The sequence below is a fragment of the Ischnura elegans genome, chromosome 6 (genome assembly GCF_921293095.1).
Source record: "Ischnura elegans chromosome 6, ioIscEleg1.1, whole genome shotgun sequence".
Classification (NCBI taxonomy): Eukaryota; Metazoa; Arthropoda; class Insecta; order Odonata; family Coenagrionidae; genus Ischnura; species Ischnura elegans.
The window spans coordinates 32,633,821-32,705,909 of record NC_060251.1 but is presented as its reverse complement, the minus strand read 5'-3'; positions in this window follow the sequence as shown (position 1 = coordinate 32,705,909).

Sequence of the window (72,089 nt, the reverse complement as noted above, 5' to 3'; positions counted from 1 at the left end):
GGCTATATAGCTTCATATTAATTGAGCTAATTGAATTTAATTTTAAATCTACCAACCTCCGTTATTTATTGCCTTTTTGTAACCATTTTGATCCATTTAATGGATTGGTGCAGGTTCAAAAGTGCTTTTAAATTATAAACATGTGTATCTATAGTATTAGAATCATCAAATTCAAGAAAACTCGACACCAAAGTTAAGTGGATAAGTGAAAGCCTGGTGCTGATTGAGTTGCTTAAATCACGAGTTTAAATCTGCCAGCTTCCGTTATATATCTTTTTTTGCAACCACATCGACCGATTTAATGCATTGGTACGATTCTCAATTTGCTTCTGTGCTGTAGCCTTTTATGAGAGTGTTTCAATCATATGCGTGAAAAATTCAAGGAGGCAAGCGTGGTAATCAAGGGGAGAGACCAGATAAATGAATGCTTCCTCCCTAACTGTTGCGAAACCGTCACGCCCTTCGCCTTACCGACATGCTGCTCCCAGTCTGACCTCTTCCCCTCACCTCCAGCCTTCCCATAAGCCCCCACGCGGCCACCAAACACCAATCACCTAAAATAATAATACAAAATGTGAAAATTTTATCGCAGAACTCCACTTTTATCAACTTTTATAACTTGAATATTTTTTTGCGTATTGAGTAAAAGCCAGTTTTAGTTGTAAGGTTAGTAAAGAGAGATATCTAAGTTGATATATTTTATTCTTTAGTAAGTTTAGATATCTTTAGGTTTTTACATCTCTTTCTACGTTGAATTTATACATTAATTCATTTGTCAAAATACTATTATCTCATACTCATAATCAACGCATTTACAAATACTAATAAATGCTGGATCTTAGTCGTGAGAGGGACTGCCTGTGAGTGTGTTATTTCCAACCATCCACATCTTATGGATGTCACCAATGTTTCCCTGGTCCTTCCTTGGCCAGAGCGTAGTTTATTACCATTTGCTTTTCCAATTTTCTTTTATTTGCCCAATGGGAAAAGAAGCCAATAAGAAAAAATTAATAACTTTGGCGATCCTTAAGGAGGTATTATTTTTCCAAGGAGGCATATCGATGGCTAAGTCCTAACAACACTTATCACAAAAATAGCAACTTTTCAGGAAAGCAAATAGACGATTAATTTTTTTTTCTAGTGCAGTGAAATTAAAAACCATAAGTTCATAAAACTGAAAAAAGAAGCATTCATTTGTAAAAAAATAGTTTTTTTGCCTGTATTTAATTTTTAACTGTTATTACACTTTGCTTGAGATACCTGTCTCAAAACAGCCGAATTTGAGATACGTGTTGTTAGAACTTAGCCATCGATATATGTCTACAACGAATGCTCTAAGCACTATATTGGTAGCGTACTGATTGCTATATCTTCGAAATGACATCGCTTCAGTTGATTCATAGGGTTTGGTGCCAACTTTGCGATGACGTCAATAATCCAGCCTATTTTTTAGAGCACTTACAGACAAGCAAGCGCGATTTTCGGCTTACTTGCATGCATCCATGATCGAAATAGAAAAATCCGAGGTCACGAGATGATCTGATGGGCTGGCCACGATGGCCAGCCACGCTGGCCACGATGAAAATATTTATTTTTCTGTCGTTTATTTTGGTTGAAAGTTCTATATCCATTAAGTTGAGTGTTCGAGAATAAGGAAAAATAACATGATTTTGCAAAGTAAAATGATAAAATTTTACAAGGTTTACTAAAAATATTGTAATTGGTATGATCGAACTTCGTAGCATTATTATATCTTCAGGCTTCGCGACAATACATTTCAATTCATTTCGTAACATGACTACATTGCCTGAAAATGTATTTTATGTTAATGAGAAATGTAAAATTATGTTATGAGACCTGAAGTAGTAATTATGCTACGAGACCTGAAATTAATTATGCAATGAAACCCGGGTCGTGTAATTTAAAATATTTCCAGTGAACCTAGAAAAGTTTAATTCTTTTGAAGAAAGATTTAGTGCTTTCCCCGGCGAATTCAATGAGAGAAGACGAAACGTCAGCAGTGATGCAGTTCCTGATCCGGTGGCGATCCCGAAAACGCTTCACGTTTTTATAATTTTGCTTCATAATGGAAAGTTTTCACAAAGTTAATCCTGAGGTTATCAGTTTTCAAATATTACTTTTTCATATTTTCCATTTCTCGTAGGAATTCTGTTGGGATTTCAATGCTCGTCCCAGCTTTTGGCAATCACGTAGCCACTGAAAGCATACTCTTGCACATTCTCGTACTCCGAGATCTATTCTTGCTCTGACCCCACCCTGTTACCTTCAGTCTACCCAGAATATATATCCGCTAGACCACCAAACTCCAGTCAACTATTCAAATGCCCTCCCGCACACTCATCACCAATACAACTCTCGTGTGTGGGTAAAGCCTGTCCGAATACTTCAGCCTTTCACATTCCATTCTCTCTCTTTCTCTCTGATGTTAGAAGGAAGGGGCGCGGGATAGCCTGGCCACTGGTTTATAGAGTGGGTGGTGAAATAGTGGAGCAGGAGAATGGAGCCATAATACCCCTCAAACTCCACCATTCTGCCCGTTGCCTTTTAGAGGCCACCGTAGGCTGCATCACGAATTCTCTCCACAGAGACACGCCCCGGGCTTTCTGCTTTATATTCTTTCTCTGACCGGTGGGTATGAAATCAGCCGGAAAACATAAAGTGACGACCAACATATTAAGTACTTTCAATAATCTACCCTAATTTTGACATGCTTTTGAGTAAATAATACCATCTTTCACGGGAATATTTTTTCATATAGTTCATATCTATTGAGGATTTGCTGTTTTTATTCCTCTATTAGTTTACAATGCACTGATAAATTTGAAGATGGTGACTTACGTAGCATTTTTTAATGTGAGAGCATTGATGCTATCTAAGCTTCTATCTATCTAGCTATCCGATATTTAGCTATTCAAGCCCTCTGCTATGCAAGGTAAAAAATCCTTGTTTTTCTTCCGGTAATCTAATCTCCATAGCTAGTAGTAATCTAAGATAAACAGAGATCTGACTGTTTCCTTTGTTAAAAGCAGGTATAATAATGATAGGTTATGCCATTTCGTCGATATTACGTGTTTTTGTTATGCATCAAATTGAAAAATATTATCTCTCAATATGCAATTATACTTATTTTCATTTAATAAAGAGTTTCGCAATAAATTTGCCAAAGCTAACACGAAGGTACAACCAGTCTTTGTTTTTCATGCATGGTAAAATATGGATATCCATTACGAGTAAAACTTAACTAATGGTAATCAGCTTTACTGGTAGCTTGAGTATATTTCTCAATTTAATCTTGCAGCCCAAGTTAAGTCGTTGTGAAAATAAAATCTTCAATAAAGTACTTTTTAATTTCCTTCTAACGACCACTCTCAACTTTTTAAGAAGCCTGATAGAGAAAAGTTGGACTTCTCATAAATAAATACGGTGCCAAGTTCTTTTGAGCGGTCATTCTGTGAATAAATAGCTCTAGCTAGATCTTAAGAAGTTATTCCTTTTGTCTACAGTGGAGTAATGACCTGAGTTTTTTTAAATCAAGGATAAATTTATATTATTCAAAATATAAACCATGTATTCTGTGTATTTGCAGTAAATTCGTGTGCATCTTTTTGAGTTTGTTTACATGTGATATAGAAACCGAAACTGTAAAAGAAAAATGAAAAGTAATATTTTTTTTAATTTTTCGATATTTGCTGAGAATTTCAACGGATATACTCAAAATTTAAATTTCTGTTGTCATTATAATTGATTTAAGAATTATTTTACCATATGAAAAGGCTTCATTTTAATTTATAAAACATTTAAATCTGCTTCAAAAAATGTACATGCATAAAATTTTTATTTTGTTTCGCTTATAATTGTCGATTCTTTTTTTATTGATCCAATTGAAAATTGGAGATGGATCTGGAATATCATGTAAGTGCTGTAATTACCATAATACCCAAAATTTAAAGTCCAGTCTGAGCAGGGGCCGTATTCTGTAACTCCAAACCGATCGGTGCGGCACCGATTCGTCGGGTGCGACGTCACACCGACTCCCGGTAAGAAGTCGTGCGATTCTGTACGAACCCGGTCGGTGCGGCACCGACGAGAGGACGGGAGATCGTCGGTAGCCGTACCGACAGCAAAAAGGTGTCGGTACGGCCACCGACTAGTGGGTTTCATGAACTCCCCGGTGCGCATTGTACATTTTATTTTGTTTTTACCTCATCACCGAGTAAATAATGACGCTATATTAATTACCTTGACAGAAATATAAGATAATGGTTAATAAAAATGAGGTTTGCTAACATATAATGACTTTCTCTCATTTATGTCACCACTTTCACTCGCTTGTAATAGGCTTTATTTCTCTCTATCATCATTTATTTGCTCCTTTGACATAAAAAAGATATTTTTGATTAAATATGAGTTTTGCCGCAATGTTATCACTTTATATCACTCTGAATAGGCGACTGTTATTTCACTCAATCATCAATTTGGCGTTTCTCTCGGCATAGAAATAAGATCTTTTCATTTAAGTATGAAGTTTGCCACAACGGTATCAGTTTCTTTCATTTGTAACGGGCAACTATATTTCATTTCATCGTCAGCCATTGATTCCCTTGACGATAAAAGAAGATATTTGTTAATAAGTATGAGGTTTACCGCAATATTATCATTTTCTCTCACTTGGAATGCGCAACTTATACATATGTATTTCACCCAATCACAATTTATTTACTTCCTCGTCATTACACTTCTTTTAATTACACCCAGTTCCATATTTTTATAACAATTTCCTAACTTGTTCCTCTAATATGACATTTACATTTGCTTTTGAATCCTACGTTCACGTTCCATGGTATGTTATTTCGTCTGCTACGGTGCCAATGGCATAACCTTCCGTTGATAACATTTAGACGGAACTTACTTAATGACAACTATATTACCAAATCATGAATAAATAGCAATATACGGAACCAATATTTAAAAAAAGAAACTACGATCTCAAGGATAGTTTCAATAATTCATTCCAGCAACAACAATCTCCATCACATACAAACTTTATTGTGATGTTGTAATATTATTTCCTTCGATTCTGTAGGTACAGCATTACTACCACACATTATATAAGCATTGTTAACAAGTTATCCAATATTGTTCATCTTAATCTAGCAATAAGTCGTAATTTCCGCAAATAAAAAGATTGAGAATGACGACAACAAACTGTGCCAATGAGTCTTCTCTTGTTTTTACCCTTCTTTCATTGGTGGAGACACGTGAAACTTCGGATATAGTCGGATTTTCCCTGTTTGGGAAGGAGAGGGAATCGTACCGACTGGTTTGAAACCGACGACCTTACAGAATCGCTGAAAGTGTCGTCGTCGGTGCGGAATCCGTTGTCGGTACGGTTTGATGTCCAGTCGGTGGGCTTGTAAGGGAAACCGACCGGTGCGGCACCGACGAAATACAGAATACGGCCCCAGGTCACAAAAAAATAATACATTTGTTCAACTTACTTTAAACCTCTAATGCTGGGATATTAAAATAGGATTCAGTGTGTGAGTAATGATAGCTAGTAATATTGGTAGATACTAATTAGCTCAGAACAACAGACGCTATTCATAACGGGGGGTGGATTGTTTATAAATCAATGAAAGTAATATATAAATCCAAGTAAAATCACTGTGAATTAAAAATATGAACTTTGCTACGAGATGGTACCAGTTCCTCCGACACTTAGGGTACACTCAATGCCATATGGAGAAAAGGAAAGGGACGTGACCTCGTGAGGTGATATATTTTTATAAAACAGAGCATGGGCCACTCCGAAAATCTGACCTTCCACTCATTCCGTTCTCCTCCGTACCAGAAGAGTTTTTTGATCACGAAGAACGAGGAGGCCTTCGTCAAGGACGTGTAGAAGAACGCTTCTCCGTGCGAGCTACCGGTTGTGGGAAATCGGAAAAAATATTAATTATCCAGGGTCGAAATATTGCCGAGCCTTTTTTGTGCAGCGGAATTCGGAGGATTTTGAGTTGAATCGTGAGAGAAAATCCCGCGATCGTGGTCAAAAGTTGCTCCAAGGTTTGAAATTCATTATCATCGACCAAATATCCATATGATAATACGATGTAGCTATTCGATCAATTTACCAATCAGCGTATCTTTTCATCAATCTTTGCAAGAGTCCAACATGGTGATTTGGAGTGGCGGACAATTAGAATATTGCTATAAGGCCTGCAAAAAATGTAGAATTTATTTAATGTCAAGAAAGTGAGTCTTTAGTCATTATTCGGGTATTCAGACTTCACAGATCATTGAGTTTGGGCTTGATTTTGGCATTTAAAAAGTTGAAAATTGAAACAAATTAAGGTAGCTGAGACTGTGTGGCTTTTTGCCGCTATCTTAGCGCGTATGACTCTAGAACACCAAATTTGTATCGAAAAATAGTGCATTTGAGCCGATAATGGAGAGGCCTTCAAGATGTTTTGTTCAAAACTACGCCACTTATTAAATAAAAAAAATTACTGGCTTAATTACTTAATAATAAATAATTAATTAATAATTAATTAATAATTAATTAATAATATTAAAATTATTATTATTAAATTATTAAGTTTTATTCTTTTAATAATATGGTACATTTCCACTAAGTAAAGACTGGACTCCCTCTATATAAGAATTAACTCACAATTAGTTAAATCAAATCAGAATTCTAGTCGATAACGTGGAACTAGAATCGAACCACGGGTCTTTGGCTTTCGTGGGACTACTCATACTTCGCGGTCTAATTTATATGGAAATTTGCCAAGGTTCATGAATGAATTAGGACGATAAAGATATAAGAGAAAAAATATAGAAGAGAAAAAATATCATTTTACGTCTAGAATAAGTAATTTTAAATTCGGGTTACCCGTAGTATTTTTGTTCAAAAGGAATTTAACATTATAACATTTAAGGAAGTACTATACTACTAGTAGATGGATGACTCATGCAAATAACTCGTATTACTGACGATATTTTTTATCATTTCACTCATTTTAAGGGGTGTTGCCTTCCCCTCCTCTGAACACCCCTCTTATATTCGTCCTTAAAAGCGTGTTTTTCTTACTAACATTTGACTATTTCTTGTTTTTGAAAATTGCAACCTTTATCTCCCCATGTCGTAGAAGTAGATCCATTGTATTCAACGAAAAAAGTCTATTGCCGCGGGAACCAATTATTGCGATAAGGCAGCGGTGCAGGAAGTGCTTGCACCTCGGGAGAAGAATTACGTGCTCGATGTGAGCGAGCTAAAACTGCAGAGCAGGAAATTCCTTATCTTTGACCACGCGTCCAAAACGGCCCGCGATAGATTTATTGGCTTGCGTGCTTCGAAGCGTGCTGTCCAGCGTGGGATCAAAGAGTTGATCTCCCCGCAGAATTTTCAGAGCGTTTCCAATTGTGTTTTCAAGAGTCAAGTGGTGAGGTCAAACACTACTGCTTTTTTCAAATTGGGGAATTGGGTTGGTATGGTAGTTGATACTAGCAGGTATCCCACCCAATATTAATAATATGGTTCAATGTTCTTAGAAATGGTCCATTTAGCGTTCAGAAGCTATAACTTAGAAGAGATAAAGTAGTAAAAGCTTCCAGTTATTACTACTTTATCTCTTCTAAGCTGTAGCTTCTTATCGAATATAATTTCTTTACAGCTCATGCTCTTATTTTTTTGCATTTTATTCCCACGTGACTTGCTCCAGGATATGCAGTGTGGTAAAAAATTATACCATGCAACGATGCTCATAATACACAAATAAATAATTCATAATAGGAAAATATTTGGATGGGTGGATACATTGCAAAGAAAATAATATTTAAAAAACAGAAAAAGTAACAAAAGAGTTTATATCAAGTAAATATCGAAATTCCAGGTTTGTAAATAATGAAAAAACTATTTGTTTGAAAACAGACAAAGAGATTGAATCTTTTATATCCTTTAGACGCAGCTCCATAGCCGCAACAACCCAATGGATACGGCTTAAAAAAATCCCAGTGTTTGCGGAAAGCTTGCAGTGACCCTCCGATTGCTGCTTGAATGCTATGAGGGCACTTTCCAATTCAGCACTTTGTCCGTTGGATGGGACGTTAAGCCGTGGTCCCCTTGGCGCCTTTCGTCAAGAGCAGGCTAATGACGACGCCGGGTTTCTCAGCACCCTTTCCTCTATACCCTTCCCCCATGGCGCAAATGATCTTATTGTCAGTTACTTCCTTCAAATATCATACAATAATTTTTTTCATATTGACAATGTATATTTCTCTTAGAATTATTAGACGGAGACAGATAAAGAATGTAAAAATATTCTAGCAACAATATTAAGGGCAATAGGAAGCTACTAGCCGAAAGGTAATGGAAAGATAACTAAGAAATTAACATGCAGCAGAATAGATGATGTCAAGACAATTGGAAAGAAGAAACAGTTAGGCGCGAATGTATTGCTAGTAAAAGAAGAGGAGAAGAGAACGGAGAGCTGCGTCAAACAAACCTTAGAATTGTTGAAAGTTGGAAGTAATTTTTTCTCCCAACGGTCAAGCGGTATGGCAAAAAACTACACTCTTCTTCAGGTTATCAGTACTTAATCTCATCAAAGTTGTAGCTTCTTATCGAACATTATTTTTTTTATGCTCATGTTCTAAATTTTTGCATTTTATTCCCACGCGACTTGCTCCAGGATAACGAATTTTGCTCACATGCATATATTCATTGTTATAGCCTCTTGCTTCAGACATACCGTGCAAGCAACGTTAAAAATAGGTTTCAAAGTAAAATATGTTGTTTGATTTCTTTTTTATATAACGCAATATCAGAGGATGTTCTACATTACTTATAGAGGCTACATAAGTTTTATAAACCATTTAAAGCATAACTAAAGCAAAGCTATATTAGGCTGTTATTATACAACAGTAAAACCACCAAGAAGGAGAAAATCAGGTTACATTGAAAGTCTACATTTTTGGGAAAATAAGGAAGATGACTGGAAATGGAATCCAATTGCTGGGTACACGGGTACATACTTAATTTACTATATATGATTTCGGTGATACAGTCTACCGAAATAAAAATAAATGTTCAAACCCCTAGAGCTTTAAATATACTAACTACGGTTTGTACTTCTTCATCAATCAAATCACTACGATAGCTTGACATAGCTAATAACTCAATTTTCCAATCAGTAAACCTTTTCATTGATATTTAAAACACTCAAAACTGAGTACATAAAAGAGTAGTCGACAAATTTAAGATTAAATTAGGACTTGAAAAAATAGATAATACATTTAATAGAAAGAAGATTAGTCTGTCAGTCACATACTCGTTAATTTGGGCTACACAGAAGTTTTTTATTGAGTATGACTTTGGTGATCACGGAAAGGAGTTAAACAAGCAAACCACTTGTAAAAGGGCATAAATCCTTTCTTGGCTCCAATAGCAGGGGGCTCTGCCAATGGTACTTGGGTGTGCCGGAAATGATTTCTCGTGAAAGGGACTTTAAAGTGAAAACGAAGCTTCCTTTGGGTGAAGATATGGATTCAAACAACGAACAGAAATATTTAGACTGTGAGAATACAAACAAAAATGGAATCATAAGGAGCTAAGCTTCTGCAATGCCCTACCGTACTTGATGTAAGGTGAAGTTTTCATTGATAATGCCTCATTTTTCCTAACCATGAATTGTGAAAACCAAGTCGCTATTTTCAGGAGCTACTAAGCAAATTGAGCTACCAATAATTTCTTTGCATTTTTATCTCTTTAATTAGTAGAGCTACTTTGCATGCGTAAATTACAATTTTCATGCACCTCAAAGTAACCTTGAATATAGGGATCCACTACTTTCACCGGTAGTATAGATATCTTAAATGATGAAAGTATTATTACATTCGAATTAGGTGTCTACAAACTCAGTGTTTTTCAATTTATTTGGTGAAGTTTATTGATTTTCTCGCGCATAACCCGGGTGAAAGGGTAGACCTTTTGAGAGATCAGCTTTATAGCTAGGGCAGGCCAATGAGAATGATGGCCAATTTAGGCTCCAAAAAATGGCGTATGGCGTCTCAAATTCAATTTTTACGGCTGTTTGAATTTTTAGAATTTTCTTAGAGAGATAAGTAAATAATATTTGAAATTTTTTTGATACAAAGCAAAAAATCATTGTTTTTATCACATTTCATGGTTTGAAACCCTATGCTTGTATACAAGTTATTCAACTTTGGAGTTTACTTGAGAGAAATATTAAGTGTTGCATCGAGAGACTTTTGCATTTTCGATTTCATAGTGATTCAAACTTCACTTTCTATTAGGTGGCAGTTTTTATGGGGAATGTTGCTGTTTAAAAAAAAAGTCAATGAGAGTAGTTGAGCTTAATAAGAATACTCTCTCGTATTCTCTAATATTGGCATTTGATTGAATAATTCAAATGCATAGAACACAGGCAGGAAGTGAATACCTTTTTAGAAGCAAGTCCCCGCAAAAGATATTTTTATTAAATTGCATAGAGGGCTGTCAATAAAAAATTATCACGATGTCTATGAATTAGCTAAATTTCAGCAGAGCACTGTCATTTTTTGAGATTTTTATTAAGTGTTTGATGAATTATTGCAAAGATTCTACTTCTTCGGCATGAACTAGCTAAATGAGGTCGCCAGCGTGAATGGCACGCTAACTATTGTTATTATTTTGCTGCGGAAAGAGACTCGTTTGCATAAAAACAATCGAGGTCCCGCATCCGGAGCAGATCATCGCAATAGATAAACGAGTCTAATATTGTGGTTGTGTGGAATGTTTTTTAATCCTGCAGATTTCACTTTTAATCTCTATTTTAGGCCTTAGAAAAAATACGAGCGCATCTTGTGTAATAGTTACTCGTTGCTACAAAATTCTATCTCGATGAATATAAGTTGGTGGTGTTTTTACGAGTTTAAAGATTAAAGAATAGTATTTTTTATTAGGAATTATCTGAAGAATTGCCAATAATATTTTTTATACGTACATCAGGCAGTGTAAAAAACTTTGCCGGATAAGAAAACACATTTCATAGTTTAGAAAAAATGCAAATCGTAAGTTACTTACGGTTTCCCCGTAAGAGTAAGTTAGGAGCAACACTCAAGCTTCCAACAGGATTAGAATTGGCTGCATGGCATGATGCCAATTATAACCCGTTAAGAAGTTCGATTGTGAGTCATACTAATAAAGCTCATTTTGCCTGTACATAAAAGCGTATAAAGCTGTGCTTGCATGACTAAAAAAATGCAAATTCACGTTCAAGATTTTCATGTTCTTGCTTCCCTTACAAAGTTAAAAGTAATTTTCATGCCCTTATAGGTAGTTTCCTGCCGTACAAAAATTAAAGTACGTATCTTATATTTGCAGGCACATGATTTACCAACAATATTCAGCGTCTTTTTAATGTACTTGCGAATATTTGTGCATTTATAAAAAGCCAAATTCACTGGATTATATATGTATTACTAGAAAGCTATTGAATGGTGGCCACATTAGATTTAAATAAATGATTAACATGTATACCTATCTAATAACAATGTAAAGAAACAGAAAAACACCGTTAGTATAAAATTAATTGTACTAACACATTAATTCTAATATCATACAACTAAAAAATTAAGATTTACCCAAATAAACTAATTCCTAGCTCTCCATAATTAAGCACAATGACATCACCCAAAAATCGAACACTTATTCTTAAAAATTTTAGCATTTTTGGGGGAATATCTTAAAAGCATCCTCAGATAGGTCATTCCAATCCTATATTTCTCTATTTAGGAAGGGCTTTTTTTCAAAATGTCTGTTTTCTACTTCTTGAACTTAATTTTGAATTTATGATCGTTCTTTCCTATGTAGCGGGGTGAGTCCATCTTTTGCCAATGTCCTTCCAACATAACTTTTTTGAAGGCTTTGTAGACCCCAAATAGTGTACTTATGGTTCTTCTCACTTTTAATTCTTTCAATCCCAAACACCGTAGCATATCTGTGACACTGTCCCCCTTCCATGCCTCCCTAATAAGTATAGTAATGTAGCATAATAATAGTGTACTTGCATGCCTTGTACAGGTCACTACCTATCCGTTCATCTTGAATTAAATCTCAACAACTGGTACCTGAATATGCACTTATGACTTCTAACTGCGGCTATACAGATTTCTGAAAAGAATATTCCACCACACTTTTTCAGTCTCTTTCTGCTCAGAATTTAACGCAATTTTTTCCCATTATTTCGCCTGCGAAAGGAAACTCGTCCTCGCAATGGCTGTCGCAATTTGCTAGAGCAACATCGCTTCAACCGTCTTAAATGCAGAAATCGTGATTTTTTTCTCTGCCCTAAGAGATGTGAGATATTTGTAACGCAACCAAAGCTGCCCCTCTTTTCTTTTTTGTCCCATGGTTATTTCCCTCGCGGCATAGTTTCATGGTGTGAATTAGGTTGACCTAACAGGAGAAGCAGAAATGAATTTCAATGGCTGTGGAGCAAAAGAAGAGGGAATCTTGCATTCTTCTTTCGCTTCAGAATGAGTCGCGAAGGGACATCAGCTGTAATTGACAGATATGTGTAAAAAATCTTTTTGAATTAAATGTGAAACACTTAAGTTGAAACGAAGGCAAATGAATTGCATGCATATAATACAATGTTGGAAATTTGACACTTAAAGTTGGCGATGCAAATTAATTTTCGTCATGGAATGTTCATAATTGTTAAAAAATCAATTAGTATCTTTGGATTCACAGAATCAATACAAAAGTAGAATGCAAACGTAGAGGAGAAAAGATGGACAAAAACAAGCAGAAAAGGCTGTTAAGAACCATCCCCTTTCAAATATTTTTATTTTTATTATTCTCTCACAATTTTTTCAGCTTTGCGTTTACTGCGAATTTGCGGAACAAAATATTTTTTTTTATTTGCAGCTCATTTTAAATATCCTTACCTATTTTAAATGCCACGTTGTTATGAGATACACAGTTTTGTATCCTAAAATAACCGTCGTATGGATACCGTATGGTTCAATCTAGCTAAGCAGCATTTTTTGCTATGGATAAGCATATCTTATGTGCTAAATGAAGAGATTTTTGGTAAAAAAAATATTTGTCGATTGGGTATGAAATATTATTGTTTGTACGGTAAAAACTCAGTATATGATCTGATGGCGCTTTTAGTTGGCATATTATTAATAGCATAACTCATAAATCAGGGATTTACCTGAGGGAAAGAGGAAAGTAAAAAAATCTCGTCTGGTCTTAACGAAGGTGGTAACACGATGCTTTATTAACATTATTTCCACACATAACTCCAAATGGATGTCGTAATTGCTAATTGGCAGTAATCTAATAGTACCTACTAATGGCCTAGCATATGCCCTTGATTGCAGAAATTGAAAGCAATGAAAAAGTAAGAACTGAAATCGGGAAATACACAAAGCCTTGCTCCTATGTGAGTGATACGTTAGTTAAGGCAGTGAACCAGTCACTGGAATTGTTATTATCTTCATAATACCTAAATGATATTTTGGTTTTTACTTCTGGTATTGGAAGTCGTTTTTTTTCAATACGTTCAGTGTCCAATTTCGAAGGGGTATCCTGTTATAGCGAAAATTCCATTGGTTCCCTATAGAAATTTCTTGTGGTGAATATTTGGGAGACTTTATTGGAAGTAATAATGATTTGGTGTATTTTTAAGGATATTAGCATGTTATTGTTAGGTAATGGACGGAAATTAAACGAATTAGTTACATTTTGGGAGAATGTATACATTTTATGGCTTGAGTAACATAGGATTAGGGGGCAGGTGACTGTGATGGTGGTCTATTCCTTGACTTTTAGAAATATAAAGCACGTAGATGTGGATGTGAACTGGGAATCTTATTAATACTGAAAGTAACAATGATTTTATTCAAGGTTAGCGATCGCTGTAAACGGAACCGTAATGTTTGCCTGTGGCCGTTTTACCTCGGAACTAATTCCGGTCACGAGTTGAAAGTGAAAGGTGCGGTTTGTTTTTCAGTTTTAGTTCAGGAAATCCCCACGCACACAAAAAAAAGTATGATATAAGGGAAATTGTGGGATCTAACGAATCATAATCCAATGATTTTGGTTTCCGGTGAAGATTTAAAATCATGGGGGGAGAATCAAATTCGCGCCGAATTTGCCTATTTTCAACGAATTTTATAATTCAATATTCATCAAACCCCATTTTACCAGCAAAATTGATAAAAGTTCCATTTAAATTCACATAGCATAGGTATCTGACAGTCAAGATACCTTTTTTGAGAGAAAAATCCCAGTTTTACTTTAAGTTTTTGAGAATTTTATTAGAACTTAAGCTCTCAGCACTTTAAAATTTTAATGGGTGAAAGATATTTGCACGAAAAAAATCATGTTAATATAGGCAATAATAAAATCAATTTTATGCAGCTTCTGGGTGCGGAAGATTTTAAAGGAATACACAATATATATCTGGCTAACTATGATGGCTGTATCATCTGTATATGATGGAAACTCATCTAAAGCTCTAGCAAGCTAATCTATTTTTTACTCTGCATGAATGCTTCTAAATATTGCTTTTTCTTGTTGATATCATTCCTTCAAACACGATAAAGGTGTATCTACCATTTACTAAAGGAGAGATAGTAACACCATATATCTAAGTAAATGTTAAATTTCCAGATCGGATGCTTTCCCAGCGTGTGCTGGTAGTGAAGGCTATTCGAGTACTCCACTCGAAACACAGTCACTCAGCCCTGAAGATGGAGTACTGCTCGTACCCCGAGACGTCGGCAGCCATGAAGGAGATTACCCCGTGGAGTACTCGAATAGCCGTTAAATTTCCGGTTGAAATTTATAATTTTATGATAGTTGAGCGTTCCAATTGAAATACTTGGAACGTTTGGCAGACGTTAGTTCCGTGGAATTAACGTCTACCAAAAGAATTGCATTGGGTGGAAGTTCTATCAGCTAAATTGTACCGTAAGGATGTTAACTTTAGGAACACAATCCGTAGGAAAAGATGAATGCGTACGGATTTTATTCGGCAAACCAAATGGAGGAGAGTGAAGAGATTTAGCGCATATATTATATAGCGTATCATTGTGCATATAAGTGCAGTTTTGAACTTGATGGAGGAAAAAACGTCCTTAAAAAGTTAAATCCGTAACGGGTAATTAAGGCACATATAGTACCAGAAACCATAAATAGGGCAAAATGATGGTTTTAGTCTTTGTCGTTTGAAGAGAAGTGGAGTTTTCGGATACCATGCCAGACTTATTTAGAGATTAGAATTTTAATAAGTTGAAAATCAAAAAAGCAAATAGCAAATGCATCTAATTGACCAAAAACAAATCTTGGAGATCACACTTAGAGGATGAGTTCTGAACCCATAAATATTCATTGTTGAAACATCTTCTTTGCTGAAGAGTAACACAGCATTTTCGAAGGTTTAGAAATATATTAACAAACCTATAGGGACACTATGCTGATAGCTGTTCAAATTGGGAAAGAAATGAGGTTTCCCTCCTTTGTATGGTTTTCTCTGAGGTTAAATGGAAAGAGATCCAAATGAGATAGCCAATCCACACCGCTCGCTGTAGAATTTCACGCCATCGGATTTCCCTAATTGCCTTCATCGCTTCCGTCGGGTGGTAAGGCAGCAGGATGATGTAGTCCCTAGAAGATATTACGAAGGAAGGAAACCGATCGGGAGCACAACGTGACCTACTTTGTCGAAACTTTCGCTGGTCATATTTAGCGCCTATTTTTATTAATAAATTAGCGTGCACACAGCATTCAAATGTTTGGGGAATTTTGCCAATTAATAATTTTCTAAGTAATTAAACCAATTTTTTCGCTCAGAGCATATGCCTTGACTGTCTGAGAGCGTCATGAATCAGAATATCATGAAAATGGATCTAAAAAACAGGCTGATAGAAGCTGAGGTTCATGTGAATATTTTCTTTCAAAGTGGTGCTTTGGGATGATTTTGGGTGTTGAGGGATGAATTCAGCATAAAAAATACCACTACTTAAACTCCTATTAAAAAATCGTTTCGAAAAATGGCTGTTGATGGCGATAAAATTGAATTATAATTTATAACCATTAAAATGCTACCATGAAAATGTACATTTGTCGCCATGGCTCTTCGAAAATAACATTTTTCTTAGTAGAAGAAATGTCTACTATTTTACTACCCCCATTCTTCTTCAAAGCTTTCCTTATAGACATATTACTCAAGATTTTTATGCACCGTTAGCACCGAATCACTAAGAAAAGTACTCATATCAGCATATGCACATATATCCACAGTTATAACACGAATATATTTCAAATTTTAATGCATAACATTTTTAACTTCTTATTTGCTCTTTTGACGAGACGCTTTTTATTCGGGAAAATAATTTTTTACACGATCTTTATTTCTTCAAGACACATTAAGGGCTACGTGAAGAGTTCTCGTGATCGCCACCTGCTCAGGAACTGCATTAGGTACTGCCCACGTTTCGATGTCTGACTCGGCCATCTTTCTCAGTGACACAAAGTCTGATAGGCCGAGTCGGACATCGAAACGTCGGCAGTAATACAGTTCCTGACCCAGTGGAGATCACGAGAACTCTTCAGGCAGTCAATTTTCCGAGAAAGCACTAAATCTTTTTACGCATCAAAGGCCTTTGAATTTACTACAACTGAATTTAAAACACGGTAGAAGCACACTAACAACGGCTGCCTACTTTCATACTTTGCCTTTGTGAGTACTTTCCGAAACTTATACTTTGGTTTCAGTCTAAGGGATTCAATACACCGCCTTCACTGATACTAGCCTCATGACTGGGTTCATGGAAACATATTATATTTAATTCAATTACAAAGAGAGAAAATATTTTTAGAAGCCTTTATTAACTTTAGGTATCTTTTTTCACCTGTCTACTACTTGCTAGGCAGGCAGTCTGCGTGTTATTATCCCGTCATTTGTATCAAGCATAGTTATCTGGCACATAGGTGCTACCGATTTAGCAGTACATTGGTTTCCCGGTGTATTCTTTAAGAGGACTTACCACGACTGCTTCAATGGACATATTCTGGGTTTTTGTGACATTGACTGCTTGTGCATTGCTTTTAATAATTCAATACTACCATCTTAAAATTGTCATTGCATGCAGAGTTGGCCTTTGAAAATGTTTACTGTGTCTCAATTATTTAAAATTTACTTATGCGGAAGCTCTGAGAATAAAATAAAGTCTCAAAAATCCTGGAAAATATTGATAAGAGTTTATTCTATTGATATTGATAATTTCAAGATGATTTCTTAATTTTAGACTATTTGTTCGTTCCCAAAAAATACTAGTGCAGCTGGAGTGAGGGGTCCGACTAACGATATACCGAAGTTAATCGGTTTATTTAAGAAAGATCATGGATTTCGACTTATTTATGTATATTGCGTCCTTTTCTGGTTTGCTATCTGGTTTGCACGGTTTGTAATCGTTTAGATATGCTCCTACTTACGAAAAAAATTACGTTTACCTTTTTTATTTAGTGGACGCTTTGTTGTTTTAGTCACGCGCTTCGTCTGCGTCCAGCCATGAACTCGACCCCCGGAAGAATCTTCATTGGCATCATTGACCTTCTGAGGCGCCCGTGACGGCCTTGCATCGTCCCTCCGGCCGCCTAGAGAATTCTTTAATGATGGGTCTTCTGCAGCAATCTCGTGGGTGCCACCCCAGCGTGCAGCTGGATGGCTGCAGGTGTTTCTACAAGATGATCCTTTCAAGCCTGTGGGTAAGCCTTTGCGTGAACCACTCTCCACTCCGTATCCTTAAGGAATAAGGGAAAAAACAAATACGACGTCTCGATGCCTTTTTGACTAGCGAGTGAATGATGTCTTTTTTTCATCTGTCCATTATCCCCGTCAACGATGGGCCATCGATGCCCGATTACGGGGTAGCAGAATCGAGTTCCACTCCGGCACGGAAGTATAAGCAAGGCCGTGCGTGCTTAAGGTGTTACGAAATTTTAAGTCCACATGGAGTGATCAAACTCCCCGAATGACTCATGTCATGGCTACCTGTCTGCTCATGAAACGAGTGGGTGTCCACGTATAAGAGCATAGCGACCTGGAAAAGAAAAGTCATGTGATATACATAACGAAGGCACACATACTTTCGTTTATCTCGGTGGCTAATGAAGGCGAAAATATAATATCCATATTAAATCTGGCGAAAGACACTCAAGAAATCAGCTAACCACTGGAGGAACAAACAATACGATGGTCAAAATTACGATAATATCCTTTTGATAAATTGGAAATAAAATTTTTATTAATAATTATGATCGGTTCTTCGTTTATTTGTCTCCTTTTGGCTGTGAAATCTAATGGGCATTGATGTTGTTCATTTAGCCAAATTTGAATGAATCTCACAAAATAAGATGGATATTAAAAAATATTCCACATTCCATTTGTATTCTTACTGGAAGCTAGCAGAATAAGAATATACAGGTTTATACGGGAAGTCTATTATAGTAAAAAAAAAGTGTTGAACTAACTATCATAGCATTTGGTAGTATAATCTTTTTCACAAATTTTTTATTTCCATATTTTCCGGATATGGAGTCTGTTAATAATGATAAGTTTTAAAAATTAGCCGTTTTAATGTCCATTATGATCTAGAAGGTTGGTTTATTACTTTTATCATGCAATGAAAATTTGGCGGTGAAAGTCGCTTCAAGCAATAAATTCTTAAATGCGATAGTGGTTGGCGTAACATGGTGAAACTCCTTCATGATGCAAAAAAGTTAAGAAAATATATTTATAAGAAAGAAAATATCTTTATATCGCAAATATATTTTATTTTGTGAATCAGCGAAGTCTTTTTCTTAACCATTGTGCATAATAAATTCTTAAATGAGATTCCTTTTTTTAACATTTTCCTTGTGCGTAGAAAAATGTTCAAATAACATTAGTTTTCCCAAAAGTAGATCCTGTGTGTTATGCAATTATGAAATTGAATGGAGAAAAATTTTGAAAATCTTGTCAACGATATCAGCTGTTTATGAGCATTCAAATGTACTCTGACCCGTAAAATAAAAAAAAAATCGAGCCCTGAAGAGTCCGAAAGTGGACACCCTTTATTGATAGTCGTTGCATTGATGAGGAGTGAATCCAGACTTCCTGATAGACGATTCTCAGAGAGAAAATATACGTATCAACTAGAAAAATGCCCTATCAAATAACCCTTCTTGCATTCTTTTTTCAACTCACTAACGAGGAAAATTCTTGCTTTGTGGGAAAAACCATTGAGGTAATTTGGAAATTTTATGGGTCATAATATTAGGAATATTCACGTCATGGAGATCTACTGTCTATCATTTGATAAATTATTACGAGAAAATGTTTTAATTTGGATTCAAATAAATACCACCGCATCTTCTTGAATAACTCATTCCTATCCCGTTCTAAAGATAGTGGTGTAGTGTTTCGAGCCCAATTTATAAGTCATCTTGAGTCCATCTCATGGAGGTTATCATTAGAGTCAGCGTAGTATTACGGGGAAATTATAATCTGTGCTCGCACTCTCCTTCAACCTTCATCTTAAGTTCACATTCTCACATCCATTTTATGTCTCCTCGCTAAAGCATAGGAAGAGAATTAATAAATAATGTCTTGAGAAGGCCGATAAGATTTTTACGATTTTCAATTTACTTAATGGTATTTCCTTACCGCTTTCAACTGAAGATGGATGAAAGGCAGTTAGCACAGAGACGTGCATATAAAATAGATGAGGTTTGTATCAATTTTTATTCTTGCAGGAAAAAGGCAGACGGTCATAATAAATTTTTAGTCGTAAATTCTTTTTCAATCGGTAATCATTGCCCGATAGCTATTTCCCCCTTCTTGGATATCAATTTTGCACAAGATAAAATGATAATTTCGTTCGGACGGGCATAATACATTTTTTGTCGTAAATTCTTCTTCAATCGGTAATCATTGCCCGATAACTTTTTCCCCTCTTGGATATCGATTTTGCACAAGATAAAATGATAATTTTGTTCAGCCTTCGAATATATATATACAGAAGAGGGATCCAACTAGCCTTCCTTTTGCTCCTATCCTGGATCCACTGCTGTTATCATCCGCAATTTTTTAGCAGCTAAAATAATAATTAATACTTACTGTCATTGTAAGTTTTCTAATCTTTTAATTGTGATTGGAAGAAGCTTATTCATTATATTGGCGTCATTTAAACTGTGACACAAAACAGTAGGAATTTTTTAAGAGGAAGGAGTAAAGCACATGTGAAAAACACCAATGCGAAAAATTAGTAGTTTTAAAATCCTCAAAATTAGTGAAATGTAGCTTCATGGTTATTTATTTCTTTACCTGCAGAAATGAATTTAAGAAAGAAGTATTACATTAAAGTAAGCAAAATTTTTGCTCTATTTTATGGTAAAAATATCAATCATTTTGCTCACAGGATCAGATCGTGGATTTTTGGATGGTACCTACTCGTATGAATCCCAAGAGTTGTAGCCACCATATGTCTCATAGATTAAATGCATCTTATTCACTGCGGTACTAAATGCTATTTAATTAACCACTATCAATACTTGCTTTTAGAAAATGGTTTGATGTTCATCGAAACTGACAATTGCAATGCCGGCTTGACTTACTCCTATCTCGCCCTCAGTAATTAATGGATAAAAGTGGCATCCTTTAAGAAAATGTCAGGGAAGTTAAGGTATATTTTCATACGAGCCAGTGCGAATGCGCGTTTTTAAACTTTTTCTTCGCTTTTTTTACGCGGTGTTGATCATTTTCCAGCTCCAGAGAGATTTTTAAAAGGAAAAAAATGTGGTGTACATGTTTCATGAGTAAAAAAGAGGGAATTAACTGTTTTTATGTAGGATAAGTTGATCATAGTGTTTGTGAAAAGACAGCTGAAAATTCCATGTTATATCACATATCATTTTTGTAAAATTATTTCTTAATTTTCAATAATTTAGCTGATTTCAAAGTGGATATTTACAATTCATTAAGAGGGCAGCTAAAAATGGATTTCATTGAGAATGTTGAAATGGCGGCATATAGTGGGCTGTTCAACTAGCATCTTTTAAATGAATTGATGCCTTTATATCGTTCTTCTCTCTCCCAAATCAACATTCCTAATTCCAAAAAATGTTTGACTAGGTCCATCCCCCAGCCCAGTGACCTACCTTTGAATTCCATACCCTAGTCTTTCTCTTCATCTACTTCCCTATTTCTTCCCTTTCTCTTCCTTAAACATATTTGCGTCCTCACCTTGAGAAAAAAAACTGTATTCTTTTTGTTATTTTCATTGGCAAAGATGTTATTATCAACCTTGTTAATACCAAAAGCTAATAAACCATGTTTGGTTAGAAATTTTTAGAGGGTAATGTTCAACGTGAATTTAATTTTCTTTAGCTGTGGTTAGTGCTGGGTAGGGTGGGTGAAGAGAGGCAGCTTCTATATGAAATACGGAGACAGAAAGTATGGATTGAGCACGTTTTAAGCGGGGAGGCGACGCTAAAAACAGTATTAGAGGGTAGAATGTTCGGTAAATGAGGGAGAGGAAGGAAGAGAATTGGATTTTTAGATAGAATGAATGGGAGTAGGCCTTAATGTGACGCCCAAAATATGCCTGAAATACTCCTTGGGAACCTGCCTCAATCAGTAGAATACTAAAAAATACGTAGGCATTTTAATAATACGTACGAATATTAAAAATACGTACGTATCAGTCTGCATTGCATTTAAATGAGATGCGGAGGAGGCAGAAGTTAATGGATGGAGCGAGTACTTGACAGGGAGGGGAAAGCAGTGAAACAGTGTTGAAAACAGTGTTAGATGTTGGATGTTGGGTTAACGGGGGAGAGGAAGGAAGGGAATATGATTTGTATATAGTATGAAAGGGAGTCAGTCTTACTGTGAATTTAAGAAAAAAATCCATGACAACAGGGGATTACTTCCACAATAATTCTTTAGTACTCCTTGGAAATCTACCTTAATCGTAGGAATACTTTTGATTACGCCATAGTTTCACGAAGATAAGCAGGAATATTGCTTAATTTAAAGTTGGTGGTTTTCGGCGATACTTTATGGAATTTATTGAACATTTTGAATGAATAACTCAAACAGTTTAAAGTTTTCCTCGTTAATAATATTCAGGAATCCTTCCTCTGCACCACGATAATTCATTCGTTTTGGCAGACGTTTCGGAAAACGATTTGTTTTCCAATCTCAAGGTATATCTAAATGTCTTACTGTGAATTTGAGAGGAAATTCATGACAGGAGGGGATTATTTCCACATTACTTCTTTGGTACTCCTTGGAAACATACCTGAATCGTAGGAATACTTTAATTGCGTCATGATGTCACAAAGTTAAGCCGGAAACATTGCTTTGGTTAAAGTTGGTAATTTCCGGCGATACTTTGAGGAATTTACTGAGAATTTTGAATGAATAACTTAAACGATATGTGAATTCCCACTTTCAGACAGTTTCACGTCTTGGGAATGGAAGACGAGTCGTTTACCGAAACATCGGCCGATACGACTGAATTAACCTGGTGTAGAGCCCGAGAAGAATTCCTGAGTAACTTAAACTTTGTTTTACCAAAGATCCATTTACCAAAACATATCCACGTTCTCGACCAAGAGATGATGTTAACCTTGGAAATCATGTTCGTGTTTCAATAAATAAATTCCGTGGAAAAACAAAGTTTAAGTTATTCATTCAAAAATATTGCATTGGATCTTTATTTGTCGCGCGAGGACCCTCGGCTTTGTCCCCTTCCTGAAAGAGACGTGAATTAAGCCGGAAACATTGCATGGTAAAATTTGGCGGTTTCGGCGATATTCTGTTGAATTTTCTGACCATTTTGAATGAATAGCTTAGACTTTATTTTTCCACAAATTTTTTTATCTGAAACACGGCCACGGTTTCGATCATAAGATGATATTAGCCGTTAACGTGTTTTATAAAAAAATCTCTGGGATAACAATCTTCTTCTTCTTCCTTCCAGGGTTAGGCTACTAAGCCTGTTCCGGCTCCACGTCACCATCTTTTCCTTGGTCTTCCTATACTTCTTTTGCCAAATGGTTGATATTTCATTGCTTGTTTTGGAATTCTTTCATTTGGCATTCGAAGTAAATGTTCCTTCCATCTATGTTTGTAGTCTTGTAGTTTGTCAGTGACTGCCTGGACACCCAGTTCATCTCTTATTTGAGTGTTTCTTATTTTATCCAATCTTGTGCAGCCTTTTACTGATCTTAAAAATTTCATTTCCGATGATTCTATCTCCCTTAATTCATTCTTTTTAGGTACCCAAAATTCTGATCCGTAGAGTACAGTAGGGACTGCCATCACTTCGTAAAATTTTATTTGTGTTTCTTTTCTTGTTTTGTTTTTTAGAGTTCTGCTAATTGTGCCACATATTCTCTGGAAAGTGTTGACCTTATTTATAATATCTTTTTCTTCGTCATATGTTATATCGCATTTAAGTACTGGAAGTGCGACACTTGCTTCAGGACTTGATCCTCAATAACAATTTTTGTTCGTATCGGGTTGCTTCCTAGAAATGCCATAGTCTTTGTTTTGGTTTTTGAAATTCTCAGGTTGTAAAGTTTGCTCAACTGGTGTAGTCTTAGTAGAGCTTATAATTATTTGTGTATCCATAATTAGGCCAACGAAGGACGAACTGTAGATGAATTGTGAATTTTGACAATATTCTCAAAAACAATACTAGAGTTATTCATTCAAAAAAATTGCTTTGATTCTTTCATTGTCGCGCGAGGATGCAAAGCTTTGTTCGCTCCCTGGAAGAGACTCAATCGAGGAGACGACGGACTGTGCGCTCTCACGCACACGCGTTCCACTCGCACATGCACGGGAAAATGCGTTCCTTCATAAGCGAGAGGAAGATTGGAAAGTGAAAGGAATCGCCGGAGCACTTGTTATTCCCACCCTCCTCCCCGCCTGCCCGCTGCACCCGCGCGGTGGGGGAGCCCTGGTGCACACACATCGAGTCTTGGGAACTGGTCCCGAGTGGGAGTGTGGGTGAAAGAGAGTCGGCAATGCAGAGGCCGTAGAGGCAGACGGGGCAGCGGCCGAACGGATTAAGTAACCGCGCGGGCACGCCTCTTATGTAGGATGACCATAAAAGATTGCGAGCAAAAAACCTCGCGCGGTGTAGTGGGAGGGATCGGAGCGGGAAAGACGGGGCTGGGGAATATAAAAGAGCTGCTGTTGGACGGGAAGGAGTAGGAAGAGGTGGAATCGGGTTAGAACAGAGGTGGCTCAATACTTGTAAACGTATCTTCGTGAATGCATTTTCCTGCGAACCCCTAACATGTTGAAAATTTTGTAAATTATATTTTGAATGCGCTTCTGTGTTACGAAGACTTTTGTTTAATTATCATTGCTTGTAGAGCTTATAGTTATTTGTGTATCCATAATTAGGGCACCGAAGGACGAACTGTAGATGAATTTGGCAATTTGACAATATTCTCAAAAAGAGAGGATGAACTAAAATTGAATTAAGACCCACATATATAAGTATGTATCCTTTTTTGGTCTGGTACCTGTGTGTAGATAGTTTATAGAGTTTACAATGAATTGTGTATCCATGTTCATACCACCGCAAGAAAAATTATAGTATAGATTTGGAATTTGAAAACATTTTTAAAATAGAAGGTGAACCAGAATTGAATTAAGACCCACATATATACGTATATATCCTTCTTTGGACTTCTAGCGTTGTGAAGATATTTTGTTTTTGTTTTGAATATAATAATGTTTTGGTAATTCTCAAAGCGGTTCCTCTCCCAAATTCAACGCACTAGAGTGTTTTTCAAGTTTTTGCTGTTGGGCGGGAAGGAGTAGGAAGAGGTGGAATCGGGTTAGAATAGAGAGGACTCAATATTTGTAAACGTACCTAGGTGTAGGTGTTTTCCTACACATCCCTTTCATGTTCATTTTTAAAATGATATTTAGAATTCTTTATGTGTCTCAAACACTTGTGTTAATTAATTTTTTCCTTATCGTTGAATTAAGCTCGGGTTTGTAGCCTAGTAAAATTTTTGGCTGACGTTTCAATGAAAAACTCTTCCATCGTCCTCAGAGCAGTAATGATGGCAATGGAAGGGTGCTCCATTAAAACGTCAGCCAGAAAAATTCTTACTCCGTGATCCGTAATCAGCCCACCGAAAAATAAGCTATACTAAATGAATTTTGTAACTTGACAATATTTTTAAAAGAGATGATGAGCCAAAATTTAAAAAAAACCCACATATATACGAAGAATAAGAATATTACTTTGCACTTCTCCTAAAAAAAAAACTTATTTTAACAGATTCAACATGTTTCACTGCACTGCAGCATTATCAAGACTCTGATATAGTTATTTAATAGTTATAGTTCGTCAATTGTCATGACCGTCTTGACCCATGTCCAAATCCCGGGGGTTGTTGAGATGCTTCAGTAGTAATCTGATCTCTGCATAAGTGCTGTGGGTACTTCAATTAAAGCAAACCATACGTGGGGAGAGAAGTTTCGTGAAGGAGAGGTTAACGCCGAGGCAATTAATGCCCTAGTGGCACAACTCTAGACCTCCTCCTCTAAACTCCTAAACGCACAGATGCCTCAGGAGGAATTCTAAGAAAGTTGAGTAATGACCATGAAGAAATTTCGAAAATATTTTACGATAATAAAGTCTTAAATAAGGTATTATTGAGAAAAATACGATAACTAGATGAGAAATAACGTGGAAGCAAAGGTCCTTTATGGTGCGGAAATTTGGAAGCCCCGCAGGGAGAAAGAGGAGCTCAGGTGTGGGATCAAGTTGAATAGAAATTAGAAATTGAGGAAAAAGGTACAAGAATGTAAAAGACATGGTGGGTGAGGTTGAAAGTAGATGCTGGAAATTGCGATATAAAAATATTAGGAGGGAGATTGAGGAAACAGAGTTCAAGGGTAAATTGGTGAGAATTTAGAATGAAATATAGAGAGGGATTGTAGACGAGCTGGAATGCTGAATTAAAGAGACGTATTCACTAACTGGAACCCCGCTTTGCCGGTGAATCACCGATAAAATAATAATTTTTAATACATGAAAAAGTTTTCACTTCAAATATTGGCTATTCGGAATGTTTACTTTTGCTTCCATTTGATTCTCAACCCTTTTATGCTATTTATTTACTATTTTTCGCTCCCATGACAAGTTATGATTTAACCACGAATTGATGACAGACCTTAGTTTTTAATGGAAAGGAATTTTTTTAAGAGTTCTGCAAATAGCGCGGAGTGTGAGTAAAAATTATTTACCATGACAGGATTAATACTGGAAAACTGACGTTTAGTGTAGACAGTTAACCTCAATTTTATGCTTATAATAATTTCAAACTAGTTTTTCGATTACTTTAAACAAATATTAACTTGAAGAAAATATCCATGAAGCACAAATAGTCTTGTTGCTAGTTAGGCACTTAGAAAGCTCTACATCTGCTTTAAGAGTAAGACTAGGATTTGTGCTCGGTATTATATTATTACGCTGATATTACTACGTATGGCCTTGATTGAAATAAGTCTTCGAAAAATTTTTTTTTGGTGATTTAAATGATAATGCTTGGTGGCATTAGAGCCTATGTAAAGAATTTTTATGATCACATTCATAAAATACCAGGCATGTGCTACGTATTAGTATAACTTCTGGTGAAATTGTTAAAACACGATGCTCTCATATGCAGCAAAAGAATCAAACAAAGAACGTCACTTCAAATTTTGGTCCTCTCTGGTACATAATTTGACCTTCTAGCGGCCCCAAACATCATTAAAATTGATATTCTCACTCGTTTTCTATTCATCGAATTTTTAAATACTAGAAAAGTAAAATTTTTTGCTAAACATTTAAAGCCACTTATTGCTATTTTAAGATTTACTACGATTATAACGGAATCATATATTATTTTTTATCATATTACATATGAATGTGTGTCAAAATACCATTGGGTATCTATAAACAATCCTTTGAACAGATAATAATAATGTTCTCTTGTACCCTTGGAGGTTAGGATATAAGAGATGAACAAAATTTGACGTAGATATGTGAGCTAAAAAAGCTCTCCATCCACTTAATTAGTCAATTGAATACTCCTACACGGTATTAGCAGGCAAATAAAATTGCTCAGCCTTCCGTTACATTCCATGACATCCGAAGCTTAGCATTCAAATTATGCTGATTTTGCGTGGTAATTCATAATATCATTCTCCCATATCGCTCATGAAATAAGATTAATTAGTTTAATATTCAATTACGCAGTTTTATACATGAAACACAATGATAATTTGTGCTAAAATTGCATTTAATGTATAAAAAGAATTCTAATGTGTTTTTACAAATATATATTCAAGTATGTCATAAAATAAAACATGGGAGCTAAAGTTTACTGAGAGTTATGCTTCGTACAAAACCTCTCCAGCTATCTCAAGACAGGCGCACGGTATTTTCATGATAAGTTGATATTATTCCTCTTAGCGAATTTCGTGGATCGAGTCCCGCCTGGGTCACTATCCCGCTTCACTTCCTGACTCTCGACAGCCGCCCTCCAATGGGCTTGAACGGAGACTTGACAAAACCTTGCGAATGTGCTGTGACCCCAATCCACCTCTATTTCTACCCCCAGGCTTCGGCTCTCCCCTCTTTACTACCCTCATTTTTGCTCGGAAACATTCATTGTCAGTTGCTAACAAAAAAATCTCATTTGAAGCGCAATACATAATGATAACTGTTTCCGAGAAATTCTCCGTAAATAGGTATCGAAAGCACATTGTATAGTGTACTGTATTTGGAGGAGGCGACCGGCAGCTGAGGTCATTTGCGCCATGAGGGAAGGGTAGGTAAGGAAAGGTGGAGAGAAACCCAACGTCGGCATTAGCCTGCTCTTAACGAAATGCGCCAAGGGGACCACCGCCTAACCTCCCATCCGACGGTCGGAGTGTTGCGCTTGATATGATCTCCTCATAGCAATCAGGTAAGGATCAGGCAGTCTCTTAAAATTCTCTGCCACCACCGGGATTTGAACCCGAGCCCACTGGATGGGAAGCCAACACTCTATCCATCACACCAATCCAATCCCCTCGAAAATACATATGTGAGTATAACTCGTACTAAAGCCTCGGGCTGTTGATATATCTAATTTGGCATGAAAAAAGGACAATTCCTAAAATGATGTTTTTTTGCCTTCTCGATTGGTGCGAATTTTGAAAGTTCTTGAATATTTACCATCTGTTTTTATTAAATTCATCAGGATTCTGGTGTTTTATAGTAGTAGAGATGAAAATTATTAGCATGAGCCCTCGAATAGGGGCGATCTATTATAAACCCTAAACTATCAGTAAAATAACATCCAAAGCAGGCATAAATTTGTATTTCATTACTACAGGTATTTCCTGTGACCAAATTTTTCAGGGCTAGAACCAACAGGACTTGATGTAAAATCTTGCTAAATCCAGAGTATTCCTTTTCATCTGCTCGCAATTTTAACCACCGAATGAGCCATATGCTCTTCCATTCTTGTTTCTTTAATTTCCTTTCTTTTCGTTAAACCTCTCTACGTTAGAGACGCGATAGACTTTAGCCTGCAATATTATAGTATGAAAACCAAAGCAAAAAAAAGTTAAGAGCTGCAACTGGTAGTTCTGTTAGGGGCGAATTGAAGGGAGTTAGTTGTCTCTGGAGGTCCATACACCCACACCTCCCGAAATGAGGATATGTACGCCGAAAAGCAGATTGCTCCAGATCACTCTTTGGTGGGTTTTTCATAGCACATTTTCTACATTAGCCTCACAACAGCTCTTTCCCATTCATAAATGTCTACTGCACCAATGGTATTTGCTTTATTTTTTGGGCAATCTTCTTATGAGCCTCCTTTCGGTATTTGTTAAGTTGCGAATGAATACTAGCCGCCATCCTTATCTTTAAAACCCTATACGACTTTCGAAGAGAGAAAGAGTTACGTTCATTCCCCCTATTCACAGGCCTATTCACAGACATTCGATGTGTTTTAGTGCGACCATAACAAAAGACTCATCCCCACGGAAAACCCTAGAGCTGTTCGTGAAATGTTGTTGGGCAAGGCACAGGGTAAGGTGAAGGTTCATTTTACCAGCATAGCTCTCAAGGAAAGCCTAAAATGTTCTATAATACAGGATCTCATGTAGTTATCTTGCAAGTAGATTATAGTGAATTTATTTTTAATCTTATCAGTTACTGTTAAAAATACCGCATTCTCTCATGCCCCGCGCGCATTAGGGTGCGCACTGTCGCCCGTCCCCTGTTTAATGTTTACAACGAGAAAGACGTTGAAGAGGAGGCCATGGGTGTCAGTATACAAGGAAAAATAACTAGCATGATGGCCCGATGGAGACAATTGTAGTAAAGCAAGTGGAAGGGAAGAAAGACGGTGTGGCCCCCAATGATTTACATGGGACAGGTTGTAAAGGATGTAAAAGAGAGGAAATACGTCGCTATAAATAGGCAAGCTGATAGGAGAGTGGAATAGAGAGCTGAATCTAACCAATTTTAGGATTTTTTACTTATGATGATGATCACGCGTACCTATTTTTCATTTTAAGCGGCGTCAGTAACGGGTGCACGTTAAGCTTTGCTTTAGACGAGGATGCACGGTTCACCCAAATATTTCCATTTTAATGATATCCATAGGAGAGACATAACAGGGATGCAATGAACCAGTAGCGGCCGAGAAATTACTTTGTTTCATCAATTCTTACCGGCGCTGCCGGGAGGTGGTTCCACCCGCCACAGTCGCAGTCGTAAACGCTTATATCGTGTGCGTGGTGCGCAAGTAAGTTACTGAGGTTCATGGCCACCCCTGGTAAAAGCCAATTAGTTGGGAAACAGTAGATTTCTGATCCATAACGATGATTTAAATAGTGTATTTTTTCCATTCATTACACATCTGCTTTTTCCAGTTTTTTCTAAATTTCTATTTTCTTATATTCATCGCCTAAAAAAATAAGGTTCGCGCTTTCACGAGGGCGCGTAGTTTATGTGAATGGCACGAAAAAGTGGAATTTAACGGTTATTCACTGAGGTGTGTACAATGGAAGTCCTTAATATAATTCACCTCAATTTAGAACCTAGTCTCTAGACAGTTCAATTATATATTTCGCAAACTTCGTGCCATTTAAAATAAAATGAAGTTACTCCCATTCTCTGACTTCAATAAAACTCCCATCGCTTGAGTTGTTTTTAACCGCTATTCAGAAAATATTTTCTAGGCAGACCCATTCAGTAGCGGATACAGATGGGGAGCGCAAGGGAGAGCGCGGGTCCGCCTGTATTGCCGACCAATGCAAAACCACACGTGTAACTTTTTTATACCGTAAGATGGTATAAAAAAGTTACACGTGTCGTACCATAAGATGGTATAAAAAAGTTACACGTGTGGTACATGCACATGGATTATACACATGTAAAAGACAATGGTATGACATAAGACATATAAGACATGCGTATAATCACTTTAAATAAAATTTTCTTAAAATCTGCCTGAGACTTGATCATTTTTTATTACGATAAAAGTAAAGACTCAACAACTCAAGATATATTTTGCGCCCCCCCCTCCCCCTAGAGCTTTTTCTGTATCCGCTACTGGACCCATTAGATGTTAACTTCGTTTCATTCAATAACAAATTAAGTTACTCCCATTCCCTGACTTCAATGAAACTCCCATCGCTAGAGTTTTTTTAACCGCTATTTAGAACATATTATCTGGACAGACCCATTAGATTTTAACTTCGTGTCGTTTAATACCAAATTAAGTTACTCCCATTCTCTGTCTTCGATGAAACCCCCATCCCTAGAATCGTTTTCTACCCACGCTAGATCATAAGTGAAAGGCTCAGTGTTTTTGACGTCACGAATTTGTTTAGAGATCTCATTAGTTTCAACTCGCCCTGTCGTGATCATTGTAATACTCCGGCCCACGCGCGTACGCGAGGTGGGAACGACCTCAGCTGTCGAAGGGCCTCAAGCGAGAACGCCCACTACCATTCATGCGAGTGGCAGCTCAATTGAACTTGAAAACTCAATTCGCTGCTCATTTTAGATTTACGATGACCTTATAACCCGGCTGGAAACTTGCTCGCGGCCGAGAAGGTGACTCACGCTTGTTCGCAACTCAACGCGGATGTTTCCTTGCCCTTGGAACGGCGAAGTGAGTGCATTTTCTCCAAGGTCAGTTCCGAAAACTCTCCCATGGATAAACCTCAGGTTAAGGAATGGGAAAAATCGATTTCCGGCTTCTATTTCTACTCCTAGGGCATTCCGTTCAAAGCCGTGCCGGAGGTCCAGGGTCACCATCACGGATATTTGTCATAGAAATATACTGGGTGAGTCTAAATTTCTGCCCTGATTATAAAAAAATATTATTAACACAATAATTTAAATTAAATGGCTATATCAAACATAGATCTTCGCCACACCAGTTGCTGGCGTTCACGAACTAAAGGGTAGGATACAAGCTAGGGCGGATCCATGATTTTTTCTGTGGTGAGCACAAGGGTTCAACAAGCAAACGGTCTTCTCATATTTGAGATTAAAAACCTTATACAATAATTACTGTGCGAAATATTCTATTTATTTTAATATGAAATTTAATGATTGAGGCTCCGCAATACACTGTCAATAGTATTGTCTTTCCTCTCCGTTTTCTTTTTTACTTGCACCAAGAAATTTTCTCAGGGAACGTACCTCTTAATTTTACCCTGGATCATGTGCACTACATAAAATAGAGGAAAGTTCCTCAAGGACAGTTAGGAACAAACAGAGCTCAACACAACTTTTACACCAATTAAGCTGGGAGCCACTAGAGTCTCGGAGACTACTTGCCAGGCTAAGATTTCTACAGCTCTCAAGAAATACCAACACTATAGTGTTGCTATTTCTTATAAGAGCATCCTCTTTGAATCTCGGTAAGTTTCGTGGTCAGGCAGAAACGATAGAAAGAGAGATATTTTGCTGTACGAATAATTGAAGTTCATTTTTACAATTAATATTAATTAGTCTCTTGAGTTTGTCATCATTGCTCCTAATAATCCCTAATTGCTCATCAAAATACCGAATGGTAAAAAGCTGAAGAAAATATTGAGTTCCCTCCTCAATTCGTAATAATGCCCACTCCCTTTCATTCTACCTAAAAACCCAATTCTCTTCCTTTCCATCTCGCGCTTACCAGAAACTCTTCCTACTACCAATATTTTCATATCCTCTTCCGGCTCCGTACTCGCTCCATTCAAACCTTCTTTCTCCACCGTATCCCATTCTCTTTACCCAAAACGTCGAGTACTTCGTTTACATCAACATAATATTAGATTAGCTCATTTTAAATTAGAAAACCCCGTGTTATTTTGTTTTAATTCATACGATCAGTAATATATTCCACTTATAATATTCTTATCATTTGCATCACTTATTCTCATTATTTGATCAGTTACCAACCAAAACGCTAAAAAAAGATTCACAGTAATACAACGGTTCATAAAAATTTTTGACGGAGTATCACTGCACATCGCGGCCTTCCCCTTGCACCTACAACTAATTCAGACCACAGTTCTTAATTTTTCTTTATTTTCCTTATTTCGGGTGGGGGGTTTTCAGGGCCCAAGGCCCCAATATAAGCCCATGCCACCTGCTGTAGTCTTTTATGTTTTAGACGTTGACCACTTCAGTAGAGTTTATGTTTCGAAGGACGATTTTTTATTGCAATATGATTTCTGTTCATGTGTCCTTATAACTCAACCGGATGTCTGGGATAATTCTAGGTTTCAATCCTGTCGTTTGCGAGTGTACGAATCGAGTACTTATTTGCTCTCGCAATTGACAAAGCTTTCCATCCGTAGGATCGAAATTGGCTATAACTCTATGGCCTAAACTGCCCAAGATTGTAGGGGACGGAGCAGATAGAAAGCTGACTAACACAGAGGATTGATGTTCCTCAAAGGGGTCATGAATTCTCGAGCGTCGATAAAAATACCTCTTAGGGAGGGAATGGAGTAGCGTATGTACTTACTCGATCAGTAAAGGACACGCAGAAAAAAAACTTCATTCTTCAGCTAGGTTAGGCAATGTCTTCAAATTAACCCTGTATTCGTGACGTCCCGTCTATCAGAAGGGCATTTGGAACTTTTTGATATTGTTGACGAAGAATAACATGCTTCAGTCCTTACTCTTTAGTAGCTTATCTTCCTATTTTAGACTTTTTACCTCGCGTTAGCATTTACCCTCATACAGTGCCGCTTTCGCTCCCGCAGACCAAGCGGCACTACTGACGGCACTACGGTGACCTGAATATACCCCGTTTGTGATAGCATACTAAAAAAAACAGATTAATATCATGTACCAGATGCAAATTAGTATTTATTTTGGTTTTTAAGAACTTCAATTTCGTGTTCTTTTTACAGAAATCAGAAAAAAATTATTGCATAATCATTACGTTTTACCACGAAGTCACATAGTTTTGGCCAAGGTTTTTGAACGAAGAAAAATCAAATGTCTTGCTTTCGTGTTGAAAATGAGTCGTATATATTTCTAAAAGTTGACTTGAAATCTATTTGAGACCAGAGGCGGATACATATAGGGGCACTCTCCACCCCTTTGCGGGGCCGCCCGCATTGCCGGACATTGCAGAACCGCAATTGAAACTATTTTACATCATAATATGGCATTATCTTGTATATGTGTACAATCAGTTTAGCTAAGACTTTCTTTCACTTTACACATAACTTGATTATTTTTTTATTACGATAAAAGTCTCGCGGCTGAGCTTAAAGCCACGGAGTGCGTCCACCGGGTTGCGGATGGTGGGTCGACCTTTAGGTATAGAGGTTAGCTGCGAGATAAGCGAGTTCTCTCGTCGAATAAACAGTCGTGGAAAAAAAGCGGCGGTATTCTGAGGGGGTATTGGGCTACCCTTGGGTAAGGTAGACCATTTAAAAGATACAAAAACCTGTGAAGATACCGTGACTTGGCGACTGGGGGCCGCCAACAATTATGCCTCTCATCACCCGGGGGAGAGGGCAGCAGCTCTTCTTCACATGTGCGAAGGTGGAGACCATAGTGGTCGGTACAGCAACACACATTCCACTACGGGTGTGGTAACATTTACTTTAACGGCTGTAGTACTGCGATGTGGAAGGTGAGGGGAAACCACCACATTATCATCCCGAGGAGTCACAGCTACTCCACTCAATTTATATAATGACATGATGGAATTCTCTCGGGTAAAATATTCCGGAGGTAAACTAGACCCCCATTCGGATCTCCGGGCGGGGACTACTCGAGAGGGTACATCGGTCAAACGAGATAGAATGCTACGAATAGGAACATGGAATGTCAGATCACTTCGTACCTGGGGTAAGCTGGAGAACTTGAAGGTGGAGATGCGAAGAATGAACCTCGATGTATTTGGCATCAGCGAAATGAAGTGGCCCCAGGAAGGAGACTTTTGGAGTGGAAGCTACAGAATGATACACACGGGATCGCTAAATGGTAATGCTGGAGTAGGCATAATGCTTAGAAAGAGCGCCGGGATGCGTGTTAAAAGCTACCTGCAGTTTAATGAAAGGATAGTAATGGTGAAGATAGATACTAAACCCGTAGCTACAGTAATGATACAGGTTTACATGCCTACGTCAGATTATGAAGACGAAGAAGTAGAAGATGTCTACCAAGATATAGCAAAAGTTATGAAGCAAGTAAGAGGGGAAGAAAATCTTATTATTTTAGGTGACTGGAATGCCGTTGTCGGCGAAGGTCAAGACGGAATAATAACTGGGAAGTATGGGTTGGGTAACCGAAATGAAAGAGGAGAAAGGCTACTTGAATTCTGCACGGAGCACAGGCTAGTGGTTGCCAACACTTTATTCAAAAATCCCCTGCGAAGAAGATACACGTGGAAGATGCCAGGAGACCGTAGAAGATTCCAAATCGACTACATTCTAGTGAAACAAAGATTCAGGAACCAGGTGAAGGACTGCAAAAGATATCCAGGGGCAGATATCGATAGTGACCATAACTTAGTTATGATGAAATGCCACCTTAAATTTAAAAAGTTGAAGAAAGCCGTGAAAAACATATGGCAGGTTGAAAAATTGAGGGAGGTTCAGCATCAACTGGCTTTTAAAGAGGCTGTAGAAAATAAAATAGGGGAGGATACGACCAACAAACCAATGGAAGAGAGTTGGAAAACCATTAGAAGTGGTCTGCAGGCGGCAGCTGAGGAATTTCTTGGTAAAAGAAGAGTCGTTATGAAAAAACCATGGATCACGCAGGAAGTATTAGATCTCATTGAAGAAAGAAGAAAATACAAGGCTGCGAAAACAGAGGAAGGACAGAATCGTTACAAGAGAATAAGGAACGAAATATGTCGTAAAGCGCGGAAGGCTAGAGAAACGTGGATGAAAAGCATTTGCGGAGACGTGCAAAACAATCTTAAACATGGAAAAGTAGAGGCCGCTTATTGGATAGTGAGGAACCACTTTAAGGAAAGGGGCGTAAGATGTAATACCCTTAGGGACAAAAACGGAGAACTATTGATTGAAAACGAGGAAAAAGGGAAGAGATGGAAGGAATATCTGGAAGATTTGTACAAAGGAAGTCGCCTCAGAACGAATGCTATCAAAAACGAGAGGGAAGTGGATGCCGATGACATGGGAGCCCCAATTTTAAGATCGGAATTTGATGCGGCTGTAAGAGACCTCAGGATAAAGAAAGCGTCTGGCATTGATGACATTCCTGCAGAACTAATTAAAAATTCAGGAGAGAAGACGTTGAACCAGCTACACAAAATCATTAGTGAAATGTATACGACAGGTGAGATACCAAAGGATTTCGAGAGGAACATTATAATCCCTATTCCTAAGAAGAAAAGAGCGGAGAAGTGCGAAGATTTTAGGACCATAAGACTTACTACACATGCGTCAAAGATACTGACAAGGATCATCTATAGAAGAATAGAACGAAAAGCAGAAGAGTACTTGGATGAGGACCAATTTGGATTCAGAAAAAACAAAGGCACAAGGGAAGCAATATTGGCCCTAAGATGGCTCATAGGGAAGAGAATGGAAAAGAACAAGCCAACATTCGTTGCGTTTGTGGACTTAGAGAAAGCATTTAACAACGTGGATTGGAGCACAATGCTTGGAATCGTAAAGGAAATTGGGGTTCTTTATAATGACAGAAGAATCATCCACAGTTTATACAAAAACCAAGTAGCCGTGATAAAATCAGGGCCCAGCTGTGAAGAAGCAAGAATTAAGAAAGGAGTGCGACAAGGCTGTACATTAGGCCGGCCCTTATTTTTCAGAATTGCGAAAAGTTATGTTTTCCTGGTCTCAAAATGATCCAAATGAGGTATATATTCACATGTTAAAATTTGGTTACTTTAAAATAACGGCAACCCGTGCCCCAAGGGCCCTAAGTACTAAGGACCCTCGATTGAGTTTTTTGGGGCCGAAAAAGCACTATCTCTATGTAAAACGGAAAAGTAAAGCTCTTTCGGACCGATTTTCTGTTTGTTTTAACCCAAGGTTCTTAAAGTAAAGGTTGCCTCATTCGCGACTCGGGCTCCCATTGGCTTGACGTCACGGTAGACCCAACTTCCAGCGCCATTTCAAATTCTAGCCTTTCCGCGGGCCTAACTGCTTACCGCGGCGAGTTCTTGAATTTACCCTCTATCGAACACTATAAGCCGAATTTTAAATTGAAGGCCGATTTATGAAAATAATGATGATAAGATTTAAAAAAAGATAAATTCGTGTATTCAGACGCCATAATTTCCTGATGAAGTGATGAAATGGGAAGGTGTGCGAGTTGATTCCGTGTCCACACTTCCTTCCTGTAACTCTCAAAACACTGTTTTCCTTGCTACTTCCGCAATATAATTTAAACTTAGATTAATATGGCTGGGAGGAAAATACGCAAAAACCAAATTAGTTGCTTCAAAAAATTACAGTTCTGCAACTTTTTAAATAGAAATTATGCTCGTTTTCATTCTTCGCCGGGCTTTGAAAACACAGACTGTCCCAAGGGTCGTGTGTCATTTTTGACCTGTAAATTTAGTAACTTTGCATGGAGCAATGTTCATTAAAATTAACATATGTACTAATGGGAAAAGGTTTTAAGTTTTGTTGAGTGTAAAAAATTTTTTACAATTTTGACCTTTTGACCTCACAATGTGGGTCCAAACCAAAATTTGCCTTAATTTCAATGTTTAAAAAATCGAGATAGAAAAAAGTCTGAATTTCATTGACCAAGATGACTATTCTTAGGTTTTCGGACACGAGAAACCCGAAAATAATACTTTTATTCACGAAAATTCAACTGTTGACCCAGTAAGGTCACCGTCAAGGTCATACAGGTGGCAAAAAGAATAGTATACCAACAAAGGTGTCGATCCATGGGTTTTATAGGGTGCCCAAGTCATTGGTAAAGTCCAAAAACCCTTATTATTCACTAATTGACCTCCGAGGGTCACAATGGGGGTCAAAGGTCATAGAGTTAAACGTCGGGCCATCATGACAACCAACGTGTCAAACCATGGGTTTGAAGGGTGCCAAAGTCGGTTAGGCAGTTCATAGATCCGTAGTGTGGATTTTTTGACCTCTGAGGGTCAGAATGGGGGTCAAAGGTCATCGGGTTAAACGTCCGGAAATCATGATAACCAGCGTGTCAAGCGATAGGTTTTGGAGGGTGCCAAAGTCGGTTAGGCAGTTCATAGATCCGTATAGTTGATTTTTGACCTCCGAAATTCATAATGGGGTCAAAGGTCATAGGGTTAAACCTCGGGCAATCATGACAACCAACGTGTCAAACGATAGGTTTTGGAGGGTGCCAAAGTCGGTTAGGCAGTTCATAGATCCGCTCATAGACTTTTGCTGTTGAGGGTCACAATGGGGGTCAAAGGTCATAGAGTTTAACCTCGGGCCAATATGACAGCAAAAGTGTGGAACCATGGGTTTTAAAGTGTGCCCAAGTCAGTTTTGCTGTTCGTAGATCCATATTGTCGATTTTTTTACCACCGAGGGTCATAATGGGGGTCAAAGGTCATAGAGGTATGTTTTGAAGTAATAGGAAAACTAATGTCCCCAGCCAAAGGTTTAGAAGGGTGACCAAGTGAGTGCTAGTAGTACACATATTCACTGTCTTTTCCGACAAGCCTCCCCCGCCCTCTTAGTTTCGAGCCGTTGTTGATGATTTATTTCCCTAGACATCCTTTTTCCCGACTCTGTGTCCGCGCACTATTGTCCGTGCAGCGTGTACTAGAAAATTCCAGGTGTGCGTTATAACGAATTTAAAAATTCTAAACTGGAAGACCTAGAAAGTGTAATGTTGCAGGAGCTTCAAAAGAAGAAGAGCATGGCAATCGAAACCATATTTGCAATTGGATGGTTGACTAGCACAATGAAAACTCCATGTTCACATTTCAGTTTATTATCCTATTAATGTTGTCGTTTTATGATATTTCTCTTAAATCGTCAAATTTTTATCACATTGCTTGATACAATCAAAATAAAAGCTGGATTCATCCATTGCTTTTATTTTTTACCTTAAGGTTTTGGACATAGCCAATATCTTTTTAAACGGAGTTTTGTCTTACACTTTGGGCTACAAATCAAAAGAATATTTAGAGAAATAAATCATCAACGGCGGCGTTAAAGTAAGAGAGCACGGGGGGCCTGTTGGAAAAGACTGCGAGGAAATGGAAAAATTTCGGAAGGAAGGGATGGTAAGCGCGTTGCATACTTTCTTACTCTATGGTTTAACTCTATGACCTTTGACCCCATTACGAATTTCGGAGGTCAAAAATCAACAATACGGATCTATGAACTGCCTAACCGACTTTGGCACCCTCCAAAACCTGTCGCTTGACACGTTGGTTGTCATGATTGCCCGAGGTTTAACCCTATGACCTTTGACCCCCATTGTGACCCTCGGAGGTCTAAAAATCAACACTACGGATCTATGAACTGCTTAACCGACTTTGGCACCCTTCAAAACCTATGGTTTGACACGCTGGTTATCATGATTTCCGGACGTTTAACCCGATGACCTTTGACCCCCATTCTGACCCTCAGAGGTCAAAAAATCCACACTACGGATCTATGAACTGCCTAACCGACTTTGGCACCCTTCAAAACCCATGGTTTGACACGTTGGTTGTCATGATGGCCCGACGTTTAACTCTATGACCTTTGACCCCCATTGTGACCCTCGGAGGTCAATTAGTGAATAATAAGGGTTTTTGGACTTTACCAATGACTTGGGCACCCTATAAAACCCATGGATCGACACCTTTGTTGGTATACTATTCTTTTTGCCACCTGTATGACCTTGACGGTGACCTTACTGGGTCAACAGTTGAATTTTCGTGAATAAAAGTATTATTTTCGGGTTTCTCGTGTCCGAAAACCTAAGAATAGTCATCTTGGTCAATGAAATTCAGACTTTTTTCTATCTCGATTTTTTAAACATTGTAATTAAGGCAAATTTTGGTTTGGACCCACATTGTGAGGTCAAAAGGTCAAAATTGTAAAAAATTTTTTACACTCAACAAAACTTAAAACCTTTTCCCATTAGTACATATGCTAATTTTAATGAACATTGCTCCATGCAAAGTTACTAAATTTACAGGTCAAAAATCACACGACCCTTGGGACAGTCTGTGTTTTCAAAGCCCGGCGAAGAATGAAAACGAGCATAATTTCTATTTAAAAAGTTGCAGAACTGTAATTTTTTGAAGCAACTAATTTGGTTTTTGCGTATTTTCCTCCCAGCCATATTAATCTAAGTTTAAATTATATTGCGGAAGTAGCAAGGAAAACAGTGTTTTGAGAGTTACAGGAAGGAAGTGTGGACACGGAATCAACTCGCACACCTTCCCATTTCATCACTTCATCAAGAAATTATGGCGTCTGAATACACGAATTTATCTTTTTTTAAATCTTATCATCATTATTTTCATAAATCGGCCTTCAATTTAAAATTCGGCTTATAGTGTTCGATAGAGGGTAAATTCAAGAACTCGCCGCGGTAAGCAGTTAGGCCCGCGGAAAGGCTAGAATTTGAAATGGCGCTGGAAGTTGGGTCTACCGTGACGTAACGGGACATCTGCTGGCGCATGCGCAGTTACGAATGAGGCAACCTTACCGTCTAAGAACCTTGGTTTTAACCTATCTCTAAGCGTTTAGGAGATATCGTCCGTCGTAATGCAATCCTCCCCCCTAGGGCGCCACCCCGCACCGCGGTACCGCTGAGGTATGTCCCGCACCACTTACTAGAGACTTCCCTCCTCCCTCGGCAAAGACTTTGCTCCTGATGTCAAGATCTAGCCTCTGAAGAAATGTGCTTACCTTAGAAAGAATTTAATTGCTATAACAATACTTCCAATCCAAAAGATCAATTTATTTTAACTCTGTCCATGAATTTCGGTACATTAACCAAAATAAAATAGATTTTCATTGTATTTCTAATTTTTCACTGACATCCTATATTTGGCAATGAAAGTGCCTTTCCGCACGTAAGGGTTGTATTGCGATGAAAAGAGACACTTAATAATATATTTTGAAAGCCCTCTTCCTTCAACGTGACTGCCTAAAAATCTTGAATTAGTTTCACTCCTCTCGCTGCACAATCATTTCCTACTTGATAGCCCCGAATAATTTGCAAATCGTTCTTGTATGTTCATCCCATTCTCGCATGTTCACATCAAAGAATGCAATGCATATTTACAATATATTAAAGAGCTTTCTCGAATTAGTGGTGACAAAATTTGGTAAAGATACTTTAGTCATGTCTTTACGTTTATAGAATGCCTCCTTCCCTGGATCATATTTTCCTGCACAAGACCACATACGGCGTATCACGTTTTTTTCACGCCTAGAAATGGATCCGTCAAAGAATGACAGGCCTACAACTCCTCACTCATGTACCACAAGTGGTTTGAAAACCTCTTTTGTGCTGATTTCGCTATGTCTAGGTTAACACTTTAGTAATTAACAAGTCTTTGTAGGAACTGCGGGTCACTCATGGGAGCTAATGCAACAAAAGGAGCGGAGAACCACATCTTCATTTCTTCTTGAGTATATTGAAATCTACTCAACCAATAACTGCATTTCGTTCTCTTTATTTGCGTAAGAACTTTATTTCTTCAGCCCAAGCACATTTATCCGAGAGATTAACTGCACTTTCCTCCTCGTGCGTCAAAAATTCAATGATACCGCTCCTTGCAATGTCAAGCAAATCATCAAGTTTTGTTACGAAATATTCTCTTCTCTTCATATCCACTGTAGTTCGCGCTCTCTAATTTTTCTAACTTTTCACTCGCCTTATTTTCCGTAACAACAGGAATTCTAGTTTTATACTATGGATGAGACGCATTTCTCACGGTTTTTCTCGCACTAAGTCTTACAAATTTCGAACCCATTAGGTGATAGAGAAAACACATAGTACTTCTCTCACTTCCGGTAAATTTGAGCCGAGTATTTCTTCACTTTCTTTTCCAACCAGTTCAATGCCTGGATTGAGTCTTGATTACATGCCTTTCCTTGTTAGTCTATTCTTAAAATGAACGTCACGTTCATGATAAAGTATTTATTTCACCACTTTTCTCCTTACATCCTAAAAAACTTAGCACTTCCTATCCTTTGCACACTATACACAAGAACTATCTCTATCTATCCACAGTGATCTACACCCGTGAACTGACTGCCTCGTTTCTTCTTCCTTGTATATTTCTATCTACTTTTGGAGCCCTGGAAGCCCTGCTCATTCCTTTCATTCCTTCATTATTCATAGACACATTTCTATCACATGCTTATAATATTTTGTACATAAAAAGCACTTTGGAACAAAGCCTGCTGGAATGGTTAGCGGCCGTTTGGCTTCAAGGTTTCATTGGTTATCAAGGTTTAAGGGGTCGGTACCCTGTGCATAGGACGGCGTTGAAGGGTTAAAATTGACATTATAGGATTTAACAACATTAATCATGACACAAGAGGAACAACCTATTCAATACTGTACCAATAGCATGTAAATCTTGTCATCAGGAGCAAAGTCTTTGCCGAGGGAGGGGAGGGGGTTGAGGGGAAGTCTCTAGTAAGTGGTGCGGGACATACCTCACCGGTGCCGCGGTGCAGGGTGGCGCCCTAGGGGGAAGGGATTGCATTACGACTGACGATATCTCCTAAACGCTTAGAGATAGGTTAAAACAAACAGAAAATCGGTCCCAAAGTACTTTACTTTTCCGTTTTACATAGAAATAGTGCTTTTTCGGCCCCAAATAAACTCAATTGAGGGTCCTTAGTACTTAGGGCCCTTGGGGCACGGGTTGCCGTTATTTTAAAGTAACCAAACTTTAACACGTGAATATGAACACCATTTGGATCATTTTGAGACCAGGAAAACATAACTTTTCGCAATTCTGAAAAATAAGGGCCGGCCTACTGTACATTGTCACCCGTAATTTTCAACGTTTACATTGAAAAAGCCATTAATGAAATCAAAGAAAAGGAATTGGGAGTGAATATCCATGGAGAAAAAATTAGCATGCTAAGATTTTCCGATGACAGCCGTTATAGCAGAAACAGAGAAGGATTTGAAAAATGTTCTGGTTAATATGGGTAGGGTAATGAGTAGATATCAACTGAAAATAAGCACGAAGAAAACCAAGATCTTAGTATGCAGCAGAAGAGAAGAAGCCAAGACCAACATTAAAATAGGGAGGCAAAAACTGATAGAAGTGGATGAATTCTGTTATTTGGGAAGCAAGATAACTAGTGACGGGAGAAGCAAGAAAGAAATTATCAGCAGAATAGCCCAGGCGAAGAGAGCATTCCACCAAAAGAGAGACCTGCTTACAGCGGGAAACTTAAATATGGATGTAAAGAAACAATTTATAAGAACCTACATCTAGAGTATGCTCCTATACGGAAGTGAGGCATGGACAATGACCGCAGCGGAGAAAGCAAGGATAGAGGCCTTTGTAATGTGGTGCTACAGAAGAATGATGAAAATCAAATGGATCGACCGAGTTAGTAACGAGGAAGTCCTAACAAGGGTATGAGAGAAGAGAAGCCTCATGAAAACCTTAATAAGAAGACGGAACAACCTCATAGGCCACATCTTGAGACATGATGGCCTGATGAAGACAATCGTCGAAGGACAAGTGGAAGGCAAGAATGGAAAAGGAAGACCCCGAACAAAATATATGGAACAAGTAAAGAGAGATGTGAAAGAGAAGAAATACGTAGGTGTGAAAAGATTAGCTGATAGGAGAACTGAGTGGAGAGCTGCGTCAAACCAATCCTAGGATTGTTGACCAGTGATGATGATGACGATAAAAGTAAAGGTATCTCAAGATATCTTTTGCGCCCCCGTTGAGTTTTTTCCGTATCCGCCACTGCTTAAGACCATTTTTGGGGCCAATTATAGAAAAACATTTTTCATGCCTAAAAATAGCACATACCCCATATTTGTAAGGAAGAGACACAACTTATGCCGCAGTCATCGCCACTGTAGGATTAAGTCAACATTCTCATCGAGACGTTTTTCTCATACTTTCGCTGGCATCTTTAGAGTTAGTTTTTCATAAGGATAATCGGGAGAACATGGCTGTATAACAGGTTATGGATGCCGAATAAAAAGTCCCGGGTTTAAATCATGAGTGTTACCCTAATAAAATACCTCAACGGGAGAGGTGACACCGGGAAAAATACCAGCCTCTCTGCCCAAGCTATGGGAACTACGCACTCGTGGCAAAGTCGAGAGGCAGCCCTAAAATGACTGTTTCAAAAATACCCTCGGCTGAAATCACGCAATGAGTCACGTGGAATGTAATCTAATTGGGAGTAAAATCTTTATGCGCACCTACCGGTGGCTTTCGTACAAAATAATCGGCGAAAAACTGATTTTGTAAATACAGAGATTTGTTTCAGGCTTAACCAGGTGGAATTCTACTATACATAAGGAAATAATTCTAATATACATAAGTAAATTAAAAGTTATTGGAAATGTTCCAATAACTTTTAATTTATTAATAAATAATAATAAATAAAATAAATGTTCCAATAACTTTTAATTTATTGGAAAAAATTGGAAATGGAAATTTTACTAAAGATTTTAACTTACTAATATGAGTACGTTAAGACCTTTGCAGCGCAAAAGAGTTGTCGAACAGAAATTTTAGCGAACATTTACTTTTCTTTCGTTATCAAACGCAACAACAACACGCTGTGTATGAAAGCACTTGAAATGTAAATAAAATATAAAAGACGGTTGCTCCTTTTTCAGGTTGCCCGCATACTAGGAAAACGGGAAAAAGCTGGCAGAAAAACTTCTAGGTTCTCGGAATTTTTTTTCGAAATCTGGGAATTCAAAAATTACTTAGTCATATATCGCGCAGCATAGTGTGTCGTTGGTACTCTCCTCCTACGTTTGACAAAACGCCCAGTGTGACAAACAGTATACAGGCAATACGGATAAGATAAGATATAAGATATTTCCAGGCCCGTGCTGGGCCGCCGGGAAACCGGTACGTATCCCGGGACGCCCTACAGCCTGGAAATCTTTGGCACACTCCTGTTCCGAAACTGACAAATTTTAAAGTTAGAATCAGGGGCGGCTAGGAGAGATTGAGGGCCCTCGGCTGGGACTCACGATGAGGAATCGTCTAATTCTGCCATCTTTGTTCTCCGCACTTGTTGTTTATATCGTGAAAGTGAATGTTGTTGGCAGCAGTGGCGCAGCGAGAGGGGGAGTTTTGGGGGATAAAACCCCCCCCTGAGCTCACAGAAATTTTTAGGCTGAATCTATTTTACTTAATTTTACTAATATTACTTATAGAATAGTGTGAGTATTAACAAAATATCCCTCAGAAGGCCGTGAAAATCACCATTTGGAACCATTTACCTTATTTTTTTCCGGCGGAAGGCCTCCGTACCTCCCGCTAACCCTGGCGGGTATGCAATACTCCAAGCACCCCAGTCTTAGTTGCACCTGAAACCCCCCCTAGCCTAAATTCCTAGCTGCGCCCCTGGTTGGCAGTCGCTCTGCAAGATTTTCCGTCATTTTTAGAAGATATACGGCATAACAGGTTGTTGTTCTGCTTCTAATTGCTCCATTAGCACCAAGAACGCGTTAAAAAATTTTAGTTTCCCTCAAAATAATGAAAGAAGAGCGAAATGGCTTCGAATGTGCCGAAACGACTTGTGGCAATCAAGAACGTCTTATGAGGGAGTGAGAGAGAACAACCCTATGAGGGAGTAGTGTAGAGAACTGCCATCCAGACGACTCTGCATTGCATAGTGCTGGCGCCTATGGCTATGGCCGTCCACCGCCCTAAGAAGGGGTCCAGCACGGGCCTGTATATGCCGGAATATCAGTGTCTCCTGTCTCATTCTCTGATCAAATGAAGACGAAATTTATGCCATAAGAAATCATATCCCGACTGGAGTCATACACCCAGCCTCCAAGCCCCCAGAAAAAGTAGGCAAATTCAAAAATAATGCTAATGACTATTTATCCTTCCTAGGGCGCACTCTCTCATCGGAATAAGTCGTAGATAATCGGTGTCTCATTATAGCTGAAACGCACTGGAATCATCTTACGAGTGGATATTCCGCCAGCCTCGCGTGATGCCCATGTAAAGTAGGCAAACATGTGTTTCTGAAAAATCGCAATTTATTTAGTATTTGGAGGCGATGCGCGGCTTCTAAACATTGCACGGTTTCCTTCTTCAAGTCTTATACATGAGAAACTTCATTCCCACAGATTTTCTTCCAGCTTCTTTTGAATTCTGGAAGCCTCTACCATATGCACAAATCGTGTCAACCTTTGTGCAATGCCTCAAAGCGGGTCATAAGCTGAAGCCAGTCTTCTCATTTCTTCATTGTGACATTGAGGGTAGTATTTGAGAGGTGCATATTTGTGAAGTCAAACGACACAAACAAAACAAGGACACCATCTCAACCATCCATCCATAATAGGCCATACACCTGAACAATATTGATTTCGATGATGTTGTGAATCGTTTCAAACTATCCCAAATCTATGATCAGCAAAGGAGAAGTCCTTGCTCTCTGTGATGCATGAGTAAAGAGCATGAAAGGGGGTATTTTTATGTTGGCAGTGGCATTACTATGGGGGCAATGAGGGGATAGATACCCCCCCCCCCCAAAGCCTCAGATAAATAAAAAAAATATTTAAAGATATTGTCTAGTTTTTTGACATGTGATAGCTGCATCTGCTCAAAGTTAAACATCTAGTGCCAAAATGATGTAAAATTTATCTTCAGGCACGTCATTTTTCAAAAATTTGCCGTTGAACCCTCCCCCCACCCCTCGGCTCCACCCCTGGCCATTCCATCCCCCCAAAAGCATATTCCTAGTTACGCCACGGTATGTTGGAATGAGAAGTGGATGGTCTCCAATTTAAAGAAAATTATTGACACAACCCCAGTAAAGTACATACATATTTACCAAAGCAGTATATGTCTGGATCCTAGCAACATTCTTTAAAAAATGTGAGCAGTGTAAAACAGGCATGCATTCATACTTTTGGGGTCTTGTGTCTGCAAACCACATGACCACTAGGCCGGCCCTTATTTTTCAGAATTGCGAAAAGTTATGATTTCCTAGTCTCAAAATGATCCAAATGAGGTATATATTCACATGTTAAAATTTGGTTACTTAAAAATAACGGCAACCTGTGCCCCAAGGGCCCTAAGTACTAAGGACCCTCAATTGAGTTTTTTGGAGCAGAAAAAGTGCTATTTCTATGTAAAACGTAAAAGTGAAGTACTTCAGGGTCGATTTTCTGTTTGTTTTAACCTATCTCTAAGCGTTTAGGAGATATAGTCCGTCGTAATGTAATCCACCCCCCAGGGCGCCACCCTGCACCGCGGCCCCGCTGAGGTAGGGCCCGCACCACTCACTAGAGACTTCCCCTCCACCTCCTCCCCTCCCTCGACAAAGTCTTTGCTTCCACTGGCAATATCTAGCCTCTAAAGAAATGTGCTTACGTTAGAAAGAATTAAATTGCCATGACAATATTTCCAATCCAATTGATCAATTTAATTTTCACGCTGTCCATGAATTTCAGCAGATATCAACCAAAATAAAATACATTTTCAGAGTACTTTTAATCTTTCACTGACACCCCATATTTGGCAATTAAAGTGTCTTTGAGCACGTTAGGGGCTGTGCTACGATCAAAATTCACACTTAGTAATAAATTTTGAAAGCCCCCTTCCTTCTACGTGACTGAATTAAAACCTTGAATTTGTTTCACCCATCTCTCGGCACAATCATTTACCACTTGAGGACCCCGAATAATTTGCAAATCGTTCTTGGATGTTCATCCCATCCTCGCATGTGTGCATGAAAGATTGGAGTGCATATTTACTATGTATTAAATAGCTTTCTTGAATTAGTAGTCACAAAATTTGATATAGATACCTTAGTCATGTCTTTATGCTTATAGAATGCCTTCTTGGGTGGATCATATTTTCCCTCACAGTTCCTCATACGGCGTATCCCGTTTTCCTTTTCATACCTAGAAAAGGATCCGTCAAAGAATGACAGGCCTACAACTCCTCACTCAGGTACCACAAGTGGTTTGAAAACCTCTTTTGTACTGCTTTCGCCATGTCCAGGTTAACACTATCGTAATTAACAAATCTTTTTAGGAACTGCGGGTCACTGTTGGGAGCAGATGCACCACAAGGAGCGGAGAACCACATCTTTTTCTTTCTTCTTGAATATATTGAAATCTATTCCACCAATAACTGCATTTCGTGCTCCTCTTTGATTGCGTAAGAATTTTACTTCTTCAGCCCCAGCACATTTATCCGAGAGATTAACTGCACTTTCCTCCTCGAGCATCAAAAACTCTATGGTACCGCTCCTTGCAAAGTCAAAAAAATCATCAAGTTTTGTTACGAAAGATTCTCATCTCTTCATATCCACAGTATTTCACGCTCTCTTTTTATTTCGTCACACGTTCATCCATTCTTTGCGAAATTTTTCTACCTTTTCAATCGCCTTATTTTCCGTAATAACAGGAATCCTCGTTTTGTACGATGGATGAAACGCATTTCTTACGGTTTTTCTTGCACTAAGTCTCATGCATTTCGAACCCATTTGGTGATAGAGATAACACATAGTACTAATCTCACTGCAGGTAACTTTCAGCCAAGTTTTTCTTCACTTTCTTTTCCAACCAGTTCAATGCCTGGATTTAGTCTTGATTTCATGCCTTTCCTTGTTGACCTATTCTTAAAATGAGCGTCACGTGTATTCATGATAAACTAGTTATTTCACCATTTTTCTCCTTACATCCTAAAAAACTTAGCACTTTGTATCCTTTGCACTCTATACACTAGAACTATCTCTCCACTGTCCTTGAACTGACTGCCTCGTTTCTTCTTCCTTGAATATTTCTATCTACTGCTGGAGCCTTGGAAGCCCTTCTCATCTCCCCCATTCCTTTATAATTCACAGACACAATTAAATCACATGCTTATAATATTTTGAACATAAAGAGCATTTTGGAACTTGCTGGAATGGTTCGCGGCCGTATGGTGGCAACAAATTAAGGTTTAAGGGGTCGGTACCCAGTGCATAGGATGGCACTTAAGGGTTAAAATTGACATTGTGGGCTTAAACAACATTAATCACGACACAAGAGGAACAACCTGTTCAATTCTGTACCAATAGCATGTAAATATTGTCATCAGGAGGAAAGTCTTTGTCGAGGGAGGGGAGGGGGTGGAGGGGAAGTCTCTAGTGAGTGGTGCGGGCCCTACCTCAGTGGGGCCACGGTGCGGGGTGGTGCCCTGGGGGGTGGATTACATTACGACGGACTATATCTCCTAAACGCTTAGAGATAGGTCAAAACAAACAGAAAATCGGCTCTGAAGGTCTTCACTTTTACGTTTTACATAGAAATAGCACTTTTTCTGCTCCAAAAAACTCAATTGAGGGTCCTTAGTACTTAGGGCCCTTGGGGCACAGGTTGCCGTTATTTTTAAGTAACCAAATTTTAACATGTGAATATATACCTCATTTGGATCATTTTGAGACTAGGAAATCATAACTTTTCGCAATTCTGAAAAATAAGGGCCGGCCTAATGACCATTCTAGCTGGCAGATCGCACCGATATCTAGTTCAACAGGTTTGTAACCTAGGAGGACGAAGTACAGCTCATGAGCTTTAGTAGTTATATGGATAGATTGAACTCCATCTAAGCTAGCCTACTTGAAATTATGTCCATAGATAGAAAATGTGTCATCGAACAGACACAAAGACGTTTGACACTTTCAGCCTGGGGGTGGCTTCCACCCTTTCTGGGGAGTGGAAATTATTTTGCTCAAATAAAATGATAGAGCATCAAATTTCAAACAAAAATGTAGCTTATAAAACAAAAAAGAGATTTATTTTTGAAAAATGGGGAAGCAAGAAAAAATTATCAGAAGAATAGCCTATTCAAGCATCTACGTGGAAGTGAAGCATGGACAATTACAGCAGCAAAGAAATCAAGGGTGGAGGCCTTCAAAATGTGGAACCACAGAGGAATTATGAGAATCAATTGGATCAACGGAGTAACAATTGAAGAAGTCTTCACAAGAGAAGGAGAAAAGTGAAGCCTAATGAAAGCCTTGATAAGAAGTCACAATAAATTATAGGCCATATGCTGAGATATGATGGCTTGATGAAGACAATCACCGAGGGACAAGCAGATGGAAAGAACAGAATAGAAAGACCTCGAATGATATATATATGGAACTGGTAAAAAAGGATGTGAAAAAGAAGAAACACGTAGGTGTGAAAAGATTAGCTGATAGGAGAACTGAGTGGAGAGCTGCGTCAAACGTTTGAATGTGTTGCCTCATTGGTTAAAGTTAACCTCTCTGTTTTTGCTCTGATTGCTGTTTATCGTTCTCCGTGCAGTAATATCCAGGATTTTTTTAATGCTTTAATTGATGCTTTGCTGCATGCATGTGGTGTAAATGCAGATGGAATACTCTTGTTTGGTGATATGAATATTGATTTTTTGGTAGAATCCTCCATCAAAACTGATTTTGTGAATTTGTTATCCTCTTTTGGTTTATATGTAGCTAATTCACAGCCAACCAGAGTAACTACCAAATCAAGTACTTTGATTGACTATTTTATTACGAATGCCTCTTCATGTATCTCCTGTGATACCATATGTCCAGGTTTCTCAGATCACCTAGGTATTAATGTTTTGCTGAGGTATACCTCAACCTGTAATAAGCCTGCTCAATTCTTCCCCAGACGATTTTTCTCTGCTGATGCCATCCAGGAGTTTGTTTGTGAGTTATCAAGTGAGTCTTGGGAGGATGTATCACAGACTTCTGATGTTGATGCTAAATTTAAGGCCTTTTTAAATATATTCATGTCATATTTTGAAGCTTGTTTTCCCATTAGAAAAGTTAGAAAAAAACACCCTCACGGTGGATTCAAGCCCAATTCCCCTGAGCTGAAAGCCCTATCTGCTCATGTACGTGAACTTCATTACAGGAGTAAATTTGTTGACAACGCATTTCGCAGTGCATATCTTGATGCTCTAAAGCAACTCAAGTCCCGTGTTATTGGCGAGAAGAAGGCTGCCATTAATAACTTTCTAAGTAAATCAACTAACATTATTAGAGATACTTGGAAAGTAATTAAGGAGAATACTAACTCCCCTAACTGCCCTGGCAGCACTAGCATTGATTTTGGAGGTATATTGGAAGATAACCCTGAAAATATTGCTGATAATTTTAACCAGCAATTTTGTTATTTGCCTCTTTCCAATCGGTCTATTCGACCTATTTTGCAGTGGAGGACTTCTCCTCACTCTTTTTTTCTACATCCCACTGACCCTCATGAGGTTCAAAGAACCATCATCTCCCTGGGTAATTCCTCACCCGGGCCTGATGGCATTCCTCCTAGTATTATAATAGCTTCATCAAACTTAATTGCTCCTCCATTGACTGATATCATCAATCTCTCATTCAGCTCTGGTGTCTTTCCCTCAGCCCTAAAGCTGGCCAGGGTAATTCCAATTCCCAAGAAAGGCTGCCCTTCAGAGTCTATTAATTACAGACCTATTTCCATTCTATCTACATTTTCAAAAATCTTTGAAAAACTCTTCCATCATAGATTAATTAAGTACCTCCAGAGATTTAATTTAATTTCTGACTCTCAGCATGGTTTTAGAGCTGGCCGGTCCACTAATTCTGCTATTTTCGAGTTCCTAAATAATGTTATTCTTGGACTGAACAATAAACATCACATTTTAGGCATCTCTTTTGACTTCAAAAACGCTTTTAACAGTGTGGATCATGAAGTTCTCAAGTCCAAACTTCAGTGCTTGGGAATCACTAATAACTCTTATAATTGGATATCATCATTCCTTAGTGACAGATCGCAGTTTGTGAGTTACACTCATCAATCACTTGCAGGAGTGGTGGAAATTAAATCCAGTCCCTTGAAAGTACCGGTTGGAGTACCTCAAGGTTCTATCCTTGGTCCTCTACTGTTTCTCCTCTTCATTAATGATCTTCCTAAACACTTCTCATATTGCTCCACTGTTATGTATGCTGACGATACTTCTAATCTCTTATCCGCTAGTACTTTACCTCTCTTGGATCATTTGGCCTCGACTACAAAAGATGAGATGTTGCAGTGGTGCCACCTTAACAGAATGGTTCTGAATGAGGCTAAAACCACTTGTATTCTCTTTCACAACAAGTTCTCTCATGAGATTCCTACTCTGCCTCCTCATTCGGATTTCTCCACCTCGTCCACCGTGAAATTATTAGGTCTACAGCTTGATGACACTCTTGACTGGTCAACTCATGTTTTTGAAATTAATAAGAAACTTTCAGTAGGTATTTATATGATAAGGAAACTCTCTCCTCTTGTTTCTATATATGTTCTAAAAGCTGTGTACTTTGCCAAAGTACACTCACTATTGTCATATGGTATCATGTTTTGGGGTAACTCCCCTACTGCAGCTAAAGCCTTCTCTTTACAGAAACAAGCCATTAAGGCCATCTGTAAAGTTCCAATACGAACAAGTGGTCGGCCACTGTTTGTGTCCCTCAAGATCCTCACACTTCCATGTGTTTACATTCTCTCATGTGCCATGTTTGTGAAGTGCTATCCGTATTACTTCCGTGTTAACTCTGATTTTCACAGTCACAACACTAGATCAAAAAGTGACATTCACAGTTATCTGTATTCATTTAGACAATGCCAGAAGGGACCTTATCACTCTATTGCTGCAATCTACAATAGGCTTCCCTCTGATATGAAATCCCTTTCCTCAAAAAAGGTTTTTAAGAATAGATTGAGAAACTTGCTATGTAACAAAGGTTATTATAGTGTCCAAGAATTTTTTAATGATATTTTATAAATGTTATTAGTGTTCAAGAATTTTTTGATATTTTGTAAGCTGTGTTTTGTGATTCTTTTATGTCTCTCTGTATCTTGACGAAACCCATGGATAATTGTATCCCGACGGAGTTAATAAATATATTATTATTATTATTATTATTAAACCAATCTTGACCAGTGATAATGACAGACTAATTATAATTCTGTTCTGGTGAGTTCAAGAGTTCTGGTGAGGAAATAATGGCTGATTCTCTCAATCAATATGAAAATGCTTCAGGATATCAATTGTACATATGGTTACATTATATGCCAGTATAAGTATGATTGTCAGTCGGTATTCATTGCTCATGGGAATGCGGAGGATGTACTTTTTTGTGTCAAATGCAAAAACTTTGTGCGCATGGTAGAGGCTTCCAGAATTAAGAAGAAGCTGAAAGAAAATCAGTGGGAATAATTTTTTTAAATTAGCCTGGGTCTTAAGATTGGAATTTGGCTCGTCAATGATAGACCTTCGAAGAATTATTGCACCGGGAATTGACGATAATCCAGCAGAATTAATTTAAAATGCAGGAGAGAGTCTTTAACTCCACCATATGACATCAACAGCAAAATGTACTCAACAAGAGATATATTGAGTGACTTTGAGAAAACACTATCATGCCTATTCCCAATAAGAGAGAGCAGAGAAGTGTGAAGATTTTATATCTGACGACACATTTATCGAAGATCACTACAAGAATCATCTTCGGAAGAATAATGAGGAGATGATAAAAGTTCTTGGATGAGGACCTCTTCAGATTCAGGAAAAGCAAGGGTATAAAAGAAGCAATTATGGATCTTTGACTGCTCTAAGAGAAAAGAATGAATAAGAACAAACCAATATTCAAAGCATTTTTCAACTTGGAGGAGGGCTTTGACAAGAGGAATGGAATTTAATGCTTAGAAATCTGAAAGATATTGGAGTGCTATGCTTAAACCAAGCATATAAGTAAGGAAAATATTCATCAGATGCTACATTTAGAGCATGGTTCTCTCTGAGACCTAAGGTTTGATGTGAGTCTCGGCTTTTGGGCATTCCTCCGCATTGAGTTGTCCATAGGTGACGACAGTTTCTCCAGCCATCCTGCTGGTGTCTTAAGGTCAGAAGTAGCGATGCATAAAATTTGGCCATCTTATATAGGTACTTTGAGGATTGGAGGTTGGTTCTGATTGGCTGGTTCACAGGTGGCCATTGATTTTTAAGACTCTTTTGCATGTGTTGGCTAATGTGTAGCCGTCTTCTCTGTTGCAGTTCTCAGGATGCTTAGTTATCTCTATAGCTTCTCAGCTTTCATTGCACAGGACTTTAGGCTTATCAAAATCCACAGCAATTGAACAGTTTTTTGTATACTATAGTGACAATGCAAGCAAAAATTATGATAACTTTCTGAGGCACTAAATTAACTTGTTTGATTTTGTAACTCCACTCATCTTCAAAACAGTTCATAGAAAGCAAGGCTGTATTCCAATGAAATGGATAACATCGGGAATCAAAACATCTTGTCAGCATAAAAGATTTCTGCATGCAAAAGCTAAAACATCAAATAACCCAGATGACTGAATCCATTTCAAAAATATAGAAAGGTTCTTTGAAGAGTGATTAAAGCAGCTAAGAAAATGCCAAATGATTCTTTCATCAACAAATTAAAAAATATAAGCTGGGTAGCATGAGAGGTAATCAAAAGAGAAATGGAAATGCAAAATAAACGAAGTACAAACTGAAATTTTAGAAGTTACTAATGAGGGAAAACAAATTACTGATCCCAAAAGAATAGTTGATTCCATAAATAACTATTTTGTTCAGGTAACTCATCTTTTAGGTGTCAAGTGAGACATTATATTAGCAATGGAAAAAATGACCTCAGGAAAGATTTTTTCATTTGAAGGAGGCTGTGTATTTGCAAGTCAGCCAGTGAGTGAAGCTGGAGTGATAAAAATAATCTCAAGACTTAAAAACGAAGAAAATTCATTTGGTTTGAATGGTTTACCTAACATAATTATCAAAGAGATTAAATATCAAATCAGTCAACCTGGAATTTAGACAGAATTACGGGTTAAGGGTTACAAATCCAGACTTAAAGGATGCATGCAAACAAAGGTATCAAGTACTCATAGACTTATTCCCTGGTGGTGCAATGCACCATAGCACATAGCCAGGGATGTGAATTCAGCCCTTTCTGGCCCCCTCAAAATTTTTCCCACTACCCACCATGAATCTGCTAATGTTTGCGTAGGGGGAAATGGCCCTCGGTCATCCATTTTCATTCATATTACCCACAGTAATATTTTTAATAGCTGTCGTTGAATCACTTTGAAGAAAGAGATTAATAATTTGATTTCCTATGTAAAAAGATTATATTTTGTGATATGTACTCTGAAGAATGGCTGATTTAAGTATACCGTGACTAGCCACAGTGATAACTTTTACGGGTGTCAAACACAATGCACAAATTGTGTAAAAAAATCCACAGAGAAAAAATCATTCGCCTTGACTGGGATCTTGGTGGTTTTTTCCCTGTGGATTTTTTGCACCCTGAAGAATGGCTACCTAAGTGCATGAAAATAATGAGCACAATAAGTCCTGAAGTAAGGAAAGGTGTAGAAATGTGGATGAATAAAATATGTGAAGATGTGCACAGCAAATTGTCATAAGGGAAATGGGATGCTGCCTACAGGAGAGAAGTGGATGGAGTACCTGGAAGAGTTATACAATGGAAATAACCTTTCACCTCAAATAATTACAGAATCTACAGGTGAATAAGGGGCAGGAAGGTCTGGAACTGACAATATTCCTGCAGAGCTTATTAAAAATGTCTGAGAGAAAACATTAGCTTAGCTATATGAAGCCATCTGCAGTATGTACAAAACAATATAAACATACAAAGAGATTTTGAAAAGAACATCATTTTTTCCATTCTCCAACAGAACGGAGTTGAAAAATATGGTACATAATCTGAGAACCTTTAGCTGAAGGACTAATATTAGTCCATTAGCATTAACGCTTCCAAGATATGAACGAGAATCATCTATGAGAGAATCAAATGGAAAGCAAAGGAGTTTCTGGATGATGACCAATTCTGATTTAGGAAAAACAAGGGTACAAGAGAAGGCATATTGGTGCTTATATTGGTGGTTGAAAAGACTATTAGAAGATCTCGTCTCACATGTCTCCTCATCATGGCATCCTTCCATCCTTAGCCTTAATTTTTCACATGGCTTGTTCTCTTTTGCCACCCAATAGCAACTTAACTTTTGTGCACAATGCGCCTATCTCTCCTTCCTTCTGAAACTTTTCCATTTCCTCACACTGATTTTCATGCCATCCAGTGTTATTTCCTCAAGCTGTTCATGTACCTCATCTACTTCTTCCTCCCTATAATTAATAGTGGGCTTGTTAACTGTTGAACCATCGCAAGGTTAGTGGGTCGCACCTCAATTTCTACCACAAGAAGCCTATAGCTTGCCTGGTCTATACCTACCACACACTTACTAATTTTTTTGTTTAATACTAAAGTTACCCCTCATTGACTTTCTTCCCCACCACTATGTGTAACCCTGTACCCATCACTCAAGTAGTCCCCACCATACTTCCACCTCACTATGCATAATTCTGAGAAATCTATCATCCCTTCCTCCATTTCCCTTTTGATATTTTCTAGTTTCCCCACCCTCATCATTGTCCTCACATTCCACGTCCCTACATTTTTCATTGCCTTTTTCTTTTCCATCTTCTTGGCCTTCTTTTCATCTTTCTTCAATGCTGCTCCTGCTGATTGCTGATAATGATGATGATGATAAGTCTCTGCAAGGATTTTGCATTTTGACGACCCCAAGGACCTTGCTGCCATGAACGACATAGGCCCTTTGCAGACCAGTCCCATCCAATGAGTTTTGCCTCATTTGATTGTACTCCATGTTTTCAGAGAGGAGATTGTTGGTAGGTTTTCCCGCTTCCATTCCAACAGTGTTTTTTTTATGTGACACCATCACATGGACTATCTATCGTCTGGCTCGTATCCATCAACCTATCTGGCATGGGGCCACAATCGGAGTAATTTAGAATCAATTCCACCAGTGCAGCTCTAGGGGTCATAGGAATGCATACGCCTTTTCACCCCAACAAATTTGTCTTCCAGGGTAAAGGGAAATTCTAATAATCATGGAAAACTTAATGACAAGAAACAAGCTTAAAATTAATGAGATGAAGTCAAAATTGGTCTGCAGTAGAAGATAAGAGGCAAAGACCAAATTTAAAGCAGGAAACAATAAACTAGAGGAGGCGAAGGAGTTCTGCTATTTGGGTAGCTGAGTGGCCTATCATAGCTGGATTTGGGATTGGGGGTGGGCACTGGGGCATGTGCCCCTTACCTCAGGCACTGAAAAAATAGACAAGATTCTAAATACGGCCCCGTTAATCATTATGCTTGTTTTATTTAGTGTATTACAGAGCCTTAATCATTTGAGCCTTGAGCCCAAGTGAAGAACACAAATTTGCTGGTCATTTGCAAGTTAGCGCTCGAAAGAAAACATCGACCATGAGGGAAAGTGGCTCATGGGAGGAGGGACCATGAATAACCTTAATGCCAGTGAGTTTGAGCCATCCCTCGCAACTTGGTGACAATCTATCCATTACATGTACTTTCCTTCCCCTCAGTACAAGTGTGTCTATGGAAATACATATGTATACTCAAACAACTAAACCCTAAGCTCGGCAATCTTTCTCCCCCTTACGCCAATAAAAACATATCTTTGCAACAGAATGACAGATGAACGTATGAATGGACTGACTTTAATGCATATCAATCAAGACATTGTGTCAAAAAGAAACAGTAATGGAGTACTGGACATCTTCAATGTGAAGCATAGAGGAAAGCCATTATTAATATATGTTTAACTCATTAATATTTTCATATTAATAACTTTTGCATTATATAAAGAGAAAATTTTGCATAGTAATCATTGTAAGATATTTTTAATCCCAAATATGAGAAGACCATTTGCCTATCAGACCCTTGAGTGCCCCCAGAAAAAATCTGCATCCACCCATGTGGTCAATGATGTGTAATACGAACCAAGAAGTCAGTGGAGTAGCTCAAGCAAAGAGGGCATTCCCCAAAACAAGGTGTTTCCTTACAGCTGAGAATATAATGGATGAAGTAAGTAATTTATAAACACATTTAAAGCATGTTTCTTCATGGTAGTAGTGAGACATGGACAATGATAGCAGAGGAGAAACCAAGTTTGGAAGAATGAATGATTTTAATTTTTGGTGATGAATAATATTCAGGTATTCGATACCTCCACTGCATAAATGCTCAACAATAGCCCACTGAATCAAATCAGCTCATCTAGTACTATAAGGGCTATCTAGATATCCCTTATAATACTAGATGAGCGGATTTGATTTGGTGGGCGATTGTTGAGCGTTTATGCAGTGGAGGCATTGTATTCTTCTTGGGCCCTGCACCAGCTTATTGTGTTCATATTGGCTGGCATTTCAGAAAATGACTTGTTTTCCATTATCAAGGCATGTTACTGTCTCAGTGTAGGATTTCACACTGAACTGAATCGACCATTTGATGAGTATAGCAGTTAAGCTAAGGAGTTGCCTGATTGGTTGATATTCTTTTGAAATATTTTCTGTATTTTCTATCATGTTTTTCATGCAATCGATTACTGGTGTCCAAGCATCGCTTTGATGACAATCAGTAGGTATCATGATTTTAATTGTTTTGGATTGAAGTGGATCTAAATGGCTTCCTTGATAATGCGGTCTCTTTCATGATGAGAGAGGCAAAGAATTTTTGCAACTTCCCATCTCCAAATGGCATGATCTTCATTAATACTGTGCTCTGCCGCAGCCAACTTCTCTGGTTGCACTAATCTAAAACCCCTTCAGTGCTCTTTCAGCCTTGTCTCAATCATTTGGCCTGTCTCCTCCACATGTATTTTGCTGCATTCACATTGAATCTGGTAAACCAATGGTGCCTTCAGGCCAATAGTATCTTTTGCCCTAACCAGTTGGTGCCTTAATTTAGGTAGTGGTATGTCGATGGTTTGGATGTCATGCAGTCATAGAATGTGGTGGATTTTACCACACATGGTTGAAACATACGAGATTAAGGCTTTGGCCAAAGGTTTTTCTGGCTGCTCATCCTGACAACTCTTCTATTTCATGTAGCTAATACTTAGGGTCTTAAAAATCTGTTGTTTGCCATAGCCTTTCTGTGAAAATGTTCGTTTTAGGTGGTCTAACTTTGCTGAGATACTACTCAATTTATTCAATATTAACTTGGCTCGATGGATAGGGGTAGATAATACAACGGCTTTCTGTGATAATAATAATAATATGTAATATGCTTTATTAACGGGCATAGAAACCCTGTACAAAGTTACAATATATAAAAAAATATAAACCAATACAATAATATATAAAAAAAAGAAAAGATATACATTCCTTTATAAAAGGATGCAATCAAAACTCAATTTGGGAGAAGGCAATAATTATTAAAGTATCACAAATTTACCTAACTGTAGACTTAACAATGTTTTTAAAAGTGTGTAATGGAGTAGCAAAAAAGTCCAGGTTACTGTTAGCATTTCTATCTCTCATTGCACGGAAAAGAGGTAAGAAAAAAGAATAGTTATTTCTTAAGAAAGGAATTGTGAACAGTGAAGTGCTTCGAGATGAAACTGTTGGAACTCTGAGGGGTACAAGAGAAATCAATGTTGAACATTTAACATGATTATTTAATATACAATAAAGAAAATAATGGCAAATTGTTTTCTCCGCAGATGAAGGGAGGCTAAATTAATAAATTCCATTAGGTCATTGCGGTCACCAATAATCCCATTTAGGTGAAATTTATAGGCAATAATTCTTAGGAACTTATGTTGCACTTTCTCAATAACTTGTACATATTTAACATAAAAGGGACTCCAGATAATGGAGCAATACTCAAGAATAGGTCTCACTAATGATATGTATAGCAATCTAAAACAGTTAATGTCATCGAAGTCCTTGCAGGTTCGGCCAACGAAACCCAACATTCTGTAAGCTTTTAGTGTAATATTCTCTATGTGTGGGGCAAATGATAATCTGCTATCAAAAATAACACCAAGATCTTGAAAACAATCAACTCTATCTAATGTATATAGTCAGATATACTATAATTGAATTCAACTTTTGAATTACATTTACTTATGGTCATTGTATAGCACTTATTCAGGTTCAATTCCATGTGATTACTGTTGCACCATTTCACCAGGTTATTGAGGGAGTCTGTAAGTACAGAGGTGTCCTTAGGGTCATTGACTTGGTAATAAATTTTTAGGTCATCAGCATATAATAAGTATTTCACCTGATGAATATAGTTGCCAATGTCATTAATAAAAAGTAAAAAAAGCAAAGGTCCCAAATGGGATCCCTAAGGAACTCCACTAGGGGCACAAAAGGAAAAAGATTTAATGCCAGATATCTTAACCATCAATTTTCTGTTAGCAAGATAACTTTGAAACCAATTAAAAATGCTTCCAACAATGCCAAATGCTCTTAGCTTAGTCAACAGAAGGGGGTGAAGAACCTTATCAAAGGCTTTTTTAAAGTCACAATATATAACGTCTACTTGAGTATACAGATTGAGCATTTGTGTGACATCATTCTGGAAGACAAGTAAGTTAGTGCATGTGGATCGACCACTTCTGAAACCGTGTTGCTCATCCATTAAAACACAGTCCAAGGTAGCACTAAGTTTATCTGTCACAAGGCTCTCCAGGATTTTGGCAAGGACAGATTGAATAACAATAGGCCGATAATTTGTGACATCTGTCTTGCTACCACCCTTATGTATAGGAATAACGTAACCACTTTTAAAAGATTCGGGGTAAATTCCACTACTTAATGATTTGTTGAATAGTATATACAATGGGTAAAGTAAAGACTCACAACAATATTTGATGATTAGTGGTGAGATGTTATCAGGTCCCAATCCTTTAGATGTGTCCACTGATTTTAGCTTAAAGAGTAAATCTTTTGTTGAGATTGAGAGAGAACTAATATGTACTGAGTTCAGAAAGTCAGGCAAAACTGGGCACGTGGGTTGGGCATAGGAATACACAGAAGAGAAATGTGTGGCAAACAGGTTGCAGATGTCTTGGATATAATAACCTCTTTGGTCACCCAAGAACATGTCAATGGGTAATCTATGTGACCTGCGAAGATTTTTTACGTGGCTCCAGAAGTACTTTGTATTAGAAGATATGTTTTCTTGAGTGGACTTAATGTAACTCAAGTAACAATTTTTGGCCATCTGCTTACAACGCTGTCGAAGGTTACAAAATTTAATAAAACACTCAAGATCTCCAGTTGATTTATAAGACTTATGAGCTATTTTTTTTAAATTGATGCAATTTCTCAATTCAGTTGAAAACCATTTGGGATAGTTACTACTTTTAACCTGGATTACTGGTGTGAAACAACAAATTAAATCATTTAAAATTGAGTAAAATAGAGACATACCTTCATTAACACTAAGGGGGCACAGAAGTTTAGCCCAGTTTATCACTTCTAAGTGACTAGAAATTGAAAGAAAATCACAATTCTTAAAATCATACATACTAAGACAATCAGGAATGTTAGCTGTTTTAGTCTTAAGGCTAAGTCTAGTAGATATTGGGGGATGGTGAATATCAATGGGAAGTAAACTTTCAGTAGCTGAGATGATCATCTGGTCTTGACGAGATGAGAAGACTAGATCGAGCAAAACCCCTCGGTGATTTGAAACAGTATTGCATTGATACATTTCACAGAAAGCAAAAGATTCCCCTATCGTACTACAGATAGGGTCATTTGAATCGTGTAAGAGGCCGTCACACCAACTTGCACTGGGAATATTGTAATCACCAAACAAGATAAACTGATTGCAGTTAGGATACCGATGCACGACACTTTCGACTGTTTCACAGTGGGATTGATAAATCTCAATTGATGATCTTGGTGGAATATACACTACACCGATAATTAAAACATTATTGTTCGCAGTGTTAATGGATAAAAACAGTTGCTCGACGTTTCCCTGACAAAAATAAACTCCACCATGGTGGGTACAGGAAGGGTACAGGAAGGGTGGCATCCTTCATGGTGGGTAGTTACCCTTGCACAACCCATGCCCTACCCACCATTAAGGGTAAGGGAAGGAGAGAAAAATCCTTCGTGTACCCTTCCTTGGAACTCCTTCCCTTACCATCCGTGTACCCTTCCTCTACCCACCATTAAGGGTAAGGGAAGGAGAGAAAAATCCTTCGTGTACCCTTCCTTGGAACTCCTTCCCTTACCATCCGTGTACCCTTCCTCTACCCACCATTAAGGGTAAGGGAAGAGGAGAAAAATCCTTCGTGTACCCTTCCTTGGAACTCCTTCCCTTACCATCCGTGTACCCTTCCTCTACCCACCATTAAGGGTAAGGGAAGGAGAGAAAAATCCTTCGTGTACCCTTCCTTGGAACTCCTTCCCTTACCATCCGTGTACCCTTCCTCTACCCACCATTAAGGGTAAGGGAAGGAGATAAAAATCCTTCGTGTACCCTTCCTTGGAACTCCTTCCCTTATCATCCGTGTACCCTTCCTCTACCCACCATTAAGGGTAAGGGAAGGAGAGAAAAATCCTTCGTGTACCCTTCCTTGGAACTCCTTCCCTTACCATCCGTCAGCCCTTCCTCTACCCACCATTAAGGGTAAGGGAAGGAGAGAAAAATCCTTCGTTTACCCTTCCTTGGGACTTAGCATTTATAACTGAAGAAAACATATCCTGAAAGAGTCTCCTTAGCTACTTTCACCTGCTAAAGAGTATTGAGTTCCGTACAAGAACGTAAGCAATCTTTGAAAGCAAAGATAGACGGGCTACACAACTAATCTTTAAAATTTCCTTAAGGAAAACAATAATATACATATTCAGTGGCGTATCCAGGGGTTGGGTCCGGAGGGTTCGGACCCTCCGCCCCCGCCCCCCCCCCCCCCCCCCCCCCGAAGTATAAAAACACAATCATTTTCCTTCATAATAGAAATCAAAATATTGAAAAATAATGAATTTAAAAAATATTTCTTTGACTATTGAACTTTTTTCGATTATGAAAAGTGTTTGAATAAGTTGAATTCCAATACTTACTATCCTGTTTTTCAAAACTTTTCCCACCTGGTTTTGGACCCCCCCCCAAACAAAATTCCTGACTACGCCACTGTACACAATAGTTTCTGTAATTGTGTGAAAAAAGCTCATTTAGAAGTTCTTCCATTCACGTGTTAGGATGTAACCTATTTGTGTGGCTGACAATGAGACATCGCTAGAGTGATGTTCAGTATTAGAATGCCGATCTTATTTTCTGAAACGAAATAGGTGTGGTAGAAAATAGTCACAGCTTTCTTCCACATAGGCCCGGGTGCGATTCTCATCTTAAGATTTTGTAGTATAAGTTCCATTGAGAAACTTCTCCTGTCAAGTACCTCGATAGCCGAGGTTGTTAAATCTCTAGTTCGTGATCCTGTGTAATATGTAGGTCCTGGGTTCAAGACTGTGGGAAGGCTAATTTTTTTTATGCCCTATAACTTTAGAAATCACTGTTGCAACTCATCTTCATTCGTTTAATTTAGTTTATTAGCGATTTTTTAAATTTTTATGTTAATTTATGGATTTTTAGTTTTTATTTTATCCTACCCTTCCTGTACCCTTCATTGAGGCTGGCCAAACCCTTCCCGTACCCTCCAGAAAGGAGAGGGCGTACCCACCAATGTTCTAAAATACCCTTCGTGTACCCTTGCTGAAGGGTACTGGAAGGGTACACTTATCCTTCCTGTACCCTTCATCGAGGCTGGCCAAACCCTTCCCGTACCCTCCAGGAAGGAGAGGGCGTACCCACCAATGTTCTAAAATACCCTTCGTGTACCCTTGCTGAAGGGTACAGGAAGGGTACACTTATCCTTCCTGTACCCTTCATCGAGGCTGGCCAAACCCTTCCCGTACCCTCCAGGAAGGAGAGGGCGTACCCACCAATGTTCTAAAATACCCTTCGTGTACCCTTGCTGAAGGGTACAGGAAGGGTACACCTATCCTTCCTGTACCCTCAATGGAGGGTAAACCTCTCCTTAATGGAGGAGTTTATTTTTATCAGGGTTGTATTTTCAGTATCAATTTGAGAGGCTTTTACACTGTTTTTCGTGATGATCATAACACCGCCACCACTACGTTTGACACTAGTATTTGGATGGGTGATGTGGCTGTGATGGGTGGTGATGGCTCTGTCCTCTGAGGTACAGGTCATTATGGGTTAGTTTCTGATAAATAGGTATAGTATCCCCAAGGCTTGCATCTCCTTTCCTAAATATTAAGCTGCCCTGGAAAGGAAGATGGCCATTCTCATCTTTCTCCGTGGTTAATGTGATGCATAGGTTTTACTTTAGAAATTCCTGTAATGCAGCTGTACCATGTAGCCAAACTAAAAAGGATTCATCCACATATCAGACAAAATATCTTGGATGGCAGGAAGTTGTATTGAGGGTTTTTTTTTCAAAATCTTACATGTAGAAGTTAACTACTGCCAGTGATAGCAATGATCCCATTGCGACCCCATCCCTCTACTCATAGAAAAGCTTAAGTAAAACTTAAGCTCATAAGTAAAGTAGGATGAAGTGAGCATATGATTTAAGTTTGGAAGGTTTGAAATGTGGTATTACAGGAGAATGATTAGGATCAAATAGATAGATTGTGTGACTAATGTAGAAGTTCTAACAAGAGTTTGAGAAAAGTCTTTTAAAATTTTTGGGTAGTTTAATTAGCCATATCATGGGATACAGAGGTCTAATGAAAATTATTATTAAAGGATGGAGGAGGGGACAGGTGGGTGGGAAGAACAAAAGTAGTAGGCCATAGGTTAGATACATAGAGCAGGTGATTAAGGGTGTAAAGCAGAAGAATTAAATTGAGGTTGAAAGATTAGCTGATTGGAGAATGGAGAGGGGAGCTGCATCAGAATAATCTTAAGGTTGATCTTTGTTGATGTACACTGAATAATTCAGTGCATAAAACCAAGAAATGAAAATCACTGAGAATAATATCACCATTACTTATGTGATAAAGATAAGAATCAGGTGCAAACTTCCAGAGAAAGCATGTCTATAGACCTTCTTCTCTAAACAGATTTTATTAGATATGGAAACTATGCCAATAGAAAACATAAGTAGGAATTTCAACATAACACCTTTAATCAAGCATGACCGGAATCTTATACTATGTGCACATTGTTACATGAATACATTTATACCACACATAGAAAATCAAAATTTATTAATTTAATACCAACATGGAAGCATTTTTTAACCTACATAATGAAGGTCAGAGATCAGGTATTCCTGGCCAAAATACTTTATACAATTAGGAATTTTCTAAGCAGCTACTTTTCATGCAGATAAAATGTAATCAAATGAATTACTTCATATCGATGACTTGCAGAAGACTGAACCATGTGTTCTTCCTGTAAGTTTTTGCATTATGTGTAAGCTCAGATATCACCTTGATTGGGTCTCTTTTTTTAGTACATATATGTACACAGCTGACACACTATGTATAGTATACAAGAGACACTGAAAAATAAGATGCGAAGTTATTTTTAAGGTTAGCTTTTATGAAAAATACTTAAAAAGACAGAAAAGAATTTAAGAACTCATTTTCAAAGTATCACTGATTAGAAATAAACCAATATTCTCTATAACTTACGTACTTGACAATGACTGCTCGCAATTGCTGAAGGAATTACTGTCACAATAATAGTAAAACCCTTTTTCTTTGTAAAAGGGTTATCATTAGGGCTGTGCGAGATTCTCGACCATCCATGAGTCTCTGCGGTTGAGATGAGACTTTTCGGCATTGTCGGGATGGGATCTCATCACAGCAAGAGTCTCACATGGGTTGAGAATCTTGATGGGACTTTCGGGTCCTCACAGAAAATAAAATAATATCCATTTTAGTCCTCTAGATATGGAAAATAATTTAATGAAGAGATTATTAAAAGAAATGGTATATATATTTTAAAAACCAAAATAGTTGTGATGAAAGATCGACATGGAGAATTTTAGCAAAATTATTAATTATTTAACAAACTAAAATTGACCATGAATTTTATTAGGTACCTTAGTTGCCATCAATACACATTGCAAAAAGGTATATGAAAATCCTAAGCTCCTCTTTTTTGTTAATTTACAACTTAATGTTTCTTTTTTATTATTTTACTATAACATATATCACTGTCACAAAATTAGTAAAAAATGCCTTGCTTCATACTCCCTCAAAGCAGGTTTATATTTGATGTGAACAACTATTCTTTTTTAATGGAGTGAATTTTATACTCATGGGGTTGCTACCAACATTTGAATTTAATTATTGTTTCATACAGTAGGAATCACCACAGAAAGGCTTATTGTGGTGGCACATAAAGGTTAGGTCATAAAGTACCTTGAGAGCAAGCAGCCAGCCTGGAATGGTAGATTCCTCTGGCTCATATACATACTCAGTCCACAGCTATCTGTCAATGAGTGAGTTCTCGCTCAAGCTCCCTTCCTCAACCTTATTTTCTGCTTCATCCATTACCAGCATTAGGGTGGCCATAAATGTTTTGGCCAAGACTGAGATATCTTATAGTACCTGGGGAGGGGTTGGTGAAGGGGGGTCCCCAGTGAAGTCCCAAAATCTTTTGCCTTACTCCATGGAAATGGATTTGTAAAATCAAAATATTATTATACAGTGGGATGTGCAGAGGGGATGTGAGAGGTGAAGCAGCAGGGACAGAAACTGAATAAAGGGGAAGGGATGGTGTCCTACAACGATCACTACCCAGCTAGCACATTATAAGTCATTGAGATAAGGTGAAAGGAAGAAATAAGGAAGTCGCTTCTCAAGTAAGCTTGTTATGGCTTTCTTACGGCCAGGGCGACAAACATCCAGAGTAATGGCAAAATGGATGCCAAATTTTCAGCACTTCCGTAGATGCTGTTATTATCCCATCGTTACAGAGTGTTAATTAAGGCCTTTATGCATTAAAACAATGTTTTTATTATTGGCGCTTCTATAACATGAGGAGAAATAACATCATACCTCCATAATTTGAAAATCATTCACATTTATGAACTGATAGCTTAACGAAGGTCGTAAGAAAAACACAATTTCACAAGAATACCAACGTAGAATAATATAAAAATGCCGGAAAGAACATCTAATATACGTATTGTAGTCATCGGGTTATCAAACCATAATTTAAAATTCACAAATGTTAAAATGTATGGACCTTGAATAAATTCAGTTTTTCATGCACATGCCAAACAAGTTTTTTTACATAATTGGATATTTAATTAGTAACTACGCCTTCTGTTCTCATAACCTGTCGTGGTGTAGTGGTTAGCGTGTAGTACAACAGATCCGAGGGTCGCACGTTCAGAATCATCCTGATGTTATTTTTTTTTCTTTCCGCCGCATGGATAGAGTACTTGTACTATGCTTTATATCTTCACTAGCCGGTTGCTTGCAGTTATTAATTTTTTTCTATTTATGGGAAAATCTGTTATCAGTTGTTCAGCCCTTAAAAAAACTCGCTAAATTTCCCCAATAGCCTTTAAATTCATGTCAAGATGAGCCGCGTAGCATGTGTAGTACGCTGTTCAGCCGCCTTTGGCGCTCCAACAGAAGTGACTTACATTGCCTGAGGATATTTGACGGCATTCCTTACCTAAACGTCCCTAACGTCTTACCCTTGCCTTATATAAGTCCCTTAGCTTACGATAAGCTGCTTATCAATTTTTTCCGTAAGAAAACCATAAGAAACGGTTAACTCACTTACTTTGTGCTATCTGGGTATGTTGTAACTATGTTGTATTTTGCATACAAAATGACATTAGTTTTCACCCACAATATTTTTTATGGCATTTGGATTGGCAAATACATATCTGAAGTGGTAGTGGTTCCATTGAATGGGCCTTAGTTTGGCTGTAATTATTTAATTTTCATGTGATACTTGTAACAAGCCTTATATTTCTTGATTGAAGCTTTCGTGGCTCATGGTGATTAAAAGAGGGAGAGACAATTGGGTGTATGCCACGTGACGTAGTGGAGATTGCCTTGATGTTTCATGACCAACTGCTGGTCACTTCTTCAAGGGAATGATGCTGGGATTTGGTTTTTGCTGCCTTTTTATTTCAGGTGGGTGGAGGGTGTGAGGAGTTAGTACTGGAGGGGGAAGATGACAAAATGTTGCGGATAACTGGGTTCCATGTGCTGCTGATTCTCAATCCAGTATCTCTGTTATAATTATCCTTGATCTTCTTTATTTCTATGGCTTTGCAGATGAGTTGGGCTTTAAAATGTTTTACCCTCGCGATGACTCTTGATTTTTCGAAGTCGATCGCGTGTCCGGTGGCTTCGTGCTCCGCATCGGCTGACTTTGAAGAGTAACTCAGTCGGATGGCCCACTTATGCTCTTCTATTCGAGTTTTGACCATTCGTCCTGTTTCCCAGATGCATTTCTTCTCGCAAGTTCTGCGGGGGATTTCATACACTCCTTCAATTTGAAGTGGCATCCTATCCTTGGCATTTCCCAGGAGGTGTCATGGGCATGAGGTTTAAAAATGGCTTTAATGTCAAACTTCTGGAGGATGTTGCCAATCTTATCTGTCGTTCCTTTCACGTAGGGGAGGAAGGCTTTCTTTTTGCTAATGATGTCTTCAGTGTTGCTGGAATTGTTCCTGTTGTCCTGGCAAATAATCTTATTAAAATTGTGGGATATAGCTCCATTGTCATCACCATTAAGATGTAGGGTGGATTTCAGCTTAATAGTTTCTGAAGATAGATTCTTCGAGTGTTTTCAGCCGGATTGAACGTTCAATTAGAGAGGTCATCACAGCACTTAACTGAGCAGGGTGGTGATGAGAATTAGCATGGATATACCGATTTGTTGACGTTGGTTTTCTATACTCCAATGGTCCCATCTGTAAGGGTATGTGCTATTCTGGAATTACATACACATATAAGGCTTGTTACAAGTACCACATGAAAATTAAATAATCACAGCCAAACTAATTCAATTGAACCACTACCAGTTCAGATGTGTTTTCCCCATTCCAAATGCCATAAAAAATATGGCATTGAAAAAGGCAGAGAAAGGTATGTGGTCTCCCCTTGTCAGTAGGTTTTTGCAGGTTTTTCACACCACCCTTCTTGTGGGGCCATTTTCCTGCAGTGGGTTTTTCGCTGAAGTATATTACTCCCTTATCTTCATGTTTTTTTCCCACAAAACAGAAATGTTTTTTTACACAAAATTTCCACAAATACTTGTTTATCTTCTTTGACATTTCAGTAGTAGTGTATATTGTTTATTTTTGTATTGAAAAACTTTTATATACCTTTTTAAATATGTTTGCAAGGACACTAACAAGAGGTTAGTTGGAAGAGGGGACTAATAAGTCTCAACCTCGCCAGAATAAAGGCATCTATATTACCATTATTATTATTATCACTGCCATGACATTCAGATCCAAGCTTACGGCCAGCACCAGCATGGTGTTCTTTGATAATGGCACCATTTGATTATTGTACAGTTAAAGTTGCTTGGATACTTTTTCATTCTTAACTCTTATTTCTGTGTAAAGTTACGCTCAGTGGCAGGCACTTATAAGGGATGTGGGGGGAGGGGGGGAACCCCCAATTACTATGCTGTCCACCCTCATTACCAAACATCGAAGAATCACAGTTGTAAGTTTTTTACATCATATGATGGTGTTCTCTTGTATATGACCATAATCAGTTTACATAAAAATGTCGTAAACTTGCATGTAACTTGATTATTTTTTTATTATGATAAATGTAATGGTAGCTCAAGATATTGTTTGCTCCCCTTCACCCCCCACCTTGAGTTTTTTCTGTATCTGCCACTGTTTACGTTTTCTGTTATAAAATGTTACTACAGAACCATAGTCACCATAATTTTTGTGCGAAACTGAAATAAAGAGGAATCCTCAAAAGTGGTCTAAACTGGGACGTATGGCCACTTTAACCAGCACACAATCCCAACATGGGCTGAGGTGGTTTGGCATACGTAGACATGGGCTCCTAGAGGGATTCCTTCAGAATATCTTTTTCCATCTCCTCCCACTGTTTGCAATGGCAACTACCCGCACAAAAATAAAGAAAACAACAAACAAATTACAACACACTCATAAAATCCAAAAAATTGATTACTCATCCATATTTTGTGTGTGTGGATTGGAAGAAATTACAATTTTTTGGTGGTACATACGTATTGCAATTGGTCAATTATGCCTTTGCATTTTGCTACTGTAATTTTTTTGACATTTTTATACAGTATGGTCCAAGGGCACAGCTAGGAATTAAGGCTAGGGGGGGTTTCAGGCGCAACTAATACAGGGGGTGGAGAGCGTAAGTGCGGTTTGGTTTATCTATACCCTACATGTGATTCTGACATGGGATATGGAGGTCTGCTATACCTATGTGCCCTTGCACTCTCTTCACTCCACCTTATGTTCATGTAAGGCCCTTTGCTGTGGTATAACTAATATATCAAGCAAAAGGGTTTTACTATTTCTGTGACACTAATTCCTTCGATAAATTTAAAAATAAGTGGAATAAATACTTAAGTTTATGTGGTAAATCTATGACTTTCAGTGCAGCATTTTGGGGAACACTGTATTCTAGTACACCAGACTTCTGATTATCCGGCTGTGGTATATCCGTGTTGCGGATTATCCGTGCATGATTTTCACGCTCGCTCAATATTTTCCACGATATTTATAAAAAATTAACCCTTTCACTGCTGTGGATGTACCTAGTACGTCCGCACGGCAGACTGCTGTGGACGTACTTTTTCTTCCTCCGTGCCATGCAGTCAGCACTTTCGCCGAACCACTTCGAAGGGTCGCTAATCTGCGACCCTATCCTCGACCAGCTAACCCACGCAGGACCGTCTCCTCGACCCTACGAGCAGGCAGCCTAACTCCCGAAAAGTGACCGCTCTGACTGCAATTTGAAAATCAATCGCTCAATATGATCATCAAAAACTTATTGTTTTCATCGCACTCCTGCCAATCATGTAATCAAGTACGTCTTTGAACCGTGTTCCTGCGATGAAAAATAACGGTTTTGTTAACTTTGCTAAAATGGCCATTTTTCCGGTTGTCCGCAGCCACGTTTCTAGAAAAGTTAACAGAATCGTTATTTTTCATCGTAGAAACACGGTAAAAGGCATGCTTGATTGCTTGATTGGCAGGATTGCGATTAAAACAATCGTTTTTTGATGATTGGATTGAGTGATTGATTTTCAAATTGCAGTCAGAGTGGTCCCTTTTCGGGAGGTAGGCTGGTAGGGTCGAAGAGACGGTCCTGCGTGGGTGAGCTCGTCAAGGATAGGGCCGCGGATTAGCGACCCTTTGGAGGGTGTACCACACCCATCCTGGAAGTACCTGCTCCATGGGCCAAGGAAACGCATTTTAACATTTTCGCCGCATGTGAGGAGTAGGTTTTCGGAGATTGAACAGCAGCGATAGGGTTAAATCAGATGCAAAATCACTGGAATTACTGCATTTGAATGCTAGGATACAGTGGACTTATTATTTCAATTAGATTCATTCCCCTTTGTTAAATGGAAGCGTGCTAGCTGCATTCACGGGAGCTCCGTGTTCCCGCTTTCCAGGCCCCGCAGTGCGCAACGGCACTCCGTGATCACGGATACACGTCCTGCAGCAGTTGGTACCTGAGCAACTTGTGCGAGACACGACTACATGGTGTGATGGCGTTGTGCCTGAAAGTGTTGTTTCCGACGTCGGGCAGTGGTTTTGAAGCATTTTTCCACTTTCCTGTATCCGTGATCACGCAGCCGCCAATGCGTGGTTTTCAAAACCAGTACTTACATGGAGCCTTAATAATATGAGTACAACCTAGTTATTGCCACTAAAAAGATTGTGGACTGGCAAAGAAAGCTCTCAATGAGTCCGGACAGCACTCCAAAATAACAGAATAACTGTATAAATCTATATAAATCTATATAATATATACAGCTGGATGCGTGATTTAACACTCACTGATTCACTGATTCAAGTATACAAATTCCTGACCACTTCCGGACGTGCTGGGACGACGAAATTTTTACCGAAGGTGTGGGAAGGAAAATGATTCGGGGGAAAAATCCAAAAGCTTTTCTTTTGGAAAGCTTTTTCATCTTCAGATTGACTTCTGAAATGTATTTCTTTATTTTGGAAATCGAAAGTGGTCCTGATGATTTCAAAACATCATCAAGGCTTTACGTAGTCAATATATATATGGCACTTGCATGTCAGGATTGGAGTACAAACGGTTCTTAAACTTGGAATCTAATGATAACTCATCAATTTATTCATCCCCAAAATGCCCAAATCTTTTGCATAGTAGTTTGAAAAGCTTTCCTTTTTCCTTTCGCATTTCTCTTTGTTCAACAAAAAGA